The sequence below is a fragment of the Miniopterus natalensis genome, chromosome 4 (genome assembly GCF_054644295.1).
Source record: "Miniopterus natalensis isolate mMinNat1 chromosome 4, mMinNat1.hap1, whole genome shotgun sequence".
Lineage (NCBI taxonomy): Eukaryota > Metazoa > Chordata > Mammalia > Chiroptera > Miniopteridae > Miniopterus > Miniopterus natalensis.
The window spans coordinates 22,873,557-22,944,873 of NC_142084.1; the positions used below are offsets into that span (position 1 = coordinate 22,873,557).

The following is a 71,317-nucleotide window of genomic DNA, read 5'->3' on the forward strand; positions in this document are numbered from 1 at the left end:
TCTCACAGCAATGTCTCTCTCAAAAATCAATGAAAAAACTATCCTCCTGTGAGGATTAAAATAATAATAAAATAATAATAATAATTCTTAAACACTTTTTAAAGGCTGAATAATATTCTTTCATAGGGACACACTGTTATTAACTATTTTCATAATTGTTTTTTGTTGCAGTAAAAAAACACATAACATTAAATTTTACCATCTTAACCATTTTAAGTGTACGGTTCAATAGTGTTAAATATATTTACATTGTTGTAAACAGATCTCTAGAACTTTTTCATCTTATAAAACTGAAACCCACTAAACACTAGTTCCCCCTCCTACCTTTCCCATCCCATCATTGGTAACCATTTTTCTACTTTGTTTCTATGATTTTGACTATTTTAGATACTTCATGTAACTGAAATCATACAGTAATTTGTCTTTTTGTGATGGGCTTATTTTGCTTAGCATAATGTCATTGAGGTTTATCTATGTTATCTCTAGGGAGGAAAGCTCAGGAGGTCCAAACTTCATGACCAGCGATATGCTAGGGGAGGAAAGGTCACTCTGGGGACCAGGTCCCATCTTACAATTGTTCTTTGCTAGGCACCCAGGGCTTTCCACCTTGGTGACCTTCTGTACCTGGCCCATTGTCCTTGCTCTGCTCATGTCTAACTGCCTACCACATTTCCATTTATTTGTATCTTCTTTGATTTCTTTTAGCAATTTTTTGTACTTTTACCTTTTTTTTAGGCCATACTTAGTCTTTTAAGATTGCAAATAATTCTGTGATAAACATCTATGCACATAAATACTTCATATATCTCTGATTATTTCCTAGTTGTAGAGTTCATAGTGCAAAAAAACTCCAGCATTTTAAGACTCTGAAAACACTCTGCCAATTTGTTTTCTAGAAAAAGATAAAACAATTTACATTCCCACCAAAAGAAGATGAGAGTGCGTTTAATCATACTCTCATTAATATTGAATACTGTCATTTTGTAATCTTTGCAATGTGTTAGCCGAAAAATGGCATCACATTGTCACTCAATTAGTATTCTTTTGGTTATTTGGGAAGGAGGACACTCTTTTTTTGGTATGTTTATTGACCAGTGTTTTCTTGTTTGAAAACTAATAATTACTTTTGCCCCTTTAACTATAATAATGAAAATAATAATACATTTATTCATTTTTTTTCAACAAACATTTATTGAGCATCTACTACGTGCCAACCACTGTTCTAACTACTGGAGACATAGAAGTGGTCCTCATGGGATGTAAAGAAGCACTTCAATGAGGAAGAAGGACAATAAACAAAACAAAGTAAGTAGTTAGGATGTCAGAGGAAAACAAGAGCTACGGAGAAAAATGAAGCAGGGATGGGTAAGGTTAGGACAGAGAGTTAATGGGATACAATTTAAAACAGAGTGGTCACGTGAGGGTTAATTAAGCAGGTGACATTTGAGCAAAGACATAAAGGAAGTAAAAGAGCAAGCTATGCAGATACCTAGGAAGGGCATTCCCAGAAAGAGGGAATTTACAGAAGCACGTCTAGTATGTTCAAAGAAGAGCAGGGCCTGGGTGGCCAGAATAAAGAAAGTGATGGTGAGAGCAACAGGAGAGGAAGTGAGAGAGCTACAGGGTGGCAGCACATAGAGGCGGCCCTATAAGCGCGGTGAGCATTCATTCGACCCATTCAGGACCCTGCCATGCCACTATTCTCCTCTTAGTAAAACAGAGTAATTTCTTCACTTAGGTTCTGTACATTTTTTATTATTTCTAGGTATTTTATGTTTTTATGACTATTATGAACAGAACCTGTTTTATCCCCATATATTTTCTAGCTGGTTATTTCTAGTACATCAAAAATGGATACTTCTTATATGCCTCCACTTAAAATGAACCTATTAAGGGTAAGAATTTTTAGCTAATTATCTTGCAATTTAAAAATAGAATATCATTATATGTTCCTCAATATTGATAATTGTGTCTATTTTCTATCAGTTTAACTTCTTATCTACATTTTATACTATGACTACAGTTACTAAAACTTACTAAAAATGTTGAAAAGGTACTAAAAATGTGTACCCATAAAATTCCTGTTAATGGCATGCCTCTAGTGTTTCACCCTAATATGCAGTGTAATATCTGCTGTCAGTCTGAGATTGAAATTCAGAAACAAGTTCAGGAAATTGCTTTGTAGACTTAACTTTAAAAGTAGTTTTAAAAATCAGGAATACATCTTGAATTTAACTAAATACTATTTTGGCATGTATTTATCCACTTGGTGTTTGAACTATCAAAGACATAATCAATTGGGTACTCCTTGCCTTTTTATAAACAGACTTTAAAAAGTCATCTCTTCCTGTTATAAAATATAAAGCACCCATACAAACAGCAGTAAAAGGTAATTATCACATCCTCACTTTTTGTATTTAGAAAAAGCTTTAAGGGCGTTTTATACTTAGGTGTTTAAATATTCAAATATCTATGTATCACACATAACATTAAAAAAAAATTTTTTTTAAATCCTTACCCAAGGATATTTTTCCATTGTTTTTCAGAGAGAGTGGGATGGGGAGAGAGAGAAAGAGAGAGAGAGAGAGAGGCATTGATGTGAGACAGACACATTGATTGGTTGCCTCCCCCACATGCCCCAACCAGGGCTGAGATTAAGCCTGCAACCAAGGTACATGCCCTTGACCAGACCCAGGACTCTTCAGTCTGAGGGCCAATGCTCTAACCACTGAGCAAACGGGCTAGGACCAAAGCATAACATTTTTACCAAGCTAGATTTATGAAATATTTTAATGAAAATAAATATTCATCAAATAATAAGCTGCAAGGCAAGGTCCCTGGCCTCCCAGAAGCTAATAGCCACATGGAGGTGGGGATGGGGGATAACAGGATACCGCCCAACAGAGTGAGGGTAACAAGTACCAGAAGAGAACAGCAGAGTGAACAGTCACTGCTGGTGGGAACGAAGTTCAAGGAGAGCTTCTTGGGAGTCAGCATGACCTCCTCTCTGCAGGACAGGCCACCTAGTGCCCTGCGGGGAAGGCGGGAATGCGGAATGCCCATCAGAGGGCTGCATCAACCGGGAAGATAGAAAGCACTAGCTGGACAAAGCTGCTCCCCTGCATACCCAGTGACAAAGCATAAGCTATTCTAAGATATTCTAGTGGATTTTAAGTAACAATCAAAATGTAGAAGCAGTGTGTCAGTAGGATATAAAATTTGTGTTAGAAATATGGCAGTATAGTAAACAATTCTGAGCTAATCAGAAAAGTTCAAGATAAGGATTTCAAAATAACGAGTGTATCAGGATGTTACATCAAAGCTTCCTTAAAAAAATGTTTAGACAGTGAAAGTTAACATTTGGGGATAATTATTTTGAGGAGATGATTCCACCAAGCAGCATATTAAAAACCAGTGGCTGCCTGGCTGGGCGTGGCTCAGCGGTTGAGCATCTACCTAGGATCCAGTAGATCACAGTTAGATTCCCGGTCGGGGCACATGCCCGGGTTGCGGGCTCGATCCCCAGTCGGGGGCGTGCAGGAGGCAGACCATCAATGACTCATCATTGATGTTTCTCTCTCTCTCCCCTTCTCCCTTCCTCTCTCTGAAATCAACAGAGATATATTGGGGGGGAAAACCCACAAAAAATAAAAACCAGTGGCTGCCTATTTCTACATGCACATCATGGCCCTGGATAAGTTAAAGAGTCATCAGTAGCTTGTCACCATGCTGCTCTCAGAGAGCATGCTGTCCCAAGTCTCCACAAGTGACCTCTTGCTATGTTACCATCTCCACCTAAAACATGGTACAACACAGAGCCAACTTTCATTTTCTGAGCTTATGGTAGCTTTTATCTTTTATGCCGCTTGTTCGTGGAACAGGTTCCGCTATTGCTGATCCGACGCACCGTCGGTTGGTGAGGATACAGCTGCACACCAGGCTTAGGAAGGTGTATTAATGGAAAGAACTTTTTTAAAAGGCTCCCTAGATTGTTGGCTTGGACCGCCTTCTTCCTGGGTGCTGACCCCTCTTGGCTGTGGGGCTCACAAACCATCTCTACGAATCTGTTTTGTGCTTTTCTTGATTCTCTGTTTATCTGTAAATTATCTCTTAAGCCAGCCTTAGGAAACAGAAGGCTCAGTCATGTGCTCAAACAGAGTACAAAAAAGGTGGATCTTTGAATAGGCTGTGAGCTGTAGCCCCTGACATTGTAAATGGGAACTGCATCGGTTCCTTTCTTAAAAGCCGACAGGCCACAGGAGCCAGGCTACCTGATCTCTTGCAAAATGCTATTAACATCTGCCATCAGTTCCTCTCATAGGAGTGTATGAAATTTTCTGGCTAGGAATGCTGCATATGGTCATTTGATTATAGCAATATATGAGTTCACTGCAGAAACAACTATAATTTTGAATGTGCTGGTTCAGTTACACACACACACACACACACACACACACACACACACACACTGCTGTCACCTGACAGTTGAGTGAACACAATGCCATTCTTTTTATTTGGATAGCAGTTGTATGTTTAGAAATGAGTGTTAATCTTTATGTGGATTGACCAGTCCTAAACCAACACATTTCCAAACAATGTTACAAACCCATTTCACCGAATTCATTAGTAAGGAGGACTCTATATAAATGGTTAGTTTTAAAAAATAAGGAGATTATCTGGAAGAGTGGTCCAGCATTTGCTATATGACAAGCGTTTCCCAACAGCAGAGTCCATTAATAGTTACAGTCGTTCCATTTCATCAGGAAAGGCTTTGGTTTCTTCAGAGTCTTATGTGTCTGTTTTTCAGTTCACCAAGTGGGGTAGAAATTTTATCAGAATGAAGTTATTAGAACTTTGGGATTTTCTTCATTGACCATTGAATTTCTTGTTTTTTTCCCAGACCTGAACCTGAAAATAAGACAGGTGCTAAAGAAAATTAAGTATTCACGACTCTCCTCAAAATTCTAAACTGACACTGGAAAACATTTCTTCAGTCAATGAACAAGTATTATTGTTACTCTAATAAGAACCTCAGAGGTCTAGAACTAATATTTTATTATTTTGAATGTTTGGAGTCATTTTCTTAATTAAACATAAACAAAACCCAGGATTTATACTCTCTTAGGAAAGAATAGCTTGGTAAGAATTAAGTCTTTGGAGGGTTAAAGTTGATATTGAAGTGGTTGTATCGTTACAAGAAAACAGCTTATCAAAAATAGGCACCTATGCCCCAGCCGGCTTAGCTCATGGTTAGAGCGTCGGCCCATGAACTGAAGGGTCTCAGGTTCGATTCCAGTCAAGGGCACGTACCTCGGCTGGCTTGCTCTTGGCCCTGGTTGGGGCACCTGTGGGAGGCAATCAATCGATGTATCTCTCTCACATCGATGTTTCTCTCTCTCTCTCTTCCTTCCACTCTCTCTGAAAAGCAATGGAAAAAATATCCTCGGGTGAGGATTTAAAAAAAAAAAAAAATAGGCACCTTTGGCTTACGTGTTCCGTCGGAGATCCAAATCCATTCACATGACAAAGACTTATTTACTTGGCCAGGCACTAAAAACACACTATCTTATATAACCTTACAATAGCCATAGGAACCATTCCCATACACTGATGGGAATACTGAAGTTTAGTGAAAATTAAGCTTCTCCCAAATTAAATTTCCCCCAAATTATGTAGTAGATGTGGGACTTGAAGCCAGGCAGTTTCATTCTAGAATCTAAACTTCTCCTACCATACCACTTACCTTTTAAATGTTTGTCAACCTGTGATATCTTAGAAAGACATTTGATTTTTGACCCCATTCCCAGTACAGAGCTCTTTGATCCCTTGTAATTTCCCAAGAGATAAAGGTAATAGGAGCATCTTGTCTTTTGTTCAAATGAGGTGATTCTTGGCTGGGCCCCCTAGATAACTTCAGGACGGGAGCTGGTCACCAGAAAAACCAAGCCTCGATTAGAACACTAGAACATTCACCCCACCCCCTAATCTCTGTGGAGGGAAGAGTGGTTGGAGATTGAATTAATAATTGACCATGCCTATGTCTATGCGATGAAACCTCCATAAACCCCCTAAACACTGGTTCAGAGAGCCTCCGCATTAGTGAACACATTCCTATGCTAGGCTGGAGGGACTCCCCAACTCCACAGGGACACAAGCTCCTGCACTCTGAACCATTTGGGACCTTACCCCGTGTAACCTCTTCATCTGACTGTTCGCTTGTATCCTTTATGATAAACCAGTAATAGCAAGGATGGTGTTTTCCTGGATTCTGTGAGTCATTCTAGCAAATTACCAAACACTGTTCAGAGGGAGGGTTGTGGAAACACCCAACTTTGTAGTCAAGTTGGACAGAAGTGTAAATCGCCGGTGGACCTGATACCTGTGACTGGCATCTGAAGTGAGGGCAGTCTTGGAGACTGAGCCCTTCCTTAAACCTGTGGAGTCTGATGCAAACTCCAGGTAGTTAGTGTTAGGATTGAATTAAATTATGGGCCAGTGGTGTCAGAACTGGTTGGTGTCAGAACTGGTTGGTGTCAGGAGGAAAAACCTTCATAATCTCATAGGCAAAAAATATGCTACTGAATTATTTCATTTCATATATTTTTATTAATGTGGATGAGTAATGTGTCTGCCACTGAAATGTCCTTTTCTGTAAACTGCTTGTTCATGACCTCTGCTAGTTTTCCCACTGAGTTGTCTTTTTTCCTACTAATCGCAGTGATTTTTGTACATGAGGTATACGAGGCCTGGGTTTATATTGATGCTGCAAGTATCTCCCTCCTGGCTTGTTGACCTTTGTCTTTAGTTATGGCTTCTTTTTTGCTGTGCCAACAATTTCTAAAATTACATAATGAGATATATCATCTTTTCCTTTATGGCTCTTTGCTTTTCATATTATGCTAAGAAAGGCCTTCTCGAAAGTTATAAAAATATTTGTTTTCTTCTGGTACATTTATGATTTTACATTTTTAGGCCTCAATTTTTAATCCTTCTGGAATTTATATGAGTGCATTTTGAAGCAGGATTCAAGTTTTTATTTATCCCAAATGGCTAGCTGAATGTTCTAACGCCTTTTACTGAATAATCTAACTTTCCCCAACTGCTTTTGAGTTGCTTCTTTTTATCATATACTGAATTCTCATGTGTTCTTGGGTTTGATTCTGAATTCTATTCCAGTGGTTTTATTTCTATGCCATTAGCTCACTGTTTTCACTACCACTGCTTAACAAGGCACTTTGTTATATGATATAGCTACTCTCCAGTTATCCCTCTTCTTTTCGAGAAACTTCCTGGCCATTCTTGCATGTTTATTCTTTCTGAAGAATTTTGATATCATGTTTTTAAAGTTCCACTTACCATTTCACTTTCTGCATCTCCTCTAAGGTCTCTGGTAGAGTCATTCCAAAACTTTCAGGGAAAAACAGGGTGATGATCCCAATCAGGACGGTCAGGCTGCCCATGAGGATGTAGGGCAGAACTCTGTTGTAAGCACCTGTAAGGCACGGACATTGGTTAGAAACAGGGATTCTCCAGGAGCTCTCAAGAATATATATATATATTTTTTCATTTTATTATTTTATTTTATCATTTCATTTCACATTTTATTAATCCTCCCTTGAGGGTTTTCCCCCCCACGGTTTTTTTAGAGAGAGTGAAAGGGAGAAAGAAAGAGAGAGAGACATTGATGTGAGAGAGACACATCGATTGGTTGCCTCCTGCACACACCCTGACTGCGGCTGGGGATTGAGCCTGCAACCAGTGTACATGCTCTTGACCCAAATTGAACTTGAGACCCTCAGTCTGCGGGCCAATGCTCTAAGCACTGAGCCAAACCGGCTAGGGCTGGAGAATCATTTTATAAAGGTGGCAAACAGTCTTCGACAGCAGTTTTAAATCGGATCATTTTCAGAAATGAAAAATGATGCAAAATACACCATCTGTTTTTGGCAGATGCCACCGCCTCTCCATTTCCATAAGCATTTACCTACTTAATTTTGCATTAGCAGAAGATCTTCCATGTCAACTGGTATTCTCTAAGCTGCTATTTAATCACATGTGACAGATGTTCCGTTGATAGAAATCTCTCCCTAGCAAAGTTCTCCTCTGAAGGTGGAGGTAATTGGAGATGGGGGAATGGGAGAATGCCAAGGGGAAAGAGGCTGACCAGAATGCTGCAGGGTTAGGTACTGGCCTTCATGACTGGTGTGACCTTTGCTTTGGCCCAAACCAGTAGGCTGCAGTGGAACACTAGGTCCATGGAGTCATGAGACTCTAAAAAAAAAAATCTAAATAATATGTTCAATCCAATTTAAATAAATAAATGTCAGGCACCGTGAAAGCAGTGCTTTGGTTTCTTTTGGCAGCATTTATAAGCCTTGGTTTTATATGTAATTGGAAGAATCACTCCACCTCTTCTTTATCACGAGAATAACAGATCCTTATTTTGCTTCCCACCTGCACAGAGAGAGTACAGAGGAACAACACACCCAAGAATTTTATTTGACCAAAAAACCCCATTAATCTTTAAACTTTTCTGAGGCCTATGTGTCACTAACAGGAGTAGCAATTGTGAAATACAAAGCTCTCTCTCAGACTTCTCCATATTTTACATACCAATGGGCCACTGTTAGACTATATGGGCATGATTTGAAAGTATAGGGGAAAACAAAGTGGAAATGACACCATTCCACATAATAATGTACTTTCTTGGGTGTTATTTAGGGCAGCTGTGCAGAGGATGCTTAACATAGGAAACTGTTCCTCTGTAAGGATTGAGTGTACCTTTTCTGAGAATTCATATATTCTTTGGGGATGTGTGTGTGTGTGTGTGTTCGAGCTAGTAGGTAACCAGTGGATGACCAGGAAGAGTGAGGAGGTGTGTGTACATCTCTCATCAGCAGAGTCTTTAATGGGGATTAGGCTTGGAGTGCCAGCTCTTGCATCCATCGAATGTCACACTAAAGCCCCTCTGGGGTGTTATTTCAGCTTGATAAATTTGATTATATAAAAACTAAAATTTCCTGCCTTGCAAAAAATATCATAAAGTCAAAATGTAAATAATAAAATAGGAAAAATATTAACAACATATATACAAAGGGCTAATTTTTTTTCAATTCCAAAGAACTCTCACAAATCAAAGATTAAAAGTTGAAAAAACCATTAGAAAGATAGGCAAAGGACATGAACAGTCATGTCACTGAAAAATAAATAGAACGTTAATAAATATATAAAAAGTGCTCCACCTCATTATAATTAAAGAAACGAAAATGAAAGCAACAATGATATCCATTTTTCACGTAAGATTATCAATGATTAAAAAATTGGATAATCCCCATTGCTGGTGAGGATAGGAAGAAATAGGGATGCTCATGTATTGATAGCTAGATTGTAAATGAGTATAATATTTATAGGTCAATTTGGCAATATCTATAAAATTTTTAAATTGCTCCAGCAGTCCATAAATCCACATATACACAATCAAACAAATAAAGGATGTAGGACATAGGGAAATGTTCATTGCAGTATTATTTGTAATAACAAAAATCTGGACATGGCCTAAATGTCCATCCATTAAACCTAATTAAATAAATTATATATATACATACATTGGAAGATTAGGTACTAACTAAAAAGAAGGTAAGAGAACTCTATATACCAATAAAGATAATCTGATACCACGTTAAAAAAGTTGTGAAACTATGTGTGTAAAATTTTGTTTGTGTGTTTAAAAATATATATATATATATTAAAACAAAATGTGTGACGTGCTACTCACCAAATTTAATATTCATTACTTCTAGCGCTGTGATGTGGGGAGCTCAGAGAAAAGAGATAAACTTGTACTTTGTACTTTTTTCAGTACTTTCTATGCTGTTTGAATTTTTACAATAAAAATATATTACTTTTATATTTTAAAAAAGAACAAATCGATAAGATGTATCTCACCAAGGTACACAAAGTAGGGAGCAATGATGCTGCCCACTCTGGAGGCCATGGATGTGATCCCCACAGCCATGTTTCTGACCAGGGTTGGATAGAGCTCTGCAGTGAAGACGTACAGCATGGAGAACGCAGAGGTGACCCCAAATTTTCCTACCATCACCAGAATGATGGACAAGAAGTTGTAATCTGGAAAAGAGAACCAGTGTAAACAGAGGTGCTTTTAGAAGTGATATGTTCTCCACTCAGTTGCTTTTATTGTCCTCTTTGCTTGAATGAGCATGTATTTTTTTTACAATGTAAAGATATTCCCCAAATGACACTTTCTCTTCATATGTCTTAATAATTGACATGGATAAAGATAGAGTGAGGGGTTGCTTTGTGCTTTGCTCTTCTGTTATTCTAGAAAATTTACTCATTCAGTGACCTTTGTCCGCTTTTACTTGTTACAACACTTTCATAGTAACTTGTTAGCATGTTAATATAGTTAAGTTTAATCTTCAAAGAGAAGTCCCAATGCTTTCTATCCTGCTTATTATTATTAAGAAATACGTATTTCTGGGGAGATTAAAAAGGCCGCAGACTGAGTGGAAGCTACACTGACACTCTCCCAGGATCAAACTGGAATTACAACTAAAATATAGAAAACTCATCCTGAATAATCAACTGCAACTGAAGACGAGCTGGAGAGCACCCTCCTAACCAAGGAGGAAAAGTGGAGACTGCACAGAGACTGGTAGGAAGTGCAGAGGGCTGGCTGGGCCCCCACAGGCAGCAGCTGAAGGTCTGGAGGGATATCTCAGCCGTGGGGGTTCCCACTGAGGACTCCAGGGCCTAAACCCCAGGCTGGGCTTCCCAGCCCAGAGCACCAGAACTGAGAAAGGTGCCCACATAACATCTGGCTGTGAAAAGCAGCCAGGTTTCTGTCTGCCAGGGAGAGACAGCTGGAAATGCAGGCACCCTCTCAAAGAGCCAAAGCACAAAGTTCCGTGTGCAGCCATTCACCTGGGGCTCCAGCAGAGGGAGGGCAGAGTGGACTGAGCTGTGTGAGGAGAATCTAGGGTTGTGGGCTCTGGAAGTAGAACTCAGAGAGCACCCCTCTGGATTCCAGTGTCAAGTCATTCCCCCATACTGCAGAGGACATCTTTCTTAGGCAAATATTTTGCTGCTTTTGCCTGGTGGGGGGAAGCAATTGCCCCACCCTGCTGGAAAACCTCTCGCCCTACCCAGAGGAGTTTCTACAGCCTGAAGTTCATTAAGAGAATCAGCCTAATCAGCCTGCAGGCAGAGGCAGAACTCAGAGTGCTTTGAGTCATTGCCTGATCTGCTTCTGGACCCAGGCCTTGGAAAAGCAGACTTTGGTGTGCATCTTGGTCCTGTCAAACCTCACCCAGCCCCAGCAAAGGAGACCTCAAGCCAAGGGTTGTTGATAGCTCCAAACAGGGTACTCAGGGCCAGTCACAAACTGCACCTGACATTGGCCTGCACTGAAGGCCTTCCGAAAAGACTCAGAGTCCTAGCAGATCTACTTAATACATAGAAACAAACTCAAACAGGCAGCAAAAATGGGGAGACAAAAGAACAAGCCCCAAATGAAAGAACAGGAGAAGTCTCCAGAAAAAGAGCTAAATGAAATGGAGATAAGCAATCTATCAGATATAGAGTTTAGAATACTGGTTGTAAGAATGCTCAACAGCATGAAAAAATATATGGAAACTATGAAGGAAATTAAGAATGACATAGCAGAAATAAAGAATACATAGGAAGGAATAAACAGCAGATTAAAGGAAGCTGAGGATCGGATCAGTGAATTAGAAGAAAGGGTAGAAAAAATCACTCAATCAGAGATCCAAAAAGTAAAAACAATTAAAAAACAGGAGGACAATCTAAGGGAGCTGTGGGACAACATGAAACATAACAATATTCACATCACAGGAATGCCAGAAGAGGAAAAGAAAAAGCAAGGGATAGAGAACCTGTTTGAAGAAATAATGGCAGAAAACTTCCCTAACTTGGTGAAGAAAAAAGCCACACAAGTTCAGGAGACACAGAGAGTCCCAAGCAAGAAGAATCCAAAGAGGCCCATGCTCAGACACATCATAATTAAAATGCCAAGAATTCAAGACAAGGAAAGAATCTTAAAGGCAGCTAGAGAAAAGCAATCTGATACCTACAAAGGAGCTCTCATAAGGCTGTCAGCTGACTTCTCATCAGAAACTCTACAGGCCAGAAGGGAATGGCATGAAGTATTCAAGGTAATGCAAAACAAGGATCTGAAACCAAGACTACTCTACCCAGTGAGACTGTCGTTCAAGATAGATGGTGAAATAAAGAGCTTCCCAGACAAAAAAGGGGTAAAGGAGTTTATCACCACCAAACCAGCACTGCAGGAAATGTTAAAGGAACTGCTATAATTAGAAGTAGAAATAGAGAGAGAGAGAAACATAGGCATGAAGAATTAAAATGGCAATAGGTAAGTATCTATCAATAATAACCTTAAATGTAAAACAAGTCTCTACAAGTTCAAGACGATTGAAGTCATATCAAGCATCTCAGATCACAATGGCATGAAATTAGAAATCAACTACAGTAAAAACACTCAAAAACATTCAAACATATGGGTGCTAAACAGCATGTTATTAAACAATAAATGGTTTACCAATAAGATCTAGAAAGAAATCAAAAACTTCCTGGAAACAAATGAAAATGAACACACAACAACCCAAAATCTATTGGACACAGCAAAAGCAGTCCTAAGAGGGAAGTTCATAGCACTACAGGCCTACCTCAAAAAGCAAGAAAAATTTTTAGTAAACTATTTAACCCTACAACTTAAAGAATTAGAAAGCTCCCTGTGAAGCTGTCTGGACAGGGGCTTTTGTTTGCTGGGAGGTTTTTTATTGCTGCTTCGATTTAATCAGCTGTTATTAGCCTATTCAGGTTTTCTGATTCTTCCTGATTCAGTTTTCCATGATCTCACTCATATGTGGAATCTAATAAAATAGACTGAGGAACAAAGTAGATCCAGAGACATAGGAGCATGGCACAGATTGATGAATCTCAGTGGGAAGGCGGGGGTGGGGAAGTGGATGGGGGGAGATTAATCAAAGAACTTATATGCATATATGCATAACTCATGGACACAGGCAATAGTGTGGGGAAGGCCTGGGGGGGAGATGCGGGGTGGAGGGGAATCAATGGGGAAAAGGGGGATATCTGTAATACTTTCAACAATAAAGATAAATTTTTTTAAAAAGGTATACATATTCCTATGCATATTACTATGTATCAGTAATCTGTTGTCTTAACAATTTAATAATGTGAGAACGTTAGACATAAGGGGAAAAGGGAAGCATATGTCCCTTTGCGTGCTCTTTAACTAAAATATTACAGACCCTAAAAATCACCAAATTTACACCGGAACTGGCATGTACTACTCTTACACTTGAGAACACACCTCAAGTAAAGGTTAGAAAGTACCAAGAAATTAGGAATCAGGGTTGTGACTTCAAGAAAGAGGTTTGAGGGTTTAGGTGTATGTTTCTATGAAGGGGGTGACTGGGAGTATTATTTTTCTTTTTCAGGTAATGATTTCCAGTTCCCCAAGGCTGACTCATCTGTTTGAGGAGTGTTGTTTTGAACACAGGAAATTACCTAGTTAGCTATCATTTGTCTAATTAACTTATGAGTGGTATATGATGTAAAGGCTACCTGAACAAGGAGCAGTGGCCAATAATTAGCCCAAGTCAAGGTGTAGATCTTTTCTGTTAAGCTGTTACTGCTGGTTAACTTCTTACCTTCAGGGACCACTTGAATTAAGAGAAGCACGCCTCCTCCCAAGAATAGCACTCCAGCTATGATATAGCGCCTGGGCAGGGTTCGCAGGAGCAGCCAGGCTGTAATGTAAGCTGGAACCTCAATCAGGGCAGAGAGGAAACAGTTCAGGTAGGCATCTCCATGTAAATTAGGAGAGTTGAGAGATAGAGCGAAGTACCCCACTGAGGTGAGCATCCTAAAAGACAAAAGAAAAAACAAAAATGACAAAAGAATGGCATGAATCACTCTAAACTTTCATAATGGTCAAGAAATTATCTAGAGTCTGTTTTCCTGTAAGTAGCCACTAACTACACATGGCTATTTAAAAGTAAATAAAATTAAATAAAGTCAAAGAGTCCGTTTCTCCATCACACTAGCCACACTTGAATTGCTTAATAGCCACATGTGGCTAGTGGCTACTATAATGGACAGCACAGATAAGGCCATTTTCGTCACTGTTGCATATACCAGTATGCAACAACACCTATCCTGGTGTAGTTAACATGACATTTCAATATTTTCTGAACAGTTGGTACATTCTCATTCCCTTAGAGCTATTATTTGAAGAAAGAATGTATGTCAGTCATGTCAGTGAACATAAAATCGAGACTTCATTCTTACCAAATGACAAGAGGGAAAGGAGAAACACAGGGAACATTGTGGGATCCACTTGCAGTAAATTTCAAAGGATTTAGTAAAACTCACTTTAGAGGAAAGAATGAAAGTCTCATAATGCTTCAACGTATCACAAAGTGCACACCACGTATCCTGTCATTACGGTTTAAAAGCTTCTCTGTGGAAAAATTACTGCCCTATGCAGGCTCCCCTGTGCAGAAGTTTGCTTACTATTAACATGAATGAAAATCAGAGGATATATGAAAAATATATTCAGGACACTGTTGGATATTTTTATACATACTTTATTAGGTTGGGTAGCACAAGGGCAATCCAAAACACAACAGAAAATTAAACTTGACTGCTCCAGGAACCTTAGTGATGTTCACATTTGGTAAGAAGAGCAGCTTAGATAAGAACCAGTGACTGTTCTGAAAGGTGAGACTAAGGAGGCCTGCAGTGAGGGAGGAAAGCCAGGCGTCTGCTGGGCACATTTGCTTAATTCAGTCCTAAGCTCTGTCATGGATTTCCTAGCGCTGCAAAATGGGATGGCCGTAAAAACAGGCCAGCTGCAGCCTGCACCTACTAATTCTGATAATCCTCCCTCCTTCTGCTGCCACCATGGGATAGGCACGTTCTTTTTTTTGTCTGCCTCATTTCTTGGTAGGTCCATTATTAAATTTAGTCTACAAAGTTAATTCATTATTTCGAAGCCTTAAAATCACTTGGTAGTCTGCAATTAGCAGGTATGAAAAGCTTGTCAAAACCCCAATCTGGGCCCTGGCCGAGTGGCTCAGTCAGTTGGAGCATTGTTCCACACACCGAAAGGTTGCAGGTTCGATTCCCAGTCAGGGCCCACACGGGAGGCAACCGATCTCTCTCTCAAATCAATAAACATATCTTCCAGTGAGGATTACTTAAAAAAAGACGACACACTCCAATCTGGACTGTAGGGGTTCAGATTATTCTAACCTCATTACTCAATTGCCAGCACAGCTTCAGGAAACGGGAGCTGAGTTAGCATCTTGGTTTCAGGCACCAGGGACATCGTTAGCCTTAATCCCAATGGAGGGACCCTTTGCCTGTGGGCCACAGTACAGCAGACTTAAATGTTGTTCCCTGAGACTTTTTTTTTCAGTATTCAGTTCCATACATTGAATTGAGGCATCTCCAAATAACTTAAAATTTTATAATTTTTATTCATGAAGACCCAGGCCTTATCCTGATGTTCCTTCAAATTAAAGAAAATTAGTCATATACTTATGTGCTATATATCACACTTCCAGATCGCTTCTTACTTACCATAGCAGCAAAGACATAGTAGTTATTGTGGCAATATTCCTAGTCCTGAACAGGTCCAGAATGAAAACTTTCTGCTGCTTCAGGGGTTTGAGCTCCTGTAGCTAAAATAATGCAAATAACCATGAAATTAAGAGGTAGTGAGGAAGTATCTTTGGCCCTGACAGCGTGGGGAAAACTTATGTATGTAACTCTCACTCTACCTTGAATATGCTTAGAAATCTGGAATTCATGGGAAATAAGAGCATCTACATATATGGCACTTTGTTCTAACACTTTAAAATGCCTGTGGCCCATTTTAGACAGAAGCCTTTTAAATATATAACATTGGCTCCACTGTCTCTTCATAGAAAAACTAACTGCTTACACAGCCTTTCCTTGCCTCATGCTCATCACTATGGGCACCTGAATCAAACTGAGTTGTGATCCTTAGGGTCTTGCGTGAGTAGGGCTATATGGGCCCAACTGCCTTGAGGTTCCTGTCTGCTTTTTATACTTTTCCTGTTGATGTCTCTGAATCAGAACAGATTTGAACAGATTTGGGTTAACTGTGGGACCTTGGGAAAGTTACTATTTATCCTCTTAGAGGCCTCCATTTACTTCTCTGTAAAATGGGTGTGTGTGTGTGTGTGTGTGTGTGTGTATATATATATATATATATATTCCCAAAAATATGTATACACACTTAACAGCTGATAGCTCAATGGATGTTTCTTTCTCTTCAGATTTAACCCATTGTAATTAATAATTATTCAAAGTGTGTATACAGTTTTTTGGGACACCATATATGCATGTGTATATATATATATATATGTGTGTGGGTGTGTATATAGATTAAATGAGATTATATATATATATATATATATAGCGCTTAGCATGGTACCTGAACTATGTAAATGCTCAATGCATTTTAACTTTATCATTATTACTGTGCCATTGAGGAGATGATGCTAGCTGTCAGTGGGAGGTGGCAATTTCTTACTCCTCTCAGTGGGGCTCTTCTCCTTTACTGATGTTAACTCACCATGTGTTAGGAATCTAGATAACCAAGCTTATTAGCATTAAAACCAAAGCATTACAAGGCTCTGAGGTGGGAATCTCTTCAGGATAAAGTGCAAGGACATTGTGGCCCTGTGGTGTGTGTGCAATGAGGCTGAGGAAGGAGATTCTATGATGAAAGAAGTGAGGGTGCCAGCCCACCTTTGTGGCAGGCATTCCCCAGGTATTAGCACCCTTCTTTCAGGAATAATCAGACACCTCCTCAAGCAGCTCATCGGCATATTACCTCATTTCTTCTGCACTACTTGGAGCTTGCTGCTCTGTTATGACAACAAAGCAAAGCCCCTGCAGAGTTGGAGGGCTCTGGGAGTGGTGTCCTGCACAGATGGGACCCATGGTCAGGACTATTCTAACACTTGGTGCTTCCACAGGGCCCTTGTGAAAATGCAGGTTGCCAGGTCCCACCCTGAACCTGCTTAATTGCAATCTTTCCTAGGGCCCAGAGGCCTGGGAATCTGCATTTTTAAAGCCCTTTGTTGATTGTGATAGGCAGTCACATCTGGAAGCAGGAGAAGAACATTCTTATATCTAGTGCTCATGCTTGGGCTGTGTGAAGCCACCAAAATGCCTCTGGACCAGGTACCATGAGCATGTCAGAGGTGCTTCGGAAAGGAAGTGCAAGGAGCTGGAGATTGCTTTCCAAGATAATACTGCTTTTTATTCTTTCCTGTCCCAGTTAATGCCACTGCTCTTCACATCAGGTAAAAAAGCCCAGTTGAATACATGCACTTTGGCACTGGAGAGAACTAGTGGTGTGATCCTGGGCTAATTGCTTAACTCTCTGCACCTCAGTTTCCTCTCCTGAGAAATGGGTGTATGGCTAGCATAAGCATCAAATGAGCTGAACACAGTGCCTGGCATCTGGCAGGCTCTCCATCACCATCCCGAGCAGGCTGCATTTGCTGGCACAGGGCTCGGCCGATCCTCCTAAAGGGGACTTTGCCTGGGAGGTGAGCAGGGGAGATACTGGGCCTTGGGAAAGCACAGGCTCCCTTTCCCTCAGTGGACCTGTCCAGTTCAGGTTCAACGTGCCTCGTGGCAGGAAGAAAGGCACTGGAAGAAGAATGTGTTTTAACACTGAAATGTATTCTTATACATCGATAATTCTGTATCCCTTATATGTTTTGTGATTGCTTTTATCCATGTAGTTCTGATCTCTGCTACTACGGTGTAAGTTCCTCAAAGACAGGAATCAGACTACATATTCAATAAATACTAGTCAACATCCAGTACAGCCCTGACACGAAGAAGCGTTAGACACTCCTAACATTATTATTGCATCCAGTTAAACTGACTAAAGTTGGAAATGAAATTCTTGGTCTGAAGAGCAAAGGAGTAAGAGATGCTTGTCCTGGCAGCCCTTTGAGAGCTTGGTTCATAGCCACTATAATTAATCCTCTACCTTCACCACAGTATCTGCTTCTGTCAAATGTCCTGGAGCCCAGGGATGGAAGAAGTCGTGGAGTGGAGCGCTGACATGCCCGCTACCCTCCATGAAGCCCTGCAGACTTGCACTGTTGCTGTAGCCACCCTAATCTTCTTGGGGTGTCCTGAGAATCCCCTTACCCTTCTCCTAGCCAGAAATGCCCTGCCCCATCCTCTCCCTGGTTTGGACCCACCTCTTCAGCCCTGAGTCACTGGCTTTCTCTCTCTGCAGGCACAGTGTCCACTCCTTGGGTACTTAGCATTTCCTCCCTCATATCATCATGTATCTTTCATCTGATCCTCTTGACACTCTTAGTTACATTCCATGCTCCTTAAACACAGAAACTGTCTAATTTTTCTTGTTTTCTTTTGGAGCTTGCACAGGGCATGGCAGAGAACATTGGGAGTCCTCACTGACTGTCGGAAAGGTCAGCTGCTGCCTGGCTGGTGTGGCTCAGCAGTTGAGCATCACCATATGATCCAGGAGATCGCAGTTCAATTCCCAGTCAGGGCACATGCCCGGGGTTACAGGCTTGATCCCCAGTACGGGGCATGCAGGAGGCAGCCGATCAATGACTCTCTTATCATTGATGTTTCTCTCTCTCTCTCTCTCCCTTTCCCTTCCTCTCTCTGAAATCAATAAAGATATATTTTAAAAAGAAAAGAAAGAGCAGCTGCTTCCACAGCGTGTTAGCTTTTCCTCATGGCCTCCTGCCTTCAGGGTGAATCCTCAGCCTGTGCTCTCAGGCTTTAAGGTTCTAGACCCGACATATCAAGACAAACGCCATTCGAAGTTTCCTCAGCAGGCTTTGGTAAGATTCAGCGTGCAATGGGGAACCCATGGTGGAATAGTCTTCGAACACATTTTTTCCACTAAATCTGGACATTCAAAAGTCACCAGTGTGTAGCTGCATCAATGGTATGGAGCAATACTGACAAAAAGTTGGAGATGAACTTGCAAAAGGGAAGGGAACTAATATTTAGTTAACACTTGCTCTATGCTAATCAGCTTACATATATTATTGCACTTAATTCACACTCAGCTCTTTGAGGTGGGTTTTAACTCAGAATCTAATCATCACTGTGTCTCTAAGGGCCTTGGACAGAGCCTGCTACATGGTGGGCACTCAAAACACATTAAATTAAATTAAATTCCATAAGATCAAGAATGCAGGGCTGACCTCAAGAGGAAACATTGCAAACGCTTACCTCCACAGGATCAAAAATCACCACTGGGACAGCCACGTTGTTCATTTTTGCAGCTTTTTGGATGATAGCTTCAGCCTCTTTAAATCTTCTCTGGGATATCAGCCACCGGGGAGATTCAGGAATAAACCTAGAATTCATTTTTAACGGTTTATAATTTTTCACAATGGCTGGGTTTGATACTATTAACCATAAGTTGCCCCCTAAAGAATTTTTATTTTGTAAAATTCTAGTTTGTTTTTTTAAAGAAAACGAGGGGGCAGAGGCCTCATAAGATTTCCGTTGATGATAGGAATAAATAAAAGCACTTTCAAGTTCCAAAGTTCTGATCAAATCACAAGACTGATCATCAGTTGTACATGAAGCCAGGAGCAGACCGTAAGAGGTAACATTAACTGTGCATGGGTTTAACCAGGGCAGCTGGAGAAGGCCATCCAAAACTTAGTAGCCAACTGTGGCTCATAAAAGAAACACATCCTAGTGTCTCTTCAGTGTGTCCATCCCTAGGAGACTTCCTGGAGCCCCAGCTGGTGTTGCTCACAAGTCTGTTGGGTAAAGGATGGCCAGGGTGTCTGTGCTCCTCGGGCTCCTCCTGCACTCGGAGAAGGGGGGTGCACTTACACCCCCCCATGGGCTGTCCTCGTGAACTTCAACAGATTCCGGGGTCAGTGAGTTTCCAAACCAGTGTTTGGGAGTCAGCCAATGTTGACTTTTAAACTTTTTTTTTTAATGTCTAGAAGGTTAATTTTTTAAATTAAACAATCTTTCTACATTTTAACTGATGGTCAAACACAAGTGACTTCTTTCCTAATTTTTCTATTTTTTCTTTTTATGTTTATTTTTATCATGCACATATTTATTTACATTTTTTAAATTAATTTTTATTTCTTAGACTCTTAGCCATTCTTCTGCCAGCTCTTGTTTTCCTTACCTATTTGTCAGTACTCAGTTATCCTAGAAAGTAAATTACATGTAGCAGATACAGAGGCCTCCTAAAATTAAATGGGCTCAACCAAAGCCACAATATGAATGATCTCAGAGCAAAACACAACTTATCAAATGGCCAACCCCAGCTCCCTACCCAGCCTCCCAGCACAATGGTCAAAAACTGAACCCAGTTTGCATTTTTCAGAATATGCCCTTATGTGGGCCCCATGGGAACTGAGATGATGTCAGGTCACTGGCCTTCAGTAATTAGAGCTGGGCTGTCCAATATAGTAACCACTAACCACATGTGGCTATTAAGCTAGTGTAAATAGTGTGACTAAGAAGATGAATTTTTAGTTTTATTTACTTTTAATCAATTTAAATTTAAAAAGCAGCATGTGGCTAGTGAGTACTGTCATAGTGCAGAATTAGGGTCTTACTACACAGCCTTTTGTGCATCATGGGCACTTTGACTTCTGAGCAGTATTTTTCCCCAACCAAGTTGCTCTTAAAAATATCCCATTTTTCTGCCCTGGCCAGTTTGGCTCAGTGGTTAGAACGTCGACCTGCACACCAAAGGGTTGAGGGTTAGATTCCCGGTCAAGGGGCGCTTGAGGGAGGCAGCCAATCGATGTGTCTCTCTCACATGGATGTTTCTCTCTCTCTCTCTTTCCCCTCCTCCATTCCTTCCACTCTTTCTAGAAGTCAATGGAAAATACCCTTGGGTGAGGATTTAAAAAAAAAATTTTTTTTAAATCCCATCTTTCTTACTACAGGACCTGAGGGCCATCATTGTCCTCAAGTTCCTAACGTTTAGGCAGCTGGCTATTGCAAAGCTTTCCCCATGTTGCATCTATGGACTCCCTCCCCACCCTCTATCACACACTGTTCATGCTGTGGCCACTTACTGCCAAGCCTTTTAAAGGGAGCTTGGAATGTAAAAAATCCCCAAGCCACCTGCAGTGACTCTGTGTAGGTTCCCCTCCCACTTCCAGCCCACATACTCAGGCCGGCTGCAATCTCTACTACTGAACAGCATGGTTTTTTGGTGCCTGAGAAATCAAGTCGAGCTGATCATTCCAAAGTCAGTGGAGACCAAACGAGGTTGTACACGATAGACTCTCTGCAGGTTTCATTCAGACTGAGCAGGGGAGGGGTGCTGCTGGAGAGTCTGTGTCACACACTGACGGGCAGCAGGGAGCCTGGCAGCCCCAAGCATCCCCCACATCATGCCAACCCACTGGACGGATGAGCATAGTGTCAGGAAGGCCCATCCATAAGGACAAGATGTTCAGGAGAAAGTGATTTTGTTTTTATAGGAAAATGATAAGACTATTGCTTTAACTTTTCAGGACGAGCACGCAGCTTGTTAGTGCTGGCCCCAGGCTGCCTCTGTGGGGGGCAGTGCTGTCCCTGAACAGTGTGTCCACAGCCAGGAGCATTTCTGGACCAGCCCGCAGGCAGCAGAAGAAAGAACTCTCCTTTGGCAAGAGTAAGGCCATTCCTCATGGGATGGGCCTTCTCAGCTGGAAACTCAAGAGGCTGGCCTGCCAATTATTTCTTGCTGTACTATTTTGTCCTGAGGGAAAGATCCGAGTCCCACAAATTAAAAACCCTACTAATCTCTTATGGTCAATCAGAGCCCTTCTATTTTTATTCTCTCTCTCTCTCTCTGATAGAATTATACAGTTAGAAGTTTGATTATAACGTATTTTAAAAGTACTGGTCTCTTTTGCCAAAAGGTCAACTAGAGCCAGGGAACAGCAATTATTAAAATCATTCATCTGAAGAGGCAGAAAATAATCTACGAATAATCTTGTCTTGTGTCCTCAGAGAACCCTGGATCACCAACAGTGTTTACACTAGATTCGGTTAGCAAGGAGGTTGTAGAGACAAGAACAGAGGGTGTGCTGGTGATGATGGTGATGATGATGGTGACTCCAATTCCAGAAAATTGCCCTGTTCCTGTAAATATGTTGTGCTTGCTTTCCTTGGAGGCAGAGCTGTGTAGATAATGGTCTGCCCTAATTCACCATAAGCTTTCCTGACCACCAGACTGGGTCCCAGAGGAAACCTTCAAATCAGAATAGTAGCTAACCTTTAACAGTCTCTCAAATTCCAGGGAAGTAAGAAAAAAAAAAGTGCTCTCCCCGCAGGCAAACCTATGTCCAAAATTTATACTGGTAAACAATAGCAGTTTTAGGGGTCATAAAAAGATAGTAGTTTGGAGTAGGTCCCACCTGAGCCATCTGGTCCAACAAGGCCAAGATGTGCTACCTATCAGCTTCTATGGCCACCTAACACTTGCAGCAAGATAAAGGATCTTCTAGGCAACTCTCTACGCAGTGTGTCCAAAGGACAGGGCAACATGAGGGCTAGTTTAGGCTGTGAGTTCCAAAAAATGATCCAAGAAATGTTCACTGTGTGTGAGCAGGTAGAGATCAAACAGTTCAACAAAACCAGCCACTGCTGGGATTTTGATATCATGAGATCAAACCAAAAAGAATTAGAGAGAGAGAGAGAGAGAGCCAGACCCATCGATGGAAGAAATCCCCTTTCCTCTTGATTAAATGTGAAAAACCAAAAAAATGGGGAATCCCAAAAAAGAGGGTATGGCTGGGACTGGATCCCCTTTCTCTTAATCTGTTCTCACACCTGAAATCTCCCACATAACCATATTGGGTAAGACTGGGGCCAGTGATTTTGTGATTCCCATACTGATGGGTTGAGGGAGAGAAGAAGTCATTTCTCTAACAGCTCATTAAAGGAAATTAATTCTCTCGCCCTTCCAGACAAAGCAGATAAACAGGCACACCTTAGATGCTTGAGGGAAGAAACTACAATAATTGAGTCCATAAGGAGAAAGATTTCCTAGAGAGATAAGTGTCAAAAAACAGGTGGTGGGGGTGGGGGTGGGAGCGGTGAAGTTCTAAACAACAAAACCCAACAAGACCATCTCCACAAATAAAAACCACCACCAAGAGCAGACAAGAGCGGGGAGAGCCTTGGGGAGGGGGGCTGGATTTCCTGAGAAGGGTGCTCTGTGGGACAGTGGAGAATTAAACCCCAGCACACAGGCCCACCCAGCCAGGCGAAAGGTCTCTGGGCTCGGAGGCCCAGCCTCAGCCAGCTCCAGTGAGATCACACCAGGCTCATGGCTCCAGGCCGCGCTGGCCGGCAGCAGGGGGCTGTCTGGGGCTGAGCCACACTCACCACCACAGCGGGACGCACAGCAGCCCCGGCACCGTCAGCGCCAGCAGCAGCATCCGCCAGTCTCTGATGAAGTAAGCAAACAGTGGCAGCAGCATGTAGCCGACTGCAAAAAATGTGCACACTCCTAACGTAGAGAATATAATACGAACTGACTTGCCAAGAATTTCTGTTCCTGTTCAAAACAAGGGAGGAATATTAGCATTTTAACTCACTTTAATATTTTCTTTTTACATCATTACCTGGCAGAGTTCAAACTATAGTCACTTACAGAAGGGAAAAGGCATTTGCATCATGGCCCAGGGCAGGAGCGGTCAGGATGGAGGAAGGTGGGAAGTGACTCAAGACTTATCACCTGATAGAAGATAAGTTTTCATGAGATTTTAAAGGAGCCATAGATTTTGTGTGTTTTTTTAAAGATCATTTCATGTCATAGAAATAGTATGCCCACCCCCAAGAGGTAATCTCTTCTGGGAATGCCACGTTTCCAAAATCAGAGCCCCAGGGTGAGGAGGAGCGACGGTGTTCCAGCAGACAGTGGGGGCTCTTCTGGGGGGCTCTGTGGGGTCACAGTGCATTGAGCCTTTCCCACAATTCTCCACTGTACATACATAAGCCCTGGCCTCTTGGGAAACTGGAGAGTTCAGTTACTGAGCGGTGCTAGGGTGCTCTTAGCCACCCTTGATCCCTGAGCAATGATGAGTGGAATCCAGTTGTTCTGGACGCGCACAGAGCAGGCTCCCAACGCCCAGGGGCTGAATTCCCCCGCAGCCACATTGTGCCCCGGAATCAGCCACAGGCTGACACAGGCCATTTAGACCAAGGAAAGAGAAGAAGGCGCCGTCCTGCTGGTCTGGCAGGCGGCAGCCCTGGAGCTGGCCACACACCCAGGGGAACTCCACTGAGCTTTCCCAGACCACCACACAGGCCCAGGACTGCTTGGTGTTGGGCCCTGTTTTGGGAAAGGACATGCAGGTGGCTGTTGGGTCCTGCTCTGTTCAGGCCCACAACGGCTGGTTTGGTACCAGTTCTTCCAGAGGTGCTGCCCGCCTTTCACAATCCAAGAACAAGCTCCTTCTGTTGTCACACAGCTCCAGGCCCTTTCCACAGAGCCCACTCGTGGTCCCCAGGGACGGAGATCTGGCCAATGGCAACCACTCCGCTTTTTGTTTGAGGTCTTTCCACCACTACAGAGAAGTAGCCCAGAAAATACAAAATAGACCATTCAAATGTCATTTAGGCTTGGCTTTCAAGACAGGTTTTCTCAATCATGTTTACATGCCCTGAGCGGAGGCTAAGGAATAAAGGGCTAATTACAGAGAAGCTGTACAATTACTGATTTCCCATGGTCACAGCCTACCCGCTCCTACCCCGGCCCCAGTTCTTCCTTACTCAGCATGACTGAACCATATGCCTCTGTGGCTCCCTCTGGAACAGCCATTTCTAAAACCGGACTGATAGAAGCAGCCAGACTGCATGCCTGACTCATCCTAGACTGTGGACAAGAGACCCAACCAACCGTAAATGCATTTAGAGGCATTTCTCAGCCCCTAAATTCATTTCCAAGGATTGGGCCTGACCTCTTTGAGGATCAGGAATGTTATTTCCAGATCTTTTCGTACCTCATTAATGATCTTCCTACCACTCCATAGGAAGGCTGCCCATGCCATGGTTTCTAAACACATTGCCTGTGATTATCATGATATAGGAATGGATGGGGGGTGCTTTATTTCTAAGCAGAGATTCAGAAGTGAAGCAGCAGAGCACATGACTGTGGAAAACAGAAAGGATCATGTGACACTCTCATAGAATCATGAGGCCAACGGGGCTCCCTCATAGTTCCATGACCCTGATAAGAGAAGTTGTACCACTGGATTCCTGGATAATCTCCCTCTCTAAATTTGGGCCCCAGGCCAGAACATAGTTGTTCTGAGTTTGTTGAGTAACCATGGGGGACAGAAGCTTCATAAATCTACCTCTCTGCCTTTCTGTGTGTGGAGCAATATGGATGGCACGAACTTGAATAGTTCCTTGTTAGCACGACTTCCTGTTCTCCGACTTTTAGATAATCACCTTCCTAAACCATCACTACCATCATTGTCATCATCATCATCATCATCATCTTCATAGCTGGCATTTTTTTGAGTAGGCACCTTGTGTCAGGTTCCCGACTAAGTGTTTACCTGCATTACTTCTTTGAATAATTATAATAGATTATTACTTCTATTTTATATGCAATCAACTGAGACTTAAAGAGTTGGAACAAATTGCCAAAATTCACACATATGTGATAAATGGGGCAGCCGGGATTTAAGTCTGGTCTGGTTGACCTATGGATAACGTCTAGAAAAAAAGTTATCTGAGGCAAAGCCCGAGCCCTATCAAGCAGTCCTTCAACTGAGATTCCAGAGGAGACACATAGATGAGACCATATCTCCTTTCAGAAGGGGAGATTTGCATTTTCTTTGCCTGGGCTGGTCTTTGAACCAACTGGAGACCAACCAGCCCCTTCTGAGGAACACTAAGAGAGGAGTCCTGATTCCTGTAGACTTCTCATGGCCTGAAGCTGCTGCAAAATTTCCATGTGTTCAGCTGGCAGTGAGACAGGGGACAGTGGTGACTTTGGGCTCTGTTGGCTGGATATTACTGTCCTCGCCTCCTCTGCTCCCTAGGTTTTTGCTCCCAAGGCAAAGCCTAGTTGGCCTTGGTCTCGTTGGGCCTCTGAATGTCTCTTGGGAATAAAACTCTTACATCTAAGCCAAAGGGGAATGTCCTGGCCAGAGTGTTTGCCAACTGCCTGTCACCACCAACTGAATCTGAGCACTCTCTCCAAGAAGGAGTGACTCAGATAGGGCCAGGCTCACTTCCACACCAATCAGGGCCTTTCTGTGATAGTCGATCATGGATCCAGTCAGGAACCACTGAATCCATTCCACATGGAGGTAAGACCTGCCCCTCCATGAATGACCAACAGAGGCCTACAGCAGAACTCAGGTCAAGAAACAAGACTATGGTGCAGCTGCAAGGATATAGTGTTGGACCCAGGAACCCCTGGGTTAGGAGTGGCCTCCATCAGGCATGTTCAGAGAGCCTAGGCTCCTTGATGGTCATTTGCTGCTGAAGTGACTGATAATTCTACTTTATGAAGTTATTACTATGGGACCTGATGTATGAAAGAGTACATTATTATAAGTTGTAGAGAGTCTGGCATTTGGTAGGTGTTCGGGAACAGATAATTCCTTTATCTTGGTCAAACAGTGGAAATGTACTAGGTGTTAGAGGAATGATGGAAAGTACAGTGCCTCTGACCAAGAGACCCAAAGGAAGGCAGCAAAATCTTTCTTTGCTCCCCAGAAAATACTCAGAATTCTCTTCAAATTAACAGATATTCTTCTGCTCAGGGCCTCTTATCTCCCCTCTATGAACATTCACAGATCATTCTGGTTAGAAGTAAGCTTTCCTATCTCTGTATATACCCAGAAAAGTTATCTGCACCCCACCCACGATGACCCATGTCCTTAGCAGTAACTGCATTGGGGGCCTCTGCCAACCAGATGTGAGCTCCTTGAAACAGGAGGGAGCCCTTGTTTCATCCCTCACACAGTGCGGTACAAACAAGGGGTTCAGCAAATTCCTGCATCTTTTAAAGTGTATTTTTACCCCATTTCATCCCTTGAAGATTTTGAGACAGCTTACAATTTAAATGTAATAAAATGATGGTAGCATTAAAATAAAATATAAAGAAAGGTTAAAAGTTGTGTCTTGGAGAAAAGAATAAAAATATGCAACTGATCACTTTGGAAAAACAGTGTGGCAGTTCCTTAAACGGTTAAACGTACATTACTAATATGGCCCAGCAATTCCGCTCCTAGGTACATACCCAAGAGTACTGAAAACACACATCTACAAAAATCCTGTACTTGAATGTTCATAGCACATTGTTTATAATAGCCCCAAAGTGGAAGCAACCCAGATGTCCACAGACTGATGAATGGCTGAACGAGGTGTGGTATGTTCTTATAAGGGAATATTGCCCCATGCTACGACATGGACCAACCCTGGAAACATTAAGTGAAGGAAGTCAGCCACAAAGGCCACATACTGTATTATCCCGTTGATCAGAAATGTCCAGAATAGAAAAATCCATATAGACAGAAAGTACATTAGTGGGGAAAGAGGGGACTGGGGAGTGGCTGCTAGTGGGTACAGGGTGTCTTTTGGGAGAGATGAAAACATCCTGGAATTAAATAGAGATGATAGCTGTATAACTCTGTAAATATATCAATAACCACTGAGTAATAAACTTTAAAAGAGCGGGCATTATGATATACAAATTATGTCTCAATTTAAAAACATTTAAAAAATATGTGGCTGATAAAGGCTGTATACTTGATATAGTTAAATCTCCATTTTGCCTGAGCTTCCTGGTAGCCAAAGTAATAAAGGAAGATGCAATCAGTTGCATACTTATCGAAGGAAACAGATCTTTAAATAGTTCAATATACTGGAACAAATACTGCATAGGAGGCTGATGTTAGGAGCACTGGGAAAATACTAAATTAATGGATCAGTCAACACAGGAGGCAGTTAAGAGTGTGAAATAAATTTAAGCAACTAGTTATGAGGGGTGCCACTGGCAGTCTATCCACAAGACTGTGGACAGGTTGAAAGCGTCATTTCTGGAAAACAGTAGGAGGTTGTGACAGCAGCTAGAGTGTGGGGAGGGTCAGTGTTCTTGGTCCTGAATGGTCCTTTCCTCCTAAACCAGTGTCATTCAGGATTCCTCCTTCCAGGTGTAGCCACTTTATGTTCCCTTCAGTGGCACTGCTCCTTTTGTCCCTTTTCTTGTATCCTATGTCTCTGGCAGGCTTTTTAAAAGGCAGAGCAAGGAGACGATCCATTTCTGCACCACGTAGAGAATGGGAGCAACTCAGCTTCTTGAATTAATGTGAAGACTTAAAACTGGAGATTATCATTGTAGAGTCTTGCCAACTCTTCTCTAGAGCCAGAGGGCAAAGTGAAGGCCTAGACACGACTTGTCAGCCCAGTTCCCAAGCACTGGTTTATTTTAGTTAAAACCAGAAATTCATGATTTTAGCCTGAAACACCAGAGGGAGCTGCTGTGCTGCAGGCAAGCCAGCCACAGCTGTGCCCATGTGCTGGTCCTGTCACCTCATTGCATCCCACATGCTGATGAGGGAGCCCAGCCATCCATTCCAGGGGGCTGGTTGGTTTTCAGTGACTCTCCTAAGAAGGTTCAGACCTCAGAACCCAACACAAAGCATCCCATTCAAGGACACAAAGTCAACAGCTTCCCACAGAGCACAGTTGAGTACAACTACAGCCAGGAAGGCTCCCAGAGCACCCCACAACAGCCTGGGGCACAGGCTAATGCTGCACCCAGCGTCCTGCCCATGATCCTGGCTTGTACATTGCCTTCTTTTCTCCTTGGCCCTCTCCCTCTTCTCAGCATGGGCAGCAGGGAGGGGAATAAGCTGTAGTGTCAGGGCCAGCTGGGCAGGACTTTCTTGCAGGATGCTTAGGGTGGGCTGTCTTGGCCTCATTCACTCATGCTGGGAAGGCTCCATGGCCCCAGAAGCACCTTGCGCCTCTGGAAAGGCAGGTCTCAATGCTGGCCATTCAGCAGAACCCGAGGGATGCCATGCCTGGCACAGACCCCACCTGGCTCCCAATCCCGATAATAGGGCTTCCCTGGCTTCACCATAATCCTCTGCCTTCTACTTCAGATGGTCCTATGTCCTTCTGCAAGGGTGTGCTGGCCTCTGGCCGAGCCCTCTGTTTGGAGGAGGCCTGTTTAGTCTCTGGCCCAAGCAGAGCCATACATTGGACTTTTCAGGTATTGGGAGGATCACCACAAGGAAGAGAGATTCTGAGGGATTTCAACAGTGAGAATAACAGGCTCTGCTGTGCCCCCAAACCCTGTGTACTTAGGGCCATCAGACATTAAGAGGTTGTTGTTTCTGCCCTAAATTCCTCCAATCCCCAGCTTCCAGCACCGCTGTCCTGAAGATCTCTGTGTCCTCTACACAAATGACTTTCTTAAAAAAACAACAACACTTGTTCCTCTCTTTCCCCCTACAGGGAAGAGAGAGGCCTCCTTCCTGCTGGAGCCTGTGAAGAGGGTGCTATCTGCCAGGCTCATGTGACTTCAACATGCTCTCCCCTCCTCCCCTCTTCAGGCACCAAGACTGGGCACGTGGCAAGGGGTTCTTCGAAAATGATTAAAGGAGTAGAATTTGAATAATTCCATCTTGGCAACCTGACAAAGGGCGTACACATCCTCAACTAAGAAAACAGCATCTTCAAATCCAATGAGTTATCCAGATTCCTAAAAGGGATCAGAATCATCTTACCAGATCCAGACTTTTGAGACAAGAAGACTTTCATTAAAGGGGCACTGCTAAAAATTACACTGTGACAATAGGGATAAACTGGGATAGCACCAAGCTCATAAGGATATATTATCACACTAGACTTGATGGGATTTGGTGTCTATTGTCCCAGCGGTGCCCTTCATCTCCCCTTCTCTTACCTGTTCAGAGAGCAGGTGGGCTCAGAGAGCATGTTAGGGACTCCCACTCCTGTGGACTCCCTGATCCACCTGCCTGGAGCTCACCTCACTTCCTCCCAGGAAAAGCTGGTGGGGACCCTGGGGGCCTCCTCATGGTCTTTTTGGCTTGAGCCTGATATTCCAAAAGCAAGGCTGCTGCTAGGAGACAGGACTACTATCAGCAAAGAGGCTAGTCCTGCACACAGCTGATATGCTCTAGGGGTGGGCTCTGACTCAGGGTGAGAGCCTATCTGTCCAACGATGGCGGGCTGGCACTGATCTCCTGTCTGACATGTGCCTCTTCGACCTGTGTACTGGTCACACCAACTATCCTAAGTCCCTCCATGGGCTATGCACAGCTGCCAGGAACACTCTTTTGCCCTGTCCCAGGCAGAAGTCTCAAGGAAGTCTGCAGGCAGCTTTCACAGCTCAGATCACATGCATCCCTAGGCCATCCCTCCCCAAGACCTCCCACTTTATGTCTCTCCCAAGCCCTATGCTCCTGATATGTGTCTCAGTAATTATGTGGCTGGTTCCCATCAGCTTGAGCTCTTATCTACCACCACGTTTCAGGACCCAGTGAGGGCCTGCCTTGCCCATGGCTGGATCAAAGCACCTGTAGCTACAGTCCCCCTCCCACACACATATCCCAGGCTGATCCCATCTTAGAAGCACAGCTCATGGGTTGAGGTGCTTCCTTCTGTGCTAAGAGCACTCCCTGTGCTCTTTCTGATGCCCCCTCTTCCTGGGCCTCTCAGAGGGTTGGAAGGAGAAGCCCCAAGGGTCAGAAGCCATTCCTACCTAGTATGAAGGCGACCACATAGTTGGAGATCTGGCCCATGCCGACAATGACAAATAACACGGTGAACATTTCCCAGCTGACGGAGAAAATCTGCAGGAAGCTGAAGCCAGTCTGCACAGCCATGGTTGCAAAGAGGACGCTCTTCCTGCCAAACCTGTAGAGTACAGAACAGCACAGAACATGGCACGTGCAGGTAGGTCACAGCAGCACTGCAGCTCCGGCATGTGGGAAGCGCTGAATCAGGTGTCTCTGTAGACTTTATTTTTTGGGGGGGCTATGACAGGCTTTTCTCCCTGTCATTCACATCCTCCCAGGCTGTGGCCTCAGGCATCCATCTGCCCAGGAGTTATCTTTTGAAATTCTCAACCTCCATATTTCAAAAGCGCAGAGCAACTTATGCAAAGGCCACGTGGAAATCACTTGAGAACAATCCACAGGTAGAAGCTGCCAGCACATTTCTAGAGGGTAGATACAGCACAGATTGCAGGCACATCTAATATCAGTAACATGGGACTTCTATCAGCCCAGAAACAAGATCCCCTCTATGGCAGTGGTCTTCAACCTTGGCTGCACTTGGAATCACCTTCAAAAAATACTGGTGCCCGCACCTGCCTCCCGAGATTCTTATGTCTGGGATGCAGTTTGGACATTGGGATTAAAACAATTTTTCCAGGTGAGTCTAATTTTGCAAACTTGGGAACCACTGCTCTGTGGGACGTATAGCTTCCAGCCATGTTCATTAGAGATCCTGTAGTTGGCTTAAGTCTTAATTTCACATTTTGTTATAGTGACCAATGGGAGGAATGGAGCACAGGTGTGAGCAGAACAGTCTTCCACCTCATTTTCCAAACTCAGGTCTCAGGCTGTTGAGCTTGGGGTCCCAGTGGGCTTTGTAACTAGGAGAGGCATAGCCACCCCTCTGGGAGTCTTCCCCAGCACTGCCATTTAGCACTCCCACCTTCCTGCTCTGTCCCCACAGAACATTCAGGGGTCAGTGGGCACTTCTCCTGGAGCTGTGATGTTGTCTCCTCCAGACTCTGAGCTTCAGGACAGTTCTGTGGCCCCTGTGCCTGGGCAGAGGCCCGACCTGCAGCAGAAGTGGCGCACAGTTAGCAAGCGGTTGCTTGCTATCTGGCCCTGACTCTGGGCTGATGGCTGTTTGTGGACAGGTGATGTCATCCAAGACTTAGGGATGGGTTGGGATGCAGTGGTGATAGCAGCGTACTTTTTGGAGGGGTTTGGTAATATGAGGACTCCACTTCCCATTGGGTCCCAGCCGGGGCGGAGGGTAGGAAGAACAGGAGACAGCATGGCTCTTCCTGTCACTGGCTTGTTGGCCCAAGGGGCCTCTCTTTCTCTGGGTGGAAATACCTTGAATTCAGTCCAACCCCAAGACAGGCAGGGAATTGACAAGGGGCCCTATCCCATCTCTCCCCCCTCCTAGCCTCCTTACCTGTCTGAGAGCTGCCCGGACACAAAGGAGCCAAGGAGCACGCCTATGAAGAACAGGGAGGAGGTGAGGGGAGTCTTCCAGTCTTCCTCACACACCAGGTTCCACTGCCAGGGAAAACAGCGTGAAGTGTGAGCACCACTTGCCAGCACGCCCAGCCCCAGCCCAGCAACCAGGGTAGGCTAGCCACTGTGCAAAGGGCATAAGCCTCACAGCACTGGGGAGGACTCCTGACTACCTTTTCCTGGGGCAAGTCACTGTCCTCCCTGAGAACCCCCTTCCTCTTCTGAAAGGGAGGGTGATGCCTCTGGCTCTGCTTACATCGCACAGTGAGAAGTGAGCTGAGGCCATCGCTGTGACTGGTGACCCTCAGCTGCAAAGTAGTATGAAGCAGAGGTGGCATGTCTACTTCAGAAGGCATCACAGCACAGAAGGAAGGTGTTAGAAACTCCTGAGGGGCAGGATGGTGGGAATAGCCACTTGGTCCAGGTGTTAAAGTTTCCTCTGCCTTGTTGAAAGTATAAGTGGTCTTAGGGGGTCTGTGATTATATGCTCTGAGCAGATTCCTCCAGAGAACCCTGTGCCCTATGGTCCATTCACACCAGAAGCCTGGATCGGGCCCCACTGAGCTGGAGGGAGTATATGTACCTTATCTCCCATCTACAGTACCCCACGCTCATTCCTACCAGCCTTCCCAGAAGTGGGGCCCTCCCATTCCCCAGGGCCCATGGGTTGCTATAACCCTAACAAGTCCCTGCTGGTTGATACATAGAATGAGGGTTTCAGCCAAAGTTCCAGTTCCTCCCAGCTCTTGACTGAAGTTAATTCAGCAAAATCTCAAGAGAGGCTGCAAAAATTTCAACATATGTTCAATGAACTTTCATTTATTTAAAAAATAAGCAGGTGCCAATGAGCATTTAGGGGCTGTGGGTCAGGAGGTTGTTGTGTGTGGCCAAATGATCAGTCTAGAGCAGCGATTTAAGCTGTGTGCCTTGACACACCTGTTTGCCACAAGAATTTTTAAAACATGCAGTACCTGACTATTTAGTCAGGGGCACTGATCTTTTTTCCCTTAGATTGTCAAATTAAAAAATGACAACAGCCAACATAACCAGAGCCATCTGGTGTAAATGAAACAAAATTATACCTCTTTTTTTTGGTCAGATCGGCCAAAAATGTATTTTTGGGGGTGCCGCAGAATTTTAGTAATCAGTTTATGTGTGCTGTGAGATGAAAAAGGTTGAAAATTGCTAGTTTAGAGAAAAGACGCCCTGCCTCTCACCCCACTCCCATCCCAGCTCCACTAGCTGGTGGTGATGCTTCATGACTGTCTCAAAGTAATTCAGTTCTCAATGCTCACAACTTCCCTAAAACAGACTGAAAAATGAAGTCACATATTTCTGTCACACCTCATTCTGCAGCAGAGAGAGGTGTGTATAAAATCAAATCCAAAAGAAAAGTGTGAAACAAAAAGCCAAGGGAATTGGGGCAAACAGAAAGCACAGGGGAGAAGGGGCTGCAAATAACCAAGCTGAGGGCAGACTGACCAGCAGCTGTCCCACCCAGGGGCTGCCTACTTGCCAGGGAGGCCCTGAAACCAGGCTCTGAGCACCCCAGCCGCTCAGCGCTCAGGACCATAGTGCACACAGGGACAAAGTCGTTCTGCAGAAGCTGACTTTTTCTGAGGATGGAGAACTGAGAGAAGTCCCTCCTAGACACTTCGTTCCACAAAAGGGGTCACTCTGTGATGTTGAGGATAATGTCCTTGAGAATACCCCCATCCTAAAGATAATAGCAAGATTCATGAGGCAGCCTATCTTGGTGCCCATGATGCTGGCCGCAGGCGGGATGGTTCAAGCATAGCTCTGCCGAAGAAAAACGCTGTGGCCCAGGAACTCAGCTCTCTATCCTTCAGGCACAATCCAAGGAGAAATCTGAAAACATGCCCGAAGTAGGGTTGCTTCACCTACAGTCCCTGAATGGGCTTCAGGGGAAAACTCACAAACTCTCCAAAGCTGTATGGCCAGATTCCTGGGCCTGGTGAGTCCAAGGATTGGAAAAGATAGATAGGATACGCACCTGAATTAATGGCCACCCGCTTCCAAAACTCACTGGCCAAACTGTCAGAAAAGAGCTTGGGATCTGTTCTAACACACAGTAAGATTAGCAATCGAGATTCCAAAGCCTCATGATGTGGAGTGTGACCCATTCTGCAGAAGAATAAACTGAGGCTCTGAGACTGGGTTTTGTCTGAAGTCCTAACAAGTAAAAGGGCATGTGAGTTACCAACTCAAGTCTCTGAACACAACCTTGTACACATCTCCTGCTTTGGACATGAATTCCAAAGGCTGGACAAAATGAACTTCCATCCCATATACTTCAGCAAGGAATGTGACAACAGGACTAGGGGCAGGAGGCCTCCACCACAGCCTTCAGCCTTGGACAGAGCCAAGAAGACCTCAAGCTTGGTAGGAGTATTAACGTATCCATTATCTCAATCATCACCACTCCATCTGCCGGGGAGCAGAAAAGCTCTTCTAAAGATAATGTGGTCTCTCTCCTTGGTTTTTTGAACTTTTTCTGTCAGGACTCTGCCTTAAAGAAGGAGAGATAAGACTTAGAGACAGACAGGAAACGCTGTTAGGTGTGGACTTAGGCATTGCATGAGCAAAGGTTGTGGGCAGGACTGGCTACCTAATTTGAAGGCCCCGTGCAAACTAAAAATGCAGGAACCCCCTTGTTCAAAAATTATTAAGAATTTCAAGACATTAATATCAGAATATGGGCCCTGCGTGACTGCACAGGTTGCATGTCCATGAAGTTGGCTCTAGCAGTGGGTTGATCTTGCTCTCTGGGGAATGGAGCAGGGGAAGAAGTTCTGATTGGAGTGCTGGGAAGGGCGCAGCAAGGACCAGCTCTCCATCATTCTCTTATTGGAGGTCATGCAGCCACGACTCTAGGTCCCCCTTCCCTCCTTGAAGAAGGGCTCAAGAAGCCCTGTCAATATCATGCTACACAGGGGGCGTCCATGTGTGCACAGCAGCACCTGCCCCAGGCCCATGCAGGCTGCCATCTACCTTTAGGGATCCTGCTCATACCCAGCAGAGAAAGGCAGCTGGACCTCAGGGCCACCTGTGGTTGGCTTCCAGGGCTAGGCCCTCTCTCAAGGAGTTGCTGGACCCAAGGAGTCTTTTTGCAAAGCTGCAAAGGGCCTGGTAATAGGACACAGGATTGGCAGACAAAGTTCCAGCTGTTGCTCATGGGGCTGCAGTTTAGTAAATCAGCTGTCAGCCTGAAAAAGAACCCTTTCCTCCATGGGGCTATGCCTGAGGAGTTCAGGTCCTGCCTGTCCCCAGACCCTTGGGGTTTGAGGGGTGTTTTTTGGGATCCCACTAGTCAGGGCCCCAAGGAACTCTCTGTGTTTAACAGTGACATCATAGGCTCAGTGGGAGACAATCTTTTCCTTGATGGGGTGGATCTGCGCCTTGGGTCTCTGTGCATGTGTGCGCGCGCGCGCAACACACACACACACACACACACACAGACATCTACAGAACAAGATCAGAGGTGGTGTTTCTCTGGACCTGTGCTTTCAGGTCAAACACTAACATTTCTGAAACATAACCCCCACCCCCACACACCTCCCCTGGACAGAGAGTGGAATGTGGGAACCAACTGGCACAAGCAGTGCAGAGTGGGGCCACTGGATGTGCCCTCCCAGGGTTACTGTGCCCTTCTCTCATCCTCAGGGTCTCAGACCAAGATTTCCCCAACAGAGCACAGTGAGCTCCATGTAGCTGGACTACCTAGCCTTCACTTCTGCTTTAAGAAATAAAAACCCAGGTCACCAAGTAAAAGGGGACGGGAGGTCACTCTTGCCCTAGAAGGATGTGCCTCTCATCCTTCCCAACAGTAATAATGGGAATGACAACTACAGTGTATTGAGTGCTGTGTGGACTGTATTGTCTCATGGGGTCTCAAAGTTGCCATGTGAAATGGGTACCCTCTTTATCCCCACTTACAAATGAGGAAATGAAAGCACAGAGCATTGAAGTGAGCAGCCCACGTTCTAGTGGATTGGTAAAGGGAATTGCTTAATCATTTATCCAACCGTCATTGAACACCTGCTCTGGGCCAGACTCTGTGTGGGGCACAAAACAGACATGGTTGTTGCCTCCACAAAGCTCAAGGTCAAGCATACTTTATAGGACAGATCTGGCACGCACACATGCATGCATTAGCCCAGCAGTCCTGGTCGGGCCCCTGTGCCCTTGCTCTCTGGCTAGAGCAGAAGAGAGGCACCCCCTCCTCACTCTCCTCCACATGGACAGAGCTCTAAAACCTGGACCTACTCATATAATCATTTGAGATAACTCATGCTTGCACAGGCTGGGCACATGCCGGGTGCTTCACAAATTGCTAATGAAATGTTGAACAATTAGGAGTAACGGAAAATAAGTTTGGAAAACGCGTGGTGTCACACTCTGTCCTTTGAAAATCATCCTCAACCTTGAACTCTCCGAGTAGTCGAAGTTTTAGCCTTTACCAGAGGCATAAAGGACCTTAAAGAACTGCAGAGAATGGAAAACTTTGGAAGGCAGCCTGATGTTGAGCAAAGAGCACAGGCTCCCTGGGTTCTGCCACTTATGGCTACGTGGCTTTGGGCTACTCATCCACCCCTATCGGCCCGCTTTTCATCTTCAAGGAGGAGACAGTAATATTCCTTCGTGGGGATAAGGTGAGCATTGGACAAGAAATGTAAGGAGAGTGTCTGATGCAGTGTCTGACACATTACAGGCCTCATTAAAGGGCATTGCCTTTCTACCAACCTCACACCTTTGTCCTAAGCAAAACCGTAACTTAGAACAAACAGCATGAATGAATAAGCAAAGCAGGTTACACTTAAACCTGACGAAGCAAAAGAGATGCTTAGAAACAAGAACTTTGTATTCAGTGACCAAAAGGCTTTTACCATAAGGCATAAAATCCCTCTATAAATGGACTTTAATCTCAGAGATGAATATAAATGAAAAATTAACATTAATCCACTTAAGAGTGAAAAAATACATTCGATCACAGCCTTATTTTCCATTCACCGGAAACTAGGAAGTAGTAGTTAGTTAATAATAGAATATACATCACCCCAATTTCTTCTCTACAACTTAGTTGCTATTTGAAGCTGAAAACTTCTTGACCGTTGGGGAAAAAGAAGCTGGCTATTTAATTATTTTTGTTTATAACAGCCATATTGACATATGATTTACATGCCATAAAATTCACTTTTAACATGTACAGTTCAGTGGTTTTTAGTATATTATTCACAGAGTTGTGCAACCATCAGCACTACCTAATTTTAGAACGTTTTCACCATCCCTGAAAGAAACCCTATACCACTAGCAGTTGATTCCCATTCTCTTCCACAGGACCTGGCAACCACTAATATACTATCTTGTCTCAATGGACTTTCCTATTCTAGACATTTAATGTAAATAGAATCATGTACACTTAGTATTTTCCACTTAGTATAATGTTTTCAAGATTCATCCATGTTGTTGTAGCATGTGTCAGTGCTTTATCCCTTTTTATAGTTGAATAATATACCATTGTATGGAAATATCATATTTTATTTAGCCATTCATAGGTTGATAGACATTTAGGTTGTTTCTACTTTTTGGCTATTATGAATAATGCTGCTACAAACTTTTGTGTACAAGATTTTGCATGGACATTTGTTTTTATTTCTTTTCAGTATATATGTAGTGGAATTGCTGAGTGATGTGGTAAATCTATGTTCAACTTTTTGAGGAACACCCAAACTGTTTTCTAAAGTGGCTGCACCATTTTACAATCCCAATAGCAATGAATGAGGATTTCATTTTCTGCCTATTCCTACAAACACTTGCTATTGTATATCTTTTTAATTTTAACCATCCCAATGGATGTTCAGAAGTATGTGGTTTTGATTTGCATTTCCGTAATAATAATATTGAGCATCTTTTGTGTTAAATATGTAGATCAACTTGGAGAGTGTTACCATCTTAACAATATTGAGTTTTCTGCTTCGTGAACAGAACATGAGATGTCTTTCCATTTATTTAGGTCTTGACTTTTTTCAAACATGTTTTGTAGTTTTCAGAGCATGTTTTGCATTAAAAAAATTTTTATTCCTAAAGAACTTCCTTTAGTATTTATTGTAAGGAAGTACTGCTAGCAAAAAATTATCTGTTTTTACGTATCTGGGGATATCTTTATTTCATTTTCAAAAGAAAGTGTTGCTAGAGATAAGATTCTTGGTTGACATATTTTCTCTTTCAGCACTGTGAATATGTTATCCTACTGCCTTCTGGCGTCCATTGTTTCTGACGATAAATCAAATGTAAATATTACTGGGACCCCGTGTATATGACGTCATATTTTTCTTGCTGCTTTAAAATTTTTCTTTTTGTGTTTGTTGTTCAGCAGTTTTACCATGATATGTCTGTGTGTGGAACTCTTTTTGTTTTTTCTGCTTGGAGTTTGCTGAGCTCTGACCTGTGTAGATTGTTTTTCATCAAATTTGGAAAGTTTTCAGCCATTATTTCTTTGACTAGATTTTTTTCTGTTTTTCTCTTTTTTTCCTCCTAGTATCCCATTTTGAATATGTCGTTGTGCTTAATGATGTTCCACATTTCTCTAAGGCCCTGTTCATTTTTTCTTCATTCCCTTTTTTCTCTCTCTTTTTTTGGATTGCATAATTTCTACTGTTTTGCCCTCAAGTTTGCTGATTCTTTCTCCTGCCTGTTCATATATACTGTTAAAGCTCTCTAGTGCATTTTAATTTCAGTTACTATATATTTCAACTCCAGAACTTCTACTTAATTTTTACACATAAATCTAATTTTATGTCTTAATTGGTATTCTACATTTGATGAGACATTGTCATCATACCTTCTTTTACTTTTTTAAGTATGCTGCTTTGAAGTCTTTGTTAATATGACATCTGGGCCCTTTCATTCAGTTTCTGTTGTCTGCTTTTTCCACTGTGTATGGATCATATTTTCCTGTTTCATTGTATGTCTTGTAATTTTTTTTTTTTTAAACTGGACATATTAGGAAATCCATTGTGGAAACTCTGAGCATTGAACCCCACCCACACCCTAGGGAGGCTTGTTTTTATTTGCTTGTTGATTTGTTTAGTGATTTGGCTGAACTCTTAGTGATGTCTGGTTTTCCTTCAGTGTGAAGCCTCTGATGTTGCTCCTCAGAGGGCACAGTGTTGGGCCCATGCAGAGACAGTCACCCTGGGATGGTGATGGTTTTAGCAGGGCTCTTTTTGACTGTCTCTTTCCCTGATTTTTCTATTAAGCTGTCTGCCTTTGCTGATATCACACCCAGCTGATAGTTTCAGTTTTCAACAATGCCCTAGCACATAAATCATCCCACAGTCTAGTTCAATTAATTCAAGTCCCTTTCCAGGATTAGTTTTCCAGGCAAGTTTTTAAGGTTTGTTCTGACTCTAGAAGGGATCTTCTGAGCTGTTTCTTTTTCTGGTTGCCACTGGTAAACTAGCTGACCTATGGGTTAGCTTGTTGCTCTAATGGAGCTCCCATCCTCCTCTTCTTTATCACCACAATTTACACTGTTTTCAACAGCACTCATTCTTCAACTTCTGCACACTCTTTCAAATGAAGTTATTTTCTGTAGGAACAGCTTCAGAGCTGTCTGTTCTAATGGACTACCTTTCCGCGAGCAAAAATCTGTGAGCTCCTGCTCCAGAGCTGAGGGCAGAGAAAGCAGCCCTCAGAGTGACACCCCTATTTTATGAGTTGAATGCTGAGTGGAGGTGGTAGCCTCTGTCTTTTCAGCCTCTCTCACCATGGAACCTCCACCCTACAAGTGAGCTGGGACAAGGGCAACCAGCCCCCCTCTACAAACAAGCTGGGACAAGAGTCCCAATATTCTTAACTTATGGAACCTGGGGTAGAGATGCCACCATATGAATAGGGCTGATTAGAAGATGGGATCCTCCAATCTGCTGGCTACATTCACCAGGAATTAAGCCTCTGCAATTTGGAGTTCAGGGGATTCAGGTGGGCTAAACCTTAAAATGTTCTCAGTGTCCTTTTTTCTTCATATTGAGGTAAAAAAAAAAAAAATTAACCATAGGTGGAGAGGCCTCAGTGAAGAGTTCTGTGGTCATCAGAGGTTTACCCAAAGCGAAAGACCCAGGGAGTTTGAGTGGGATGGTGGGGATAGCAATGGAGAACCTGAGGGAAGGAGAAGGAGCACTCAGGGACCTGGCTCTACTCTTGAATCCCAGCATGGACTCCATCACAGCTCTACCAGGCTTCACTCTGGGAATGTGAATGGAATGGGGTCTGTGCCACTGTGAACCTTCTCTATAGTCTGGTAAACCACTAGCCTTGGGCTGTCTATGCCAATTGCTAGGGCACGTGAGTCAACCTAGCATCTCCCCAGGGCCTCCATTCTCTCTGCACCATTCTGCTCCAAATGGGGATCCTTGCTTAAAACTATATCAAGTTTTCAGATAATAAGGCAGGCCTGCATTAGCTCTGACTATAAACCAATTTGGCTTATCAAAAGGGACAAACTATAGTCCTTTCAGAGGCCCAAGGCATCTGCAGCTCCTTTGATGAGCCCTGCCAAAGCCTTGTTTTTTGACAACCTGCCTCTTGGACTCTGTGTGAGGGTTCTGCTGCCCACCAGGAGGGAGAGACAAAGTCTGTTTATCCAGAAACTTGGCAGGAGGTATAGGTGAAGCAGTCTCTGGACAAAGGCATGCTCTGAGATCCTGATGGCCATTGTCTGGAGGAACATAGCTGAGAGGCCACAGGCAAACTGTTTGGGGTGAGACAGCTGATAAACAAACAGGGAAGCACATTCAGACCAGAGCTAAGGAGTGCCCCTGAGCCTCCTTTATTTGTTCTCTAGCAAGATCTTTCTGAAGCACTGACTGGTAATAAAAGTCTTGCTAGTGCTGGGGGGAGGCGGAGGTCCCCACACCTTACCCCCTTTGGAATCTGCCAAAGGGCAGGTCTGAGTGTGAACTTGGTTAATATTCAGGCTATCCTGATAACCAAGCTGTCAGTCTCCACACTGGCCAGCAGTATCCCAAGACAGCCTGCAAGCCTGATGGAAAGAAAACAGCCTAAGCCTGCCTACTGCTCAAAGTCTTCACCTTTGCCAGAGCCCAGCCGGGCCCAGCCAGGCCCCAGGGGAGGCACATTCTGTTTGTTGCCATATGCACTCCCTGGTGACCAGCCAGATGCCAGGCTCAGTCTGTCTCATTGTTACCTTATTTGCTGCTCCTAATGCCTCCCATAAATGTTCTGTTAGCAGAGATGAGGCCCCCATGTTCTTACCTCCTAACTTTGGATTGTGGGTAGAAATCAGTGTGTCCTGCTCTGTCCATCCATACCCTGACCTCAGGTCCCAGGAAGGATGCACAAGGCTAGTGCTTCCGAAGGTCCAGGCCCTTTGCTGGAGATTCTTTCATGCTTAAAGTCAAAACCACCAGCAGCTCCACCCACGGATTTCTAGAGGAAGCACCTAGCTGCTGGAAAGGCTAGAAGTCTGGTGAGGAAGCAGCCCTGCCTCAGGCCACTGGTGGCTACCCACAGAAGGCTGGTCCTGCCCCGGTTGGTGGCTCAATTGGCTGGAGCGTCATCTCGTACACCAAAAAGGTTGTGGGTTCAGTTCCCAGTCAGGGCACATACCTAGGTTACGGGTTCAATCCTCCATTGGGGTGTGTAAGGAGAGGCAACCAATCAATATTTCTTTCTCACATTGATATTTCTCTCTCTCTCCCTCCCTCCCTCCCCCTCTCACTCCCTCTCCCTCTAAAACTCAATAAACATATCTTCGGGCAAGGATTTAAAAAAAAAGGAGAAGGCTGGTCCTTACTGAAACTAGGCTCTCTCAGGGCCTCTGGAGCATGGGGCCAGAAGTGGTGCCTGGCTTAGAGGTGACTGCATAGTTGTGGACTGAAGGGAGTCAAGGCTACCTGATGTTCCGTAGGAAAAGAGGACGTGTTTGAGGCAGGGGCCAGCCCACGCCTAGACCCTAGCCAGAAGCTAGCCTCGCCCCTACTGCTCAGCCTGTGGACCTTCTGATGAATGGAGGCCCCCCAGAGAGCAGGGCGTGTGCTGCCCTCCCTGCTCCTTCAGCCTCAGGGCTGGAGGCCTCAGAACTTCCTCACACACAGGGCCTCTGCCCTCTGGGATCTGTGCCCAAGGAGACTGTTCTCAGCGCTGCAGGAGGCCTCAGTGAGAAGCAGATGGTCTGGGATGTTTGGGGTCCCTTCCTTCCCCAACAGAAGCGCCATTTTCAACCTGTTGGGCCAGATTCCACCCGTTCCTGTTCCTGCTCCCGTTCCTGTGGTGACTGGCACCCCTCCTCCCTGAGCCAAGCACAGGCACCTCTAGCCCTGACTCCAGAGACAGACGAAGGACCTCACCCTGACATTTACATTCTTTATCCTTCAAGTGAAAAATAATTTGGGTCAAGCTGGCACAACTGAAGCAACAGAATAAATAAGGAGAGTATTAGATTATAACTCATGGGACAAAATAAGTATGTGTGAGTCTGTACTGATATAAAGCAATAATTGTATAAATAAATAAGTGGGAGTGAAGGGGAAGCTCTTCTTTGCAGAATTCTGATTGATAAATTGGAAGGAATGTGGAAGATGCAAAAATTACCACTAGGCAAATGCCACAGAAATAGTTGTTTTAGTTGGAGAAAGAGGATATTTGTATAGTCTCAAAGTATCTCCCCCAAGATAGTCATTAATTATAAAGAAAAAATAGCAGCTTTACAATGGGGAAACCCAGCAGACACCAACTTAAACAAGTGATCAAGGTTAACATCACCAGTAACAAGCCTTATCAATATCATGTACCCACTGGTATGATGTCCTGAGGAAACATCACTTCTATGGTATCCTTACCAAAAACTCACAGACTCAATCTCATCGTGAGACAAATCACACAAATCCAAATTGAGGAACACTCATCAGAATAACTGATAGACTCCTAAAAAGTGTCAAGGTCAAGATAAGGAAAGACTGAGGAAGTATCACAGATTGGAGGAGACTAAGGAGACTTGACAACCACATACAATGTAAAATTCTGGACTGGATCCTAAAACAGAAAAAGGACATTAGTGGAAAAACTGGTGAAATTTGAACAAGGTTTGAAATGTAGTTAATAATATTGTAACCTATGTGAATTTCCATAATAAATGAATTATGGTTATGTAAATTGTGAACATTAGGGGGACCTGGATGAAGGGTATATGGGAATTCTCTGTGCTATTTTCGCAACTTTTCTCTAAATCAAAAATTATTTCAAAATAAAGTTTAATAAAAAGAGATTCTTAGTTACGGCACAGGACAAATAAATCGGACTTCACAAACAGCTCCTGAGGAGGGAAACTACCGCATACGCATATACACACACAGACAGATGCACCCACATTTCATTTACCCATTCATCCACTGATGGACACTTGGGTTACTTCCACTTTTTGGCTACTGTGAATAATGCTGCTATGAACATGGGTGTACCAAATATCTCTTCCAAACTCCGCTTTCAATTATTTTGTATATATATCAAGAAGTGGTACTGCTGGGTCATATGGTAATACTATTTTTAATTTTTTGAGGAACCGCTATACTGTTTTTCATAGTGCCTGCACCATTTTACATTCCCACTAACAATGCACAAGGATTCCAATTTCTCCACATCCTTGCCAACGCTTATTTTCTGTTTTAGGGTTGTTGCTTTTGGGGATTTTTCTTGTTTTTTAAAAAAATGACAGCCATCCTAGTGGGCATGAGGTGATAGCTCATTGTGGTTTTGATTTGTGTTTGTATTTCCCTAATGATTAGTGATGCTGAGCACCTTTTCATACGATTGTATCCCCTTTTATGGATAAGGAAAGCAGGGCTTTGAGCAGTGATGTATGTAACATGCTGAAGTCAGCCAGGTGGTTAGCAGAGGAGTCAGAACTAACAATCCAGTCAGACTCCAGACCTCCTCCTGTGTCACCAATTCTCTGGGGAGAGCGACCCCACCCTTGTCACCCTGGGGCTTCTCCCACCTTCCTCCCAACCACCAGTGCCCAGTTGCCTTTTACTTTACTCCCACCACCCAAAAAGAAAGCAAGGAAGGGAAAGGCTAGTGAAAAAAATCCTGGTGTGTGTGTGATGAAGTCCATCCTCAGAGATGCCCACAGACCCCATCTCTGTGAGCAGGGCACAGGCGGGTAGCTATGTACAGGGTAGCTATGCACTTGGAGGTACACAGCTGCCCTGTACCTCCAAGTACATAGCTACTCACCCTGACACCTGAGGTGAATGAAACCAGCAAGGAAGGGAAAAGAGACGGGTCACCACAGCTGTCAGGGAGGCCTGCAGCCAGGGGGGCCAGATCCAGATTAGCTGCTGATGACACTTCCAGGAACTGAGGTGGGATGAGCTGGCCCCCTGGGCCAGGCTGTAGGCACGGGGTGGGCAAGCACTAGGAGGCCCTGTTAGTGGATCAAAGAAGTATGGCCACCTTAGGGCCCAAGGTAGGCATGGCACCAATGCCAGTGGGAGCCTGAGGTGGTCCATAGGCTGAGCCCACTTTCCACAGGTCCTGTAGATTCTGCAGCCACCACTCCTAGTTGGCCACCAGTCTCTGCCAAAGCAACTCTCATACCTTTCTCACTAATCTTCCTGCTTTTTATAGCAGCTATAGTGAGCTCTTTCCAAAAACACAAATCTGGCCATGTTACACCTTGCTTAGAACACTATTGTTCTCAGAAGAAAGTCAATTCCTCTACCTTCCTACAAGGCCCACTGTGAACTGGCCGCTCTGCAGGCATTTCTAGCCTTTCTTGTCATCTTCTCAGCTCCGCTCACCCTGACCTATAGAATTCCATTCCCAGAATCTGCCATGTTCTTTGCCTGGATAAGTCCTGCTCGTATTTCCAGACTCAGCTCAAATGTTATCTCCCCTTCTTGGAGTATTTCCTCACCCTGTTATCCCCACAGAGAGGGTCACATGTCACAGAGAAAGCCAGTCAGGGTTTGAATTCAGACTCCAGAACCCTGTTACCAACTAGGATTGATGTTAGCCCTCTCTGTAACATGGCCAGTGTGCTCCATGGGCATCTGAGCTCTGAGATGTCTACAGCCTAGTGCCCAGCACAAAGCCAGCCGTGGTGTCTGATGATTGTCACATTGTGCTGAGGGAAGGAGATAGTAGAGGTCACTCTCGGGGTTTTCTTCAGAGGAACATAGAGCAGAGGAGGGTCCAGAAGCTGGGGAATCCTACCTGCCCAATCAATAGCAGGAAACTGGTCTGTGAGGATACCCTCCTCAGAAGGAAGCGTGCCCTGACCCAGCATCTCCTGGCCCTTACCAGATGCAAAAGCAGGAAATGCAGGGGGTGAAGTATGTGTGTATCCTGACTTCTGAAACTTGGAAAACCTACCACCAAATCACTTAGGATGCTCAGGGTCTAATGGCATAAGCTGGAGCCCCTGTCCACCACTGGGCCCTATGCTCAGAAGGATCTGTGTCTGTCTCTTCAAAAGTGCCTTGGGGGCATGGTTATTGCCTCCTTTGCATCCAGCAGGCATCAGGAGGACCTATGCTCCTTTCCAGAGAAACTGGAGCCTCAGGATAGGGCCCCAAGCCTCACCATAGGCATACGGCAGAGCAGTAGGCCCCCTGATGTTTTGAGAAGTCTGTGTGGCCATGAACAGGCAGACCTGCCCATTTGTGTCTGCACTTGAGCTCAGCAGCGTCCCCTACACCCTCCTTCCTGCCTGTGCAGAACTTGGCTCAGCCTGTACATCTGGAAAGCCTGGAGCTGGGCCTCTCTAGGGCAGCATCTAGGCTCTTGAGAAACAACTTCATCAGTTGTGAAACTCTAAAAGGAAAAGACAGTTGGTGATAATACTCCCTTTTCCATCCCATCCATACTGGACAGAAAGGTCAAGAACGAGCTTAACGTGCATACCGTTCGCGTGGGCTGCACACCTGTGTTAGAAGCATGACCCAGGGGTGGGCCAGCCAGAGTGGGGAGTCTGGAAGGGGACTGGCACAGACGGAGCGTTGCTCACACACCCACCTCGGTCACGATGGTGGACAGGTAGACGTCCTGGCTGAACTCCCAGCCATCCAGGCAGCTCTCCTGCTCCAGCTGCTCCAGATCCACGTCGCGCCCCGGCTCCAGCCCGAGCGCCGAGAAGTTGGCGATCGCCGCGAGCCGGTAGCGCCGGCAGTTGTGAGGCACCTCGCGGCCGTCCTGCAGCCTCCGCGGGACGCTGTGGTTGCGCCAGGCGCGGCTCAGGTTCACGGTGTCCGGCACCCGGCAGCGGTGCTCCGGGGTCCCTGCCAGGAACACGACGGACATGCCATTGAAGCCGTTGGGGATGATGCTGGCGCTGAGCAGGAAGAAGATGAGGCGCTGGAAGAGCCCCCACTCTCCCAGGAAGGCGGTCACCTCGTCATAGTCCCGCATGCTGCCCGCCGCGGTTCAGCAGCTTGCTTCCAGGAGGTGATGATAAAAGCGTTCTCCGGCGGGTGTCGCGCGGTCGAAGGCGTTACCGAGGGTGTCAGAAGGTTCTGGGGGAGGCAGTCTGCGGAAATTGTGACGCGTGACAGGGGCCGGTTCCCCAAAAACCTGCTGCGGGTGTCGGAACGTTCGCGGGATCTGGACGCAAAGCTGGAAGCCACCGTAGAAACTCGGGACCACACCCCCATGCCCGCGAGGGCAGGGGAGGGCAGGGGAGGGCGGCCCCGCAGGCTGGGGTGGGGCTTCCGCGCCGGCTCCGCCTCGCGTCCCGCTCCCCGTCTCCAGCGACCCCGGTGTTGACTCTGCAGGAGCCTGGAGCACAGACGCGCCACCTGTATGCGGGGAGGAAGCTCGGCTCCGGAGCACTCCGCGTCCCCTCAGACCCCGAAGTGCCGGGCAATCCAACCCCAGCCTCCCAGCTGGGCCCCAAGGAGAGCGAGCAAAAGGGAGGAGCTGAGGCTGGAGGGCAAAGTCTTAGAGAGGTCGGCTCCCGGCCCTCCAGGTCGGCGTCTGCCCCTCTCCCGGGGCAGGGGTCCTCCGCAGCCCCTGCCTATCCCGAGTCAGCTCGGGGGCCTGGGCAGGGCGCGCGCGGACGGCAGCCCGCGGAGCCGGCGCGCCGGGGACCTCTGAGGGCGCCGAGGCGAAGGCGCGCCCTCTCCTCTGGCGCGCGCACGCAGCGCGAGTGGTCCGCACCCGCTGACGGGGCGCTCGCTCCCCGCCGGCCTTAGGAGCGCTGGGTTCGGTCGCCAGCCGGCGGCGTCCGGAGAAGGCCTTTGAGCCTCACCTTGAAAAGGGGAAACAGCCGGGAGCCTCACCTTGAAAAGGGGAAACAGGCGCAGAGCCCGGAAGGGATGGGCAAGGTCACACTGCGTCAGAGTAGGCTGGGACGAAGGGAGGTGGGGGGCAGGGGTCGTACCGGGGTCCTGATGGGCCCCTAGAGAATTCACACGAAGCCTGGCCCACTGTGAGAGCGCTTAATGGAGACGCTGCTGTCACCACTCCTAGATTCTAATTTTGATCCCTTCCCTCTCTCCACACCCCCAGAGCTCTTTATGGGGCGGCTGCCAGAGCCTTCTGGACTGGAAGGCCTCCTATTGGCAGAAGCGACCGCCCCCAGTCCAGGAACTGGGAGGGAGGAAGGGAGGAGAAGATCCAGTTTGGAGCCCAGATCTAACAGGTAACCAGAGCAGGGACAATCGTCTGCTCAGTGTCCAGACCTGAGTGCCCTCTGCTGTTGTCAGCTGGCCTGGGGTTGCTGTCAGAGTCCTGGGGTTCATGAGGCAGATGAAATTGACAGGCTGAAGGAACCACCTTTTTGGAGATTTTGTACCAGTGTGTTTGCTTCTCCAGGCCCTGGATAAGAGGCCGAGGGACATTTCTGCCTCTTTTTTTTTTTTTTTTTTGTAGCCTCCAGTCTTATCTCTCCTTTTAGCCTGGCTTCCCACCTCCTTGACACCTCAGTTTCCTCCTCTGTAATAAGACCATATGTCCTGATGTGCCTGGACAGCTCTGATTTATGCCTAGTAATCCAGTGAAACTATTAATGGCTCTTCCCTTTACCTTTAAAAGTATCCTTCTTTGAAATTATAAATATATAATGTCAGATCCTCAAATTCAATGTCCTTTTGTTATAAGGTTGATGAGGGGGAAAAGTCAATTCCCAGCCGGGGCCACTGTGTGGTGTGGTGTTTTCACATCTCCCCATGTCTGCATGAGTTTTCTCCAGGTCCTTCAGTTTCCTCCCACATCCCAAAAGTGTGCATATAAGGTTAATTCATGTGTCTCGAACATCCCAGTCTGAGTGACTGCGAATGTGCGTGTGTGTGTATGTATGTGTATGTTCCTGTGATGGAAGGGTGTCCTGTCCAGGGTGGGTGCTGGCCTTGCATCCTGAGCTTCTGGGATAGTCTCTGGCTATCCATGACCCTGAACTGGAAAAAGTGGTTTGGAAAATAATTATCTTTCTTGTTTTTGTTAATTTTTCTTAAGTGTATGTGTAGCTCACATTTACTTAAATGTTTACTATTAGAAGTGTTTGGGGTCTTTATTTAGAAGTTTGGTGATGTTTTTTGTGGCCAGAAATACATTCTGGGAACTTAACTCTTATTTATATCAATTAGTCTAAGGTAAAATTGGTTTCTCTACACGTTGTTTTGCTTAAAGTTGAAGTTTCCAAGAACCTATTGGTGATGTTAAGTGAGTGCTTACTGTAATGTGGTCACTATCTTACTTAGCTTGGATTTCATCTTCCCCTCTTCCTCAGTAAAAAAGGAAAGTCAGACAAGAACTTATGTGGGGGTAGTTTATTTTGAGTAGTAATCCTAGGGAAAGGAATGATGGACTGGGGAGAGCAAATAGGGAAGGAGGGAAGGTCAACACAAGACTGTGTAATTGAGCTGGTCACTGGGCATGACCAGAATTAGTCACAGTGCTGTGCTGAGACATATTGGAGCCAGAAGCCAAAGGAAAAAATTAGCAAATTTGATCCTATCTTTACTTAAAATTTTAATATTTTGTTTATATGGATTTTATACTGATTTTGATTTTTAAAAATATATTAAAACATTATTAACTTGATTATTGAATTTCTCTGTGCCCCCTTAAATGTTGCACCAGAGGCAAGTGCCTCACTCATTTCACTTGCCTTAGACTTGTCTCAATTCTCATTGCTATGGGTGACTGGGATTCCATCCCCCTGGGACCTTATAAGAGCTACATAGAACGAGAAGGTATTTGTTTCCTAGTTCTGGCACCTTTGGTCAACTCCCCTGAACTTTTCCAGGTTGCACATGTGTGAGAGCCACACAGTATCATTCAAGTAAACTATTTGCCATTGCCCATGAGTATATGTAAATCCATATCTTAAACCATTTTGCCCTCGATACAAAATGAATGCCCAAGTGCACCACTTACAGCTGGGCCCATTGGGAGGATTTCCCTTGGCCATTGTCCTTTAGGACCACCCCTAAGTGGGGCTGTGTTGCAGTAACAATCCATTTTTTGGCTAGTATCAAATTAACCTATCTGTGAGTTAGGCCTGAGTATATATATTTTTTTCCTACCAGTTGGTTATAGAGAACCATACCACAAGACCATAGTTTCGAATTAAGGGAGAAGTGTTAGTATAGCTAAAGTAGGTGACATAGGAGTTTGAGCCACCTGTTCATTAAGTTACGTGAACCTTATGGACCTACTCAGTCCTGATCCTGGCTCTATCATTTCTATTATAGGATGGATTGCTGATGTGCCTGCTTAATCTTATGATTTGATAGACTCTCATAATACCCAACTCATACTGGACATCTCTAGTTTCATACTCTTGATGTCCCACTGCCATAGCTGCTTTTCAAAAGGCAAAAAGCTCTCTGCTGCACAAGGCATGACCTTGCTCTGGAACCTTAGAAATCTGTACTGAAACTCTTTTTTTAGGATTAACGAGTCTACCCAGCATCCATATCACCACAAACACCTCTAGCACCATTCTTCTGCTGGGTCATGTGGACCAAATGGCAGGGAACCTTGCGCTATATTTGGACACACTATAGAGCTAGCTCTCTTGCTCTGGCCTTCACTGGCACCCAATAAGTGGGTCAGAGTACTATTCCCACCAAGCATTATGTCTTTTTACTGGTGGAGGGTACAGGGTACAACAACTTGTCTTTACCTTACTGGGGATGACTTGGCATGCTCTAGACTGCTGGATCCCTGGTAACTTGACCAATTTGCTTAAAAATAATATGAGATGGAAGAAGTGAGTGAAGATATAGATCAAATAAGATTGGCCATGATGGTGGTTCTAGGGGTTCCTTTTACTAGTCTGTCTACTTTTATATACATTTAACTTATCCCAGAATAAAAAGGTAAGAAAAAAGCTTCACCAGTAGAGCAGGCCCGAATCTCCATACTCTGCCCACCCCACCCCCATTGTCTGGCATGCAGTATCTTACTAAGACATCTAGAGGGCTTCTTCAGATTAGCATTATGCCATCAATCAAAGGCACTAAATACTATATTGTGGAAGAGATCAGAAGAATTCACATGGCCCAGGGGCAAGAAAGTAAATAAGCACTGCTATTTATCCCACATAAAAGCAAACAGCTTTTTTGTTTCTATGTTTGTTTGGTAATCCTCGCCCGAGGATACTTTTCCATTGATTTTTAGAGAGGGAGGGAGGGGGGGGGAGGGAGGGAGGGGGGGGAGGGAGGGAGGGGGGAGGGGTAGAGAGAGAAAAAAACTTTGACTCTCACACACTTTGGTTGCCTCCCACCCGGAAAGGGGCAGGGACCAAAGCGGGAATTGAGCCTACAACCCTGTAGGTGCTCTTGACTGGGAATCAACCTGCGACCCTTGGTGACCCTTCTTGGTGGGTGGGTGGGTATGCCAACCACTGAGCCACACTGGCCAGGGCAAAGCAAAGAGCATTTGTTCTCCCATAATGAAGACAATTGAGAAGAAAATCTTTGATGTTAGTGCTTATCTTTGCAATTCCTCCCAGGATGTGGTTTTACTTCTGAGTTAATAAATTGGTCAAAACTGTGAGGGTGTTAGAGGCTTCCATTTGGTCCTTCCTATCATAATGGCTCTTATTTAATGGGATGAGATAAATGTTAGGGTCTTGCCAGCTGCTAAGTTTATCTATCCCAGTTATGTGTTTAGGGATCAGGGAGCTACAGTGTGAATCTTTTAAAATTTTGTTTTGTTTTTTTTTGGGGGGTGGTCATTGATGTAAGAAGGAAACATTGATCAGTTGTCTCCCATATGCACCCAACTGGGCATGGAACCTGCAGCCTGGGTATGTGCTCTGACCAGGAATCAAACCCACCACCTTTTGGTGTATAGGATGATATTCCAACCAACTGAGCCACCCCGGCCAGGGCTAAGTATGAATCTTTAGACCTATTAGACCTGCTTGCAGGAGAACTCATTTACCACCTGGCTTTCATGAACCTCCAATCTAACTGGGGGGGCCATGATAGTGTATCCCGTCCTCTGGCATTAATACCAACTCATATCCTGAATATAACAGCACTTGAAAGGTCTGGGTCTTTTCTTCAGGACACGGTTACTCTGGTAAAAGGCCACTGCTGGGGACTGAATTGTGTCCCCTCACATTCATATGCTGAAGCCCTGACCCTCAATGTAATGGTTATTTGCAGATGGGGCATTTGGGAAATAATTAGGTTTAGATGAGATCATGAGAGTGGGGCCCTCAGGATGGGATTAGTGTCCTTCTAAGAAGAGACACCAGAGAGCTTGCAAGAAGGTGGCCATCTACAAGCCAAGACTATCTTCAGGAACTGAATCAGCCAGCAACTTGATCTTGGACTATGCAGCCTCCAAAAATGTGAGAAATAAATTTCTACTGTTCAAGCCACCCAGTCTGTGATATTTTGTTATGGTAACCTGAGCAGATTAAGATAACCTTGTGGGGAAATAATTATCATATATACTTTGGGCAGTGTGGGGAAGTTCCTCCTTATGAGAATTGGCCTCCTTTCCAATCAAGAGGCTCAGAGCCTGTAAAGTGGCCTGGATCTGGGAAGTTTATAAAGAAATACTATTTTCCCCTGGGACAGCTGACATCAGGCTTCTGCTTACTAGCTCTTGATTTTGGGGGTGAGGTTGTTACCCAAGTAACATACAGCCATCTGCCCATTTACTCAACTCCTAGGAACACCATGGTCCTTTAGCCATCACAACCGACCCCATGGGTTGAAGCAGTCTGATTGCCACTTTGATCTTATAATTATATCCACCGTACCTCTGTTGATTCAGTGTCACCATCCAGCCTCTGCTATGCTAGAGTCCTACCATCTCCACTGACACTAAGCATCCTTTACCTGTGCATTTTGTATTGCCTCAGTGAAGGGAGTGTCCTCTGGACTTGGCTTGGGTGACAGGTTCTCTGGTCTAGGATGATAAATACAATCTAACATTCTCACCCTCCTGAGCCTTCTGACTCCTCTGATACTCTGTCAAGAAAGTTCTAGCATCACCACCTCATTTCTGTAGGCCATAATTGTACCCAAGTTTCAAAGAGTCATCTCAGAAGCATATGAAGGTGGTTTTATGTATCCTTGTTTGGATGTTATACCTAGAATAATGAGAGAGTGCTCCGAGGTTGATGAATTTCCACGCGTTACCCTTGTTCCTACCAGAACGTAGGTCCTGTCATCTTTTCAATTTGTATGCTATTTCCTTGTAGGTTAGGAACTATATCTCTGCACTTAGGCTGAGACCTAACCATAGGTATTGGTCTGGAGGCAGTGAAGGGAGATAGAGGAGGATCTAAAGGAGAATAAGCAGTATCTTTGGAGCCACTTGCCTCAAGAGGAGCCTTGGCAGGGATTCCAGGCAAGGAGAGGCTTCTCTCCTATAGCAAGGGGGGTGAGATCTGCTGCTAGCCTTGAAAGTTGAGGGGAATTCTCACACAATCTACCCAAATGTTCCTATTCCGTGTTCCAGGGTTCTATGCATTTCCTATCAGGGCCATGACTTTGTCATAGTAGACTCACCAAAGCTGTGCATGCAACCTTTTTCTGGTGGATCTCCTACCCTTTCAATTAAATCCTAGGCTTGATTTCTAGCACAATCTGCCCTGTGGCCGCAGGAGATGGGGGGCTGGAGACCTCCTGTCTTACACAGTGTGTCTTGAGTTTATAGTTGGCTGACCTGGATCTATCATTTTTTTCTTTAAGGCTTCTAAATCACTTGATAAAAGCTAGTTAACTCTACGATCCTTATCATCACCATTGTCCTCATGACCCTTACAGTCACCCTGTTCTAAGAGCCATAACTGGGGTTCCTCATCCTTGGCATATTGAAGTTTTATGCCAGATAATTCCTTGCTTTGGGGGTTGTCCTATGCATCCGAGCAGCATCTCTGGCCTCTGTCTACCAGATACCAGTAGCACTCTCCCCTAGTTGTATTAGAATTGTCTTTTTAAAAAATGTCATCATTTAGTCATTGCTAAATGTCCCCTGGAGGGTAAAATCACCCCTGTTAAAAAGCGCTGACACAAGGTAATGTTTTAGTTTCACTTGCATAATAGTTTCACCTGGCGTGGGTAAGAGTTTTGATAACTGCCTGCCAGAGATTATTATCACCCCATTTACCAGCAGCAGTGGGGTCCTTACCTCTGTTAGAAAGGTTAATGTTCCCATTCTGGAATCCCTTTTTTGTAAGTCTGCCTTCTAAACTGCTTCTATTTGGGAATAGACCTAAGAAAACAGGAGTAAAGGACTCAGAGGAAAGCAATTAAGAGCTTAGGGCTGTTTACAGATGTGGGAAATTAGGGGAATGTGTTTCAGAAATGTCCATCTAAAGTTCAGAAGTAGGCAACATTGATCCATAGGTGTCTATCCCTCCCTGGTTCAGGTGTGCCCCATTGGGTGTTAACTCTCCCACACTTCCAGACCCCACCTGCGTGAGTGTTGAGGAGGTATCTGTAGGTGTCCCATGCCTCAGTGTCCAGAAGTCTGGGAGCAGAAAGTGATAAGTTAACAGGGCAGCTGAGATGGGGACACCTAGGAGGAGTTGTTTGCCACAGCAGTGGCTGGAGTAAATAGTATGCCTGGAGACTCTGAAGCCATGAGTCAAATGCCTGTCATCCTATTCATATAGGACCAGGGAGGACCCAGGCTGTGGTGCCCCTCACTGGGTGCTGCCCAGGAACATGAGGAAGGCAGGACCCTGGCAGTCTCATTCATCCATTCGACTCCTGCCTCCGTTGTTCTAGCCAAGAGAGCCTGGAGTCAACACTGTGGGTCAGGCGGGTCCACAGGCCACTCCTGGCACCGGAACAATCCAATCTAGCCCTGACAATTGCCCATATGAAAGTCCTAAAGCATATGAGGGTTGGAAAGGTTGGCAGAGGCAAAACCACCCCTGACCTTAAAAATTCTTAATTGTTAAACAATTTTAGATTTCATCTGAGGTGATGGAAGTCAGAGGGAAAACCTGATGCAATTTCTGTTTTTAGAAAGATCCCTCTGGTGGCCAAGTTGAGATTGCAGAGGAGGAAGCTCAGGGTGGAAGCAGAGAAACCAAGGAGGAGTCTGTCAGTGTCCAGGAGGGTGGTGGTGGTAGTGGCCAAGAGATGGATTCCAGAGCTCTTAAGGAGGTGGCAAGGAAAGGTCTTGATGACCAATCAAATGTGGGTTGAGGGAGGGGGAGAAGGCAGGGAAGATGCCAAATCTGGGGAACTGGATGGATGGCTGTGTTTTCTGTCTGCGATGGAAGCACAAGAGTTAAGAATAGGGTGGAGAGAAGATGATGAGGAAGGTTTAGGATATTTTGAGTTTGAGGTGTATTTGGGACATCCAAGCAGAGATACCCAATCAGTCAGAGGTCTGCGTTGGAGACATAATATGGAAATCGTCATGACTACAGAGTGCCTGGGGCCTTGGGCATAGTTCTTTGAGGCTGAGGTCACTAGAGAACAGAGCCAGTCAGGGTTTCCAGTTGGAAGCAGGCTCCAAAAACTGATGGGAAAGCTGGACATCCTGCAGGGATTAGCAGGAATCTGTTGTGGCGGTGGTTCTGGGTACTGGGAAGTTTACAAACCAAAGTGAAGTCCTAGCCTGGCCGGGCATGGCTCAGCGGTTGAGCATCGACCTAGGATCCAGGCGATCAGGGTTCGATTCCCAGTCAGGGCACATGCCCAGGTTGCAGGCTTGATTCCCCAGTCAGGGGCATGCAGGAGGCAGCTGATCAATGACTTTCTCATCATTGATGTTTCTATCAATCTCTCCCTCTCCCTTCCTCTCTCTGAAATCAATAAAGATATATTTTTTTAAAAAAAGGAAAAAAAGTGAAGGCCTAGCAGGGCAGTCTCGAGCCTGTAGGGCAGGATCCAGCCCTTGGCTGGGCCAGGGTGGCTTCTGATCTCTGTTCTTCCAGACAAAATCCAGGGGAACTACGTGAGACTGCAAAAGGAGTGCAGGGGCAGTTTGGAAAGAGTCCCAAACAACACAAGCCACTCTAGAGAATGAGCATTTGAAGAAGAAAGGAGGAGCTGGGCTAGAGCCTTGAGGAGGCTGGTGCCTCAGGGACAGTCAGGAGAGTGGACAGGAACACAGGCTGAGAGGGCACAGCATGGTGTAGGAGGACAGGGCTGAGGGGTAAGAGACTTCTACCAACCAGGCCAGGCTCCAGCAATCAGAGATAGAGTTCTGGGGGCTGGGAGGGGGCCATACCAGGCAGGTTCTTTCCTATTCTCTATATATCTCTCTACCTCTCTATCTATCTCTCTATATCTCTATCTCTATCTATCTCTATCTATCTCTATCTATCTCTATCTATCTCTATCTATCTCTATCTATCTCTATCTATCTCTATCTCTATCTCTATCTCTATCTCTATCTCTCTCTCTCTCTCTCTCTCTCTCTCTCTCTCTATCTCTATCTCTATCTCTATCTCCATCTCTATCATCTCTATCTCCATCTCTATCATCTCTATCTCCTCTATCTCTATCTCTATCTCTATCTCTATCTCTATATCTCTATCTCTATCATCATCTAATAATCTTGACAGCTCTAGGAACCACTGAGGAGCTGGTGAGCAGCCAGGATAGCCATTTAGCAGAGATTATGACCTAACTTCAGGAACAAATCAAGCGGGCATGGGGGTGGGTTCATGTGTGCCGGAGTTTATGATCAGGTATTGTAGGCACCAGCCTTGTCTACACTCTGAGCCAAAGCTTCAGGGATCATCTTGATTCAGTCCAGCTTCCACCATTCCATTTCCCACAGAGGACTGGGAACCCAGCCCTGTGTGAGGGGTTGGTGAGTCTGAGCCTTGCACTCTGGACTGTTCTGGGGACCTTGCCAAGCAAAGACAGGTTAGCACCCTTCAGAAGTGGCCTGGTCAGAGTCACCAGACCATTGGTAGGGCAGGCAGTGTTCTCCAGGGAAGATGAGTGCTTGAGGTTGCCCTGGGTGTCCTTCCTAACTAGTATGTGACCTTGGCAAGTTTTTCAACTTTTCTGAGCTCCTCCATGAAATGGGGATAACAATTGTATTTCCTTTCAGGTCGACCTGAGGATTAGAGAGTAGTATCAGTTCACCAGGGACTTGGAGATGAGTTCCTGGGACACATTAACTCCCGTTATAGTTATTATCCAACTTGTGTCCCTTTCTTGGAGTCTGTGGCTGTGCTCTGGCTCCCATGAAAATGTGCCTTAAGTCCAAGAATGCCCTGGAAAACCGCCGAGTGTCCTTCCTCTGCTGCTTTTGTCAGTGAACATGCTGCTGAGTGGTGCTTTGGCCTCTGAGCTTGGCTTAACCTGATCTGACTGGGGAGAAAGACCTGCTCACAGGGCTGGTCAGTTGGGTTTCTAAGCCTTCATGGCTGAGGCCAACTCCCAAGAAGAGATAAAGCCTCTGGCAGCCTCTCCTGAAATTTCTAGCCTTTACCTTCAGCCACAAATGGTCCATATCAGACAGGAGCAAAGATGAAATTTGGTTTCTGTAGGGGCCCAAATAGTTTCCCACTTGTGGTAGTGGGGGAATGGGAGGATAGCCCTTGCTTGTTAGAGAGAACCCTTTACTACCCAAATCCTTTTCAAACTTCCACCCCCATTTAGAGGTGCTGAGGAATATTGTGTGGGAAAATGGCAAACCATGAAAATAGCCAGAGTTGTGAAGAGTCTGGGACCCAAGGAGAAGGAGCTGTTACCTTGGGTAAGAATGAGCAGTCCAGACAAGGCCGGTTTGGCTCAGTGGTTAGAGCATTGGCCCACAGACTGAAAGTCTCCAGTTCCATGCTGGTCAAGGGCACCTACCTCGGTTGAGGCAACCAATCCATATGTCTCTCTCACATCAATGTTTCTCTCTCTCTCTCCCTCTCACTCTCTCTGAAAAGCAATAGAAAAAATATCCTCGGGTGAGGATTTAAAAAAAAAAGAATGAGCTGTCCAGAATGGAGCTGGAGTGCAGATAAGATGGGCAGGGAGACAGAGAGGTTCAGGAGCAGGCAGGGTGCTCCCAAGGTAGCAAAGTGACTCTCCCATAGCCTAGTCATCTGGGCATCACAGTGCAGCTCACAATTCCCCCCCCTCCCAAAACTCAGCTGTTCAACGCAGCTGTTCACGGGCTGTGAGCCCAGGGCCAGGCTATTGTGCCCACTAGAGGGACTGGGTCTTCAGCCAGGAAGGGAGGAGGGCTGGCATGAAGCAGCCTCTAGCTTTCTCCTGCCCTCACCCCTTTCCTTGGTTCTCAAGAAGGAAGGTGGGGCAATAAAGGTGTCACACAGAGAACTAAAAGGAAGGACTCATTTTTCATTTCAATCTCCTTGGAAGGTCAAGGAAGGCTGCAAAGAATCTAGAAGAGAGCTTGATAAAGCTGAACTTGCAGGTCAGAGTGAGTGGAATTGTGGGGACAAGACAGGGCTGTGAGCAGAGGTCAGCAGGGGCTGCACGTCATGGGGCCTGTGGGCAGGGACTGGGAGTTTAGACTTTGTCCTGAGAGCAGTGGGGAGCCAGGAATTTTAATAGATAGGAGTGCATCAGAAATGCATTTTAAAAAGCTCCCTTTGCTGTTATGTGGGATGGGACTGAGGGGCCAGACAGGAGACAGGACGGCCAGGCAGGAGGCTATTACAGCACCAAGGCAGGAGAATGTGGGGGCCTGGACTGGGGCTGGAGCTCTGGAGGAAAGGGGGCTAGTTAGGGATTAGTGAGGGTTGAATGCGGTCATGCCTACTAACTGGTCTCCCTGCTTCCACCTTTGCCCCTTACAGTCTTATTCTCCATACAGCAGCCCGAGTTATCCTGGTTAAAACATAAAAGTTCAAGTCATGCCACTCCTCTGGCTTCTCATCTTAGAGTGAAATCCAAAGTCCTTCCTGTGGCTTACGAGGTCAACATGGTCAACCTTCCTGTCCCCACATCCTCTGACCTCATCTACTACTTCTCGTCACCTCACTTACACCGCTCCAGCCATTTCTTCATTGCTCTTAGGACAAACAAAAACATGCTTCCTCTCCCTGCCCTACCCAGGGCCTTAGTATTTCCTGCTTGGTCTCCCTAGACCTCAATTTCTTCAGATACCCACAAAAAGGCTTCCTTGCCACCTCTGTTCTCTGCTCAAATGTCGTGTTATTTGTGAGGTCTTTCTGAATTCCTCACACGAAGGGATCACTTATTCTCTACTGTGATGGCCTATTTATTTCCTTTATGGCACTGCCTATAATCTTTATTTATATGTTTGTTCAAATGTTTTCCTACTAAGTAGCACAATGTCTGGAACATAGTAGATTCTTAGTAAATAATTAATTGAATGAGTGAGTTGAGGTTGAGGGTGCAAGTGGGAGGCAGTTGCCCTTAAGGCCTTACCTCCCTTTGAGGGTTAGGCAGTGTGCCCGCTGAAAACAGGAGAGTGAAGTGAGGAAGAAGATGGTGGGTGGTAGGGAGGCCCAGTGTGTGTGTGTGTGTGTGTGTGTGTGTGTGTGTGTGTGTGTGTGTGTGTGTGTGTGTGTGTGTGTGTGTGTGTGTCCCAAGCGCGCGCCTCAGTGCCTGGCCTGGAGTCTGGGCAGGACAAAGGTAGGTCTGGGACAGAAGCACCAGACAGGGATGGAGGGAATGGAGGGCAGGGCATGTGGATGAGGACTACTAACTCTGCCTGGGGATGGACAGGCCAAGGCTTTGCTGTAGGGAAGGGGGCAGTGGAGCTGGGCTTTGAAGAGTGGATAGAAGTTTGTTGGATGGAGAAAAAAGAATAGAGGCATTTTGAGCTGGAGAGGTCTGAGGCGTCTAAAAAGGCAGGATTGCTCGAAAAATGGTGAACTGTCTGGTGCAGCAGAGGAAATGAGGCCAAGTCAGCAACCTGAAGTCAGAGAGTTTTCAAATGCTAGGCCTATAAGCGATGGATCGATCAGATGGATATTCCATCCTCAGGGCCCTGGGGACCATGGAGGGGGCCATGAAGCAAGGGAGTGAGAGAATCCTCCAGCTGCCCTGAAATGGGCCCCAGACATGCTTAGGAGGCAGAACCCTGGACAGAATGATGGGCAGGATGGGATGGTTGGGGCGAGGGTGTAGAGGATGATGTCTAAGTCTGCAGGGGCTTTTTTTGTCGTTAATTCTCACCCAAGGATTTTTTTTCCTTTGCTTTTTAGAGAGAGTGGAAGGGGGAGGGGGGGAGGGGGGGAGAGGGAGATAGGGAGAAACAACCATGTGAGACACATGGACTGGTTGCCTCCCGACTAGGGCTGGGGATTGAACCTGCAACCCTTGGGTGTGTGCGCTGACTCTCTAACCACTGAGCCACACCAGCCAGGGCCAAGTCTCTAATTTGAAGGCTCTGGAGGTGAGGACCTGAGAAAGGGGCAGGTTTGGGGACAATAGTGAGAGTTTGGCCTGGGCCAGGTGGGCTGGGGCACTGAGTTGGGGATCCTGGATCTGTCTTTCCTCCTGCCCCATCTGAAGACCTTGGGTCACAGAGATATTGTCCCACAGGACCCTGTCCCAAGATCTTCATGTCCACCACTCTTGGGCGCAGCCAGGGCCCCTGGGCAGAGAAGGTGTTTGGGGCAGTGTCAGCGGCTGAGTCGTGAGTCAGGGAGAGGACAAATCAGCCTGGCAGCTCTGGGCGCCGCTGCTCTGAGCTCCCGTCTCCCCCACCTCCCACCGGGGTGCCTGCGGAGGCGAGGGCTGCTCTGGTTGCTGCAGCCCTGAGAGGGTGGAGCTGTTGGTCATGGGGGTGCCAGTGTTGCCAAGCAGCTCTAGGACCCCTCAATGTGGGTGGCAGCCCCTGTGGGGAGAGGCAGTGACTGCGCGTCCCGGGACTGAGCGCGGCTGGTGGAGGTGCGGGGGCGGGCGGGCGTGGGGCGCCGAGTCTCCGCGGCTTTGAGCCTGGGGGCCGGTCGGAGGCCTGTTCCTGTATTTTTCCACCCGGCTTCTGCGCCTAATTGCTCCCCTGGCTGCCCAGGCTGCCTCATCCCCTCCATTCCCGCCCGTGACCGGGTGGGGCCCGAACCTTGCCCGCAGGGGCGGGCGGGGAGCGGAGCGCGGACGCTGCCCCCGCCCCTCCGGCTCGGGCGCGGCCACGGGGGGCGGAGCGTGTGGGGGGCGGGAGCGTACGTGCGACGCCGGCGTGCGCGGCGCCGGGGCGGGGCCTTCGTCCTCCCGGGGCGGGGCCTGGCCGCTAGCCGTCTGGCCCCGGGGGGCGCAGACCCCTGCAGGTTTGGGGGGGGGGGGGGGCGCCAGGGTTATCCGCAGGACCAGGGCCCAGGACTCCAGGCCCCTCTTTTCACCTCACTTCCAGGGACACCTGCCCCATGCCCTGGCCTGGGCTCCCTCAGGGAGGGGCGGGGGCGGGGCGGCGGGAGGAGCCTTGGGAAGGAGTCCTAGGAACAGATTAAAGCAGGAGCACAAGGTCTACCTGAAGAAAACGGAAGTAAACATTTACGAGAATGCGAGGGTGCGTACTTGGCACGTGAATAAATGGGACCGTAAGCACCGGTCACCATAAGCCTCGGGAGGAAAGGACTCTACGCTGATACTCAGCAAGTGAATCTCTAGATTCAGGGGAACCCCAGTCACGGCTCAGAGGTTGGTTGGTTTGCTTGTTTTTCCAGAGCCTGACATACTGAATCTGAACTTCTGACCAATGAAAATGTACAATAGCCAGGACATGTCTGTAAATGAAGAACAAGGGGGAGATATTGGCATAGTAAACTCTAAAATGGTAGTAATTAAACCAATGTGATATTGTCACAAGAATAGGAAAATAGATCGGTGGGAGTAACAAAGATTCTTACAAAAATACGAAAAGGTCCTACCTATAATTTAGAAGTTTTAGCCATGGCTGGTGTAGCTCCGTGGTTAGGGCACTGGCCAGAGCACCAGAGGCTCTCGGGTTTGACTCCTGGTCAAGAGCATGTACCTGGGTTACAGGTTTGGGCCCTGGTCAGGAGGCAACCAGTCGGTGTGTCTCATATTGATATTCCCCCGCTTCCTCCCTTCCTCTCTAAAAATCAGTGGAAAAAATATCCTTGGGTGAGGATTAACCAAAACAAAAAAACGTTAAATCTCAAGAAAAAGAGTGAAGGGTTTAGAGCATTTCCCACAAGAACTCTTGGAGAAGACCATTCTGTTCCCCGCTCTTCCCTCAGCACCCACAAACAAACACAATATATATTTGAGTGAATGCCTCACTATTGGTAATCAGAGAAATGCAACTTAAAGCAACTACATATGGCGTTTTACTTAGATTGGCAAAAATGGGGGGGGGGGGTAATGCCCTGTGTTGGCAAGAGCGCAGAGAAATGAGTACTGCTGTGAGAGTGTGAATTGATTAAGCCTTTTGTGGTTTGCGATAGTACAAAATTGACAATAGCACAAAGTATGTTATTTGGGTTCATTAAGTAAAACTGCACTAAATAAACGAGGCTGCTTCTAGTCCGGAAGCAAGTTAAAGAGAAGGGAATTGCACAGGACCTGGAGTCCAGGAGCATCTTCAGGTGTGAGCAGCCAGGTCACCAGCTCTGGCAGCATTAATATTTTTAAAAAGTGAGCGCCTCTCCGGGCGTGCATACGCCGTGAAAAGCTCGAGGCTGCCGCACCCGCTGTAACTACCGGCCTCTGAGTTGGGTGGCGTTTACTCTCGCCTTTGGAGACAGAGCATCTTGAAGGGTGCAGCCCTAGCCTAACGGTCTAAAATCTTCCTCTTCTCCGCCTCCCGCCACCACCACCTCCCCACTAAGCGCGCCCCCTGGTGGTGAGAGACGGGAAGGGGAAATAAAAAGGGGAGAAAGTGAGAAACACCGTAAGGAGAATTGGAAGAAGGCTGGGAGACAGATACCGTTCACAGGATGGAGATCTCCCGATCATACACCCGGAGGGGCAATTCTGTGGCTGCTAGGGGCTGCCCGCGCTTATGCTGGTGGCCAGGCGGGACCTTTCCTGTCTCTGCTCACCTCTGCCACAGCTTTGCACACAGTTCCTCGCCCTGTACAGCTCTTCCCTTCTCAGCCCTTAGTTCTCAGCTGACACCTTCCCTGACTCCACGGAGGGTCAGATCCCTTGGCGTGATGTCGCCTTACAGCACCGCTGACCTCATTCGCCTCCCTTTGAATACAACTTGTGACTCATGTCTGCCATCCATCCAGGCTGTGGCCTCCTTGGACAGCACAGTGCCTGTCTTGCTCGCCATTGCACCCAGTGTCCAGGACACGCTCGGAATCTGAACAGAGGTAGCACTTGGGAGCCATGGCCTGCACTGGAGGGAGTCAGCCTAAAGCACTGAAATTGTCGAGTCCTAGCAGTGGGAGTTTATTAGAGAGGCAGGGACAAACATATTTACACGGGCCGATGGGACATTAAAAGAAGCAGAGGCGGGGGGGGGGGGGGTGTTCCAGGAGCAGCAGCTCAGACGAGTTCCACCTTGGCATTGGGGTACACTGCCACGACGTCATAGCCCTCGGGGGGCTTCACGCGCGCCTTGGCGTGGTTCTCGCAGTACAGCCGCTCATCCAGGAAGAAGTAACCGCGCTGCTTGAGGTTCAGGCCGCAGTCGCTGCACATGAAGCACTCGGGGTGGTACAGCTTGTCCCGCGCCTTGACGATGGTCCCCCTGATGGGAGACCGGCAGAGGACAGCGTTGGCCTACAGACTGGCAAGCCTGCCCGGCCCAGGGCGTCGGAAGGCAGGGGTGGGTACTCACACGATGCCGTGGCCGCAGCGTGTGCACTCGGGCAGCCCCTGCAGGCCGCTCAGCGGGGCTCCCAGTTTGCCGGCCGTGGGCTTCAGATTCCGGGGGCTGCCAGGCCCGGGCCGCTCCCCTGAAAGCCAGAGCGCGGGTGGCATGAGCCAGGTGCGCTCGGGCGGAAGTCAAAAAGGGAAAAACTACTCTTCTGGGCGCTGTAGGGCTGCACCCGGCACGCATACTGAGAATGGGGTTTGGAGAGCGTGGGGCAAGGGGCTGCGCCGGGGCGAGGGGTGTGGGGCCACGTGGAGGAGACGAGGGAGGGGCGGGCGGCTGGGAGCAGGAGGTGGGGTCTCCGAGGCGCCGCTGCGGGGTGGGGGCGGCTGTCCCGGAACACCCAAGGAGCGGGAAGGCACGCGGGGAAAGGGGCTGGCGTCTTACCGCCCTCGCCGGCCTCCAGCATGCCCTGCAAGTAGCGGAAGGAGCCTGACTGCTTGGGTTCCGCGGGGCACAGGGGCTCATTGGGCTCCCGCAGCATCCGGTACACCTCGGAGCCCATGTGGACGCCGCAGTCGCGGCTCCGCGGGAGGCCTCTGGCTGGGTCAGTGCTGGGCGAAAGAGATGCAGGAAAGGGCAGGGTTGCGGTGCCAACCTTCACTCTGCCTGTTCAGAGGTCTGGTGAAAGTTTCATGGGTCAGAATGCAAGCAGCGGAGACCCAAGAATCAAGTATCAGGGTCAGGATGGAACCTGGTGATTTGTGAGGAATCAGGGCTTAAGATGGGATCTTGAGGGCTGCAAAAAACACTTGTCCGGTACTACCTGTGGGGTGGAGACACATGTAGGGTGTTCATCTGGGCCAGTAAGGCAGCCTCACTGCTGCTGCCATTGTGAGGGACTTGGAGGTGAGGTGACTCCCCATAAGGAGATCCCAGGCCTGGCCTGCCATCTTCTGGACCAATCCCGGTGACTGAGGGCCGCCTGCTGGCCATTGGACTGCCATCCTATGAGAGAGAGAGGCCTGAGGTTCTGGGAGACCCTCTGGGGTAGGGCCTCTGGCCATTCTTAGTACACCTTCCCCTCTACTATTCCAGGCCTTCTTGGATGCTGGCTGGCTACCCCTTGTTCTGGCATTTCTGGGTGATGGTGTTTAGCCAGGAAGGGGGTTTGTGAGGAAGGGCTGAGCCTTGGGTCTGGTTTGGTGTGCGCTTCCCCCCCGCCCCCCCCCAAATGAGAAATGCCTGTGGAAAGTCAGATACAGAAACCTGAGGGCCTGAGACTCAGACTTGGTTCATGAGCCCTGTGGTGGTTATGACCACAGGTGCCCATGAGGGATGGTGTTGGGGCAGGGGCATCCCAAGAAACTTTTTAAGGCCAGCGTGGCTGGAGCAGAGTGTGTTGCTTCCTTGTAGAGGTGGTCCTGGTGCCAAACCTTCCTACTTGCCAGAACTGTCCTGGGTGCTGGATGGACCCATAGGCTAGAAATAAAAAACGAACTCCTGGTCTGGAGTTAGGAAGGGTCACCAATCATTGTGTCACCAATCATTCTGCCCAAGGACCTTTGGTGGGGGAAGACTGCGATTCAAGTGTGCCATTGTGAAGTCAGCCCCCCCCTCCCCCCACCCCAGGCTTGTACCTCTGCCCAAGCATTTTCTGCTTCTCAGGACAAAATGGTGACCTTCTGTAGGCTCAGCAGATGAGGGGCAGAGAGGGCCAGGGTTCAAGGCTCCCCAGCCCACCAACCCACGGCCAGTCTGATGTCCATGGCTAAAACATTTTGGGGAGGAGTACCCTGAACATGCCTCCTCAGCCCATGAGGAGTAACTCTGTGGATGTGGGTCTGAATAGAGTCTGGGACTCTCTGTTTCTGCAAAGTCCAGGGCTGTGCTGCCCTAGCTGCAGACATACATGCCCACAGCAATGTGAACACAGGCACATACACTCTCACAAGTACATGTGCATGAAGACACACACCAGCCAACCCACCTACATAACCTAGTCACACATACTGGGTCACATATATACTCGGAGCCAGTGCTGGTCACCCTGGGGATGACCATGGTGGCCTCCATGGCTGGAATGAGGTTCGTGGCCACAGCAGCCTGACTGTAGGGTGGAGCCCATTTGTCCAGGCCATGAAGGTGGTCTCTGCCTCAGCCTGGAAGGTGACATATAAATATCTCCTTGCTCTACAGTGCGGAGAGAGACACTAGGTGGGGAGAAATGGAGGCTTAGCCCAGGGGGAATGAGTATGGCTTGGATTCAGGCTGCCTCCAGCCCTGCAGCACAGTCGAGCCTGTAGGGCTTTGCCTGGATGCCTGCTTTCCGCAAGCTCTGAGCTGGGCGGGAGCTTGGGTAATGAATGGGTACCAGCAGCTGAATGGGGGTAATACCACTACATCCCCCACCACAACAGACAAAGGAGAGGGTCTCTCACTGCCCAGGTGGGCCCCCATCAAGGAGGCAACAGCAGCAAGAAAACCTTTGTCCCCACTGGGCCCAACAAGAGCCCCTGAGAAACCTGAGCATTCTCATTCATTTGTGTCTGTGGGGCAAGCAGGCAGGCAAGGCTGGACTGGCCTGGCCTCTAATGGGGACCAGATGGGCCATGGGCCATGGGGGCAGGGCTGGGCCCGGTACAGAGGCGGCTTCAATAGGAAGGGGAAGTCAGAGGGACCTGGAGGAAGGAAGCCCTCACTCACCCCTACCCAGCAGGGCGTGAGTCTACTGCAGAGTCATCCAAGCCACTGCTCCTCCCACAGCCACCCAGGCAGCAGCCTTTCTAGGTCTGAACTCCGTGGTTAGGGCACACATGGTGACCTCCGTCTTGATTTGAGTCCCAGCCCTATCACTCATTAACTGAGCAAGTCACTTCCCCTTTGAACCTCTGTTTCTTCATCTGCGAAATGGAGCATGTGATGATCTCTAAATCGTAAGTTCCATGTGGGGATAAAATAAGATAGTTGCATACAAAGCACTTAGCATAGTGCCTGCCACACAGCAAAAGCTCATTGGATACATAGCGGTCATGGGCATTCCTGAGCCCCTTTCCTGGTTTTCCCCTCTCTGTGTGTGGTGCAGCTGGTACGACGTGCTCGCGCTCTCTGAGTACCTGCCAGCTGCTGATCTGTTGTTGAAGCTTTAGTTGGATTAGTGAGCAGAATGCGGGTAGCTGTTTCCTTGCTCATCAGCTCCCACATGACTGTGGTCAGAATGTGGGACACTCAGCTTGGATGGAGGTGGGTGCTGAGTCCAGATGAGCAGATGGCACCTTCCAGAAGCCAAGCTCCAGATCTCTGCTTGTCTGGAGAGAACAGGCTGAGTGTGCGAGGGCTGCCTGCTCCACCTGGCTTACCTTAACCCATCACCTGGTTCTCAGCTTAAAAGCCACCCTCTCCAGGAAACCTTTCCTTATCACTGTTCTTCCTCTACTCTGGGCTGCGCCAAGTGCTTCCTGTGTTCCCATGTGAGGCCTGAGAGGAGAATCTCCTATAACCCTACGTGGAAGGTGGGCCTGAAGCTCCTGTTGGCCCCGTGGCATCCCATGTGGGGGTGCATGCCAGGGTATCTGGTGCTGGTCTTAGGGCCGACTGTGGTTTTCTCCTCCTCTTGATGGCTCCAGCTGGGCCCACCCTCCTCCCCCCTGCAGGCAGAGGGTGGGAACAGTGTGGGACAATGGGCCCTCTGTCTGTGTTACTGAGGATACAGTCCTGCAGGGGCTGGGTGGGGGTGTTTCTTTCGCCACCCATGGAGCTCATGACCTTTTAAGTACAAAAGGCGGGCAACAGCTGAGGGGCTGCCCTGTTGCTTGTGGAAAATCCCTTCACTTCCAGCCTCAGCAGCCTGGTCCTAGAAGAGGTCAGTAAGGGAAAGTGGGGGTAAGGGGAGTTGCTCCACAGCCCTCAGCCCTTGAGGCCCACTGGCCCTGAGCCTCTCTTGGAGACGGAACAGAGCAAGCTCAGGCCCCTTTTCCCTATCCATCCTGGTATGAGCCTCATACATGAGCTGGCGGGGGGGGGGGGGGGGGGGGGCTGTGCTATGCTGCTTCCCTCTGCCTGGCCCATGTCAAGTGTGACTGATTTGTCTATGTGTTCTCCCCTATACACCCCCCCCCCCCCGCTCCCATGGGCCTCGGGTTCATGGGACTACTACCAGAGCAAGCTTCTGAGACACAGGTGTGGCCATGAGTCTCTGCAAGAACAGCTGACATCCTGGATAGAGGAAACCAAGAGCCTCTTTGTTACCCTGCCCCATCACCTCACTCCTCACTTCTCCCCTCCCACATCCTGGGACCTTTCTTTCCTCTGAACCTGTGGTGTACAGACTCACCTTTGGGCTTTTGTATATGCATCCTAGCCCACTTCCTCTTTCCACGCTTTCCTGCCTTATTCTTCCCCCTTCAGGTCTTGGCTTGGATACCCCTGCCCCTCTGATCCCTTGATAGAGTCATGTGGAATCCTTAGACCCCTGGCTTCTGCCATTCCAGAAGTGCTAAGTGTCTCACTCCTTCCAGAACAGGCACTCCCTGGCATGTGAAAAGCATCTGGCCTCAGGGATGCCAGCAAAGGCAAAGTAGGAAACAAATGACAGAGCAAGATGAGGACGGGGATAGACGGCGAAGGAGAGGTCACAGCAGATCCTTTCTTCCATGTGAAGCCTCCATGGCAAGTGTAGACACAAGCAGGCTCAGGAGGCTGTGGCCCCATGTGCTGGGATTCACGGTTCTGGCTCCATCACACACCAGTCCAATCTCTACCTTGCCCAAACTATGTGGCACAGAGACGTTGAGCTAGCTCTGGATATCTCAGTCTTGCCAACTGGCTGCCCCTTAATCCCATGGCCAAAAAGAGGCTGTAGAGCAGCCTTGAGGACAGCACCATGGCTGTGACTCTTGTCATACACAAAGAGGTGTATGACAAGATCAGGTGGGCCTTCAGTCTGAGGCCTGCTACATGCAGTCACAGGACAGCCAGGAGAAAATTTCAGCCTTGTATAGGGCAAGGAAGTGTCTAACATTCTAAGGTCAGCCCTATGGCCTGAGGTTGGTTCCAGCTGGGTGGGTACCCAAGGCTAGGATGAAATACAAGAGTGCCCCATTGCCTGAGGTCAGTCCACAGCCCGAGGTTGTCGCCCAGTCTGCCCCCAAACCTGGTGACTTCTTCCTGGTCTGGCATCACTGGGCACCAGAGTGAAACCCAGCTAGGTGAGTGGCAGCCCTGAGCCAAGGCCTAGCCCAGTCCCTCCCCACCACAGACACCTTAGTCCCAAAATCCAGGAGTGCCTGGAGTACAGACAGAGCTCCCAACATGTGCCCATCACCTGGGGAGCACAGGATGGGGCATGGGCATGAGCATGGCCCAGACAAGCCTTCTGCTTCAGTCTGGCCTGGGGACCCGAGAGCCTTGGTGAGGACATCCAATGCAATTAAACCTGTGGACCAGGTCTGGCCCTCCTTCCCTGGGCTTGCTCTGAGTCTTTACATACCTGGATCTCGGGATCGATGTGGATCCTGTGTGCCTGAGCCTTGCTATCTTCTGGGGCACTGGACCAGCTCCTGCCTTCAGGCCTGTGGCAAGAATTAGGATGGTCAGATATATCTGCTTACTATGCCTGGGAACTAAGACCAAAAAGGGCTGTGTTCTGGGCCCAGAGCCATCTAGGACCAGGCCTGGCACCCTGTACAGAGAAGGACATTACCCCAGTGCTTTCTCCTGCACCAGAGTGGTGGTCATTGTGGCAAGGAAACATGATTTTAGATTTGCAACCCACCTGGGATGGGGCTGTGTGTCCCTTCCCTACCAGCTGCTCCATCCCTCTCTGGTCTGACTCCTAGAGAAGAAGCTGTAGCTCCCCCACACTTCTATCCTCTCTGTGGCCTACATAAATAAGCTCAGCAAAAAGAAGGCCACCTCATGACAGAGTGATCCAGGCCGGGCCTGGGGGTCAGGCATCCCTGGGCTGTGAGGGAGGTGGAATAGAGGCTCTAAGGGGTGCGCCTCCCTCCTGCTGATGCCGGCAGAGTCATCACCAATGTCTGCCCAGCCCAGATGGGAAACAGGCCATTAGGAAATTCCTGCTTCACCATAGAAACCAAAAGCCAAACACCACTCAGGAGGAGAAAAACATCATAAACCTGCCCTAAGCAGGGCAGACGGACCCAGAGGCTACTGGCCTGGGGCCCAGTCCTGCCACTCAGTAGCCCCGTGGGAAGGCAGGCCAGGAGAGGAGGGTGCATGGACTTTGGACTGGCCAGTGGGTATGAAGTGAGGCTAGTTAGACCAAAGGGTAATAATGTCCCTACTCTACCCCAAAAGCTTCTTGGGGTTTCTCCTTCCTATCCACCTCCTGGGGTTTCTTGAGGTCTTAACCCCGGGCCAGCAGCTCAACCCTACCTCCCTCCCCCACTCAGCAGGCCTGCAGTCCACACCCACTCTGCACTTCCTCACCTTTACCCATTCCTTGGCTCCCTGAAAACTACCTCTCCCCCCCACAGCCTTCTGGAGGTCTGTGGCACCAACCTCTGCTGCCCTAGGACAACACCACCACTACTGGCATCTGGTTCTAGCCCTCTCAGCCAGGCTACCTAGTGAATGCCCCAACTCACAGCTCTCACTGTGGCCTCCACCAACTGAGAACTCTGCAGGGACAAACCTAGGTCATCTCGTCTGGCTATCTCACTTATAATTCCCTGGAGTTCCGCCCAGAAGAGAAGTACAAATCTAAGGTCAGAAGGTCAAAGGGCACAAAGTCCCCAGAGCCATGAGGGTGGCTCAAGGCATCAAATCAGAATGAAGGGCTTATTCATGTGTCAACCTGCACCTTCAGGCCTTCAATTCAGGCTGGGCAGGTGACTCCATCTGCCATCTTTAAGCAAAGTGACAGCCAAAGGGTGGGCTCTGCAAAAGCATCTTGTACTGAGCATAATGGGCAACAGAGGCCCCACCAGAGGCCCCAGGGTTGGAGCTGACACCAGGAAAGTCCTGGATCTACAGAACATGCCCAGAAAGTGGGGATTAGCTTGAATTGTTGGACACATGGCTTTGAGTTCCAGACAAAATAAGCATAGCAGGGAAGCTGGGCATTTACTTCACTTTTCATCCTATGGAGAAGTTGGTAGAGAGTGAAAACCTTCTGTACGCAAGAGGCCAGGTAGGGAACCTGGTCTGGGTAGAGCCCATGTTGGGGGGTCCTTGAGGCCCAAACATAGCATAGGTCCTTGCAGGATAGAGAGCAGAGGCAGGGGCCTTGCAGGTGAGAAGGTGCCCAGGAGAAGAGGTGCTGGCCTAGAGGGTCATCGGGACCCCCATGTATTGATCCCCTGAATCAGCATGTGTGATGTTTGAGGACAGAGGGCCTGAGGACCGGACCCCAGGTTTTCACCCTGACCGAGAAGACTTGGTAGGTCATTATCACTCAATCCCCAGATCACAAGAAAGTCCCCATTTTGGAGTTTGGAGCTGAGGAAGCTAAGGGCTCTGAGATTAAATCCCTTACTGGAAGACAGCAGTTCCCAAGTGCAGAGCTGGGACAGGAATTGTGATAGAGAATGTGCTCGCACCTGCTCCATGGTCAGGCAGCATCTGGGGACCAAAATGCCCAGAGTGGAACAGGTCAGTGGGCCCTGGGCTCCATCCATGCCTGGCTTGGAACAAATGACCAGGGAAGGAAGGAAGGAAGGGGGCCCGCAACCCTGCCCTGACATCATTGCCTCTGGGAACCTCCTGACTCAGGTTCTCTGTAAGCCTCCCTGACTCCCCCTCCTCTAGCCCTGGCCCCAATATCA

The 71,317-nt window shown here is 46.9% G+C and overlaps 2 protein-coding genes across 3 annotated transcripts in view; both read right to left on the reverse strand.

The window, feature by feature from the left end:
- Positions 1–4,418: 4,418 nt before the first annotated feature.
- Positions 4,419–46,928, reverse strand: SLC22A4 (solute carrier family 22 member 4). Its single transcript, XM_016197112.2, has 10 exons — positions 46,443–46,928; positions 32,323–32,426; positions 30,869–31,023; positions 23,500–23,671; positions 19,363–19,489; positions 15,673–15,773; positions 13,737–13,951; positions 9,946–10,128; positions 7,357–7,492; positions 4,419–4,908 (listed from the first exon to the last, which is right to left on the reverse strand). The coding sequence occupies exons 1-10, from the start codon at positions 46,833–46,835 to the stop codon at positions 4,833–4,835; spliced, it is 1,662 nt and encodes a 553-aa protein (XP_016052598.2). The 5' UTR covers positions 46,836–46,928; the 3' UTR covers positions 4,419–4,832.
- A 16,219-nt stretch (positions 46,929–63,147) lies between these two features.
- The window catches only part of PDLIM4 (PDZ and LIM domain 4), a 14,398-nt gene continuing 6,228 nt past the window's right edge, over positions 63,148–71,317 (reverse strand). Inside the window, exons 3-7 of one of the 2 annotated variants that reach the window (XM_016197134.2) lie at positions 69,019–69,100; positions 64,357–64,538; positions 63,978–64,144; positions 63,555–63,672; positions 63,148–63,464 (exon numbers count right to left, since the gene is read on the reverse strand). In XM_016197134.2, the coding sequence (XP_016052620.2) occupies positions 63,260–63,464; positions 63,555–63,672; positions 63,978–64,144; positions 64,357–64,538; positions 69,019–69,100 (754 nt within the window). In that variant the 3' untranslated portion in view covers positions 63,148–63,259. The remainder of the gene's footprint in view (positions 63,465–63,554; positions 63,673–63,977; positions 64,145–64,356; positions 64,539–69,018; positions 69,101–71,317) is intronic. The other variant, XM_087816395.1, reaches the window with a different exon arrangement.

Coding starts and splice junctions, on each gene's coding strand:
- SLC22A4 (XM_016197112.2), bottom strand. CDS start 46,835: ATGCGGGACTATGACGAGGTGACCGCCTTCCTGGGAGAGTGGGGGCTC. Junction 32,427..46,442: donor TGTCCACCATCGTGACCGAG/GTGGGTGTGTGA, acceptor TTTCCCTGGCAG/TGGAACCTGGTGTGTGAGGA. Junction 4,909..7,356: donor GAGATGCAGAAAGTGAAATG/GTAAGTGGAACT, acceptor TCTTATTTTCAG/GTTCAGGTCTGGGAAAAAAA.